Source organism: Dermacentor silvarum, chromosome 1 (genome assembly GCF_013339745.2).
Source record: "Dermacentor silvarum isolate Dsil-2018 chromosome 1, BIME_Dsil_1.4, whole genome shotgun sequence".
NCBI lineage: Eukaryota > Metazoa > Arthropoda > Arachnida > Ixodida > Ixodidae > Dermacentor > Dermacentor silvarum.
In genome coordinates, this window is record NC_051154.1 from 146758233 (window position 1) to 146830321 (window position 72089).

Genomic DNA, 72089 nt, shown 5'->3' on the forward strand with positions numbered 1-72089 from the left:
AACACCGTACTCGAAGCACATAGCGCTTCCACATTCTAGCTTGTTTCGGATCAAATCGATTCAACTCGTCGATCTTGCGACACTGACGCACTTTGTTCAGAGCAGTCACTGCACATAGTATAGTACGATGCCAAGGTGGTATGATATGTGCCGCTTGGGTGGTATCCAAGCGGCGCCTGACGCCCTTCCGTAAACATGCGAACGCGGCCTCGCAGTATACGAAGCGAAATGCGGCTCAAGAGCAACAGTCCGTTAAAATTACGCACGAATTTTGTATCTTATAAAATGTCATCAGCGTACTTTTATGTCCACTGCAGGGCGAAGGCCTCTCCCAGCGATGTCTAATTACCCCTGACCTGCAGCATGCGCTAGCTTATTTCAAGTTATGCCTGCAAATTTCCTGATTTTATTACCCCACCTAATTTTCTGCCGTCCTCGACTGCGCTTCCTTTCCCCTAACACCCACTATGTGCTCTAATAGACTACCGATTATCTGTCCTATAAATTAAGCGGCCTGCCCAGCTCCGATTTTTCCTCTTAATTTCAACTATATAACACTACCCCCGTTTGCTCTGATTCACAGCGCTCTCTTCCTCTCTCTTAGCATTATATAGGCATAACATTTTATTGCGATAGCAAATATATGGACACTTCAACCGTATTTCTGCCGTCGCCGTCGCCATGACGTTCCGTATAGATTCCAAGGGCGATAAAATCGTCGCCGCGCGCCGTATGCGCGAGCGAAGAGCGAAAGCGCGCGGGGGACGCGCGCTATCACGGAGAGCGAACGCACGGCGGAAAGCAAACGCGACCGTCGCGCGAAAGGACGTGGGGGTATGGGAGGGAGGGAAGCGGGGCGACACTGTGCTCCGGCACCAAAGGCGTATCTTGCAACCCCTAAAGTCCCTATATAATAAAAGTACCGCCATCTACTCTTTCCTCCACCGCCTCCTCTCCTAAAGCGCTTGCTTTTTTCTTTACTTTTTGCTTGCGAAAGCCAAGTCGACGGTGGCGCATCTAGAAAGTCCACGTTGAAGCTTTCAGGCCGGGCGCGCGCCGCCGCCGCCGCCGGCGACTGCGGCTGCGCAGAGGACTTTCAACATGGCTCTGAGGCGGAAAAAAAGAAAATATAAAGAAGTGAAAAGCGCGCGCTATCATCGTCCAATCGGAGATACAGGAGAGAGAGAAGCGGCGTTTATCAAAGGATGGCGATACTTTTCTTATATAGGGACTTTATTGCAACCGGGCGTAAGGGGAACTTGCCACTCAATCTCCCACGCGAAAGCAAGAAAGCGGAAAGGCAGCGCGGGAGGGAGAGGGGGGGGGGGGCGCAGGTTCTACTCAGCCAACAACTGCGTTCGTACTTTGCCCGGCTGTGGCCGTCGCCCGCACCGTTTCTTATCTCCACACGGCTCTGACCTTTGTATGCACTGTGCATCCGTCGCTCAGTTTCCTTTGAAACGATAGACCGCGCGAACCTTGCCCGCTGCAGCGGCTGGGCTTGCTGCCAGCGTTTTGACAGTCGTTGTCTGCGGTCATTCAGTGTGATCTATTCATGTTTGCTTGTGCGCGCTGACACCACGCTTGTTAATTCAGTTAGTAAGCGGATGTGTCCAAGTTTATGCAGCCGATAAAACTACTATCCCTACTCCGAATAGCTCTCTACTAATTTGCTATCGCAATTGATGCTTCGCCTTTCGGGAGAAACTGTGACTTTTTTTTTTTTTTTCGTTTCATCGCTTGTTTGAGCGGTCCTTAAATTATTCTCACACTTCATTGTTAACCTCAAAGTTGCTGCCCCATATGATAGTAGTGGGAGAATGGAATGATTGCACGCTTTTCTTTTCAACGACAGCGGTGAGCTCACAGTCACGATTTGGTAATGCTGGCCGTATGCACTCCGACCCATTTTCATTCTAATGTAAATTTCTGTCTCATGATCACGGTTCACTATGAGTAATTGACTAATATAACTCTCTACCCTTGCTGCTGATCATGGATTCTTGTTCGCTTGGCAGGCTATTCAACATTACTTTTGTTAACCTACTCTCACACTTTCTCGGTTAAGGTCCTCAATCAATTGTTGCAATGTGTCCCTAGCGTTACTGAACAGGACAATGTCATCGGCAAGCTGAAGGTTGTTGACATATTCGCCGTTGATCATCGCCCTCGATCCTCCCCAGTCTAATAGCTTGAATATTTCTTCTAAGCATTCAATTAATATAACTGGAGAGGTTGTGTCTCCTTGCCTGACCATTTTCTCGATAAGTATTTTCTCACTTTTCTTGCGGCTAATTAAAACACGTGAAGCCACAACTATCTCTTAGGCAGAGTTGAAGCCTGAGAAGTTGCGAATACGTGTGCTGTGTGAAGGCAAATATGTAAGTTACACATAAACGAAATAATTATTGAGTTGTCAGCCGTATGCCGCAGGCACCCCGGCCTTTATGTGAAGTTCGTTCAGTCCTTCAGTACAATCCCTACGATTTGAACTTACACCGCTAATTACATAGAAATGTCGTAGCTTTGTCCAAATGCACTGAATTAAGTGATCGAATTGTGCGCCGCCGGGTGAGCGCACAAGGCAACATAATTCGAGCGACGTCAATGCTGATCATAGGCGTATCTACCGGGGGGGCAGGGGGGGCACTTGCCCCCCCCATTGCCAAAAGTGGGGGGGGGGGGGGGGGCAAAGTATGCCATTTGCCCCCCCACTTTCGAAAGCGGGCACTTTCGGCTACACACTGGAAAGTCCAACAAAACTACAGCTGAAGCTAAATTTTCTTGCGTAATAGACTCACCACGTTAGTAATGCTTTTCTTTATTACGTATCCCCGGTTTGGGCAGCGAGTATTGTGCCTCCTCGTGACGCGCTGTAGCGGGCGACGCAGAAGTCCTGGTGCTGGACAGTTCCCGCAGTTACAAATTACCGCCTAACCATACGTGAAAAAAAAAAACAATCGGCTTGATATATTTAACCTTCGGGTGAGGGCAGAGGTCTGGATAAAGTATTTTAATCAGCCGCCTCCCAACGATGGGTGTGCCTTACTGCATGAAATGGTTGGTTTCTCAAATGCTGAAACTACTGAATCTCCGTCCAGAAATAGTCTACGTAGCGTTGCAGTATAAATATATATCTTATCACCATGAAAAATCTAATCAAACCACTTACAGGTCTAACTGCCGAATTTCTTTGTGTAATCACGACTTATTGCATATTTATTTATTTATTTATTTATTTATTTATTTATTTATTTATTTATTTATTTATTTATTTATTCATGATACCTCAAAGGTCATAGAACGGGACATTACACGAGGGGTGGGCACGTAGAAAAATAGCGGGACAGGTTTGGTGGCGTGACTTGAAAGATGGTCTTCAATAGCAGCTTTGAAACGGGAAATGTCGGGGATGATGGTGATGTCAGAGGGAAGGGTATTCCATTCTCGGGCTGTGTGCAGAAAAAAATAATGCTGATACGTGGTGGAATGGGCGCGTGGTAGATACACAGCATTGGGATGCGTATAACGGGAGAAACGGTGCGCTGGAAGGATGATTTGGTTACCTGCGGGCAGCGAATGAAAGAACCTAAAAAATAAGAAAGACGAGCACTTTTACGGCGGGAGGTGAGCGAGAGAAGACACAACCGGGATTTTAAAGCTGAGACACTTGTATTATAGGAGTAGTCAGAGAGAATGAACCTGGCAGCACGGTTCTGAACCGATTCAATGGAATTAATCCTATTAACGTGGTGGTTGTCATAGATATCACTGGCATATTCTAGTTAAGAACAGATTAGGGTTTTATATGCAAGTTCATTTATTCATGATACCTCAAAGGTCCCAGAACGGGACATTACATGAGGGTCTGCGAGATGATATGTTGCTGAAATTGACCTTGGTCGAACGTGCAGAGCCATTTCACTGCCAAAAGAACGCTTAACTGAATTTTTTCTAAAGGCCTGTGTCACTTCTGCTTTTATCGATTTCATTTTCAGGCCATTTCTGAATAAGGGCTACCCTACTACTCGTTTGCCGGGAGGAGCAAGAACAGCATATATTTTATATTTTGAAGAAATGAAGGCCACCTTATTGTGACGTGTTCCGAAAATTTGAACTGCGGTGGTTGCTTACGTGTATACTCGAAAAACCGATACTGAATACTCGCTCTCCCCCAGTTTTTATGCTTTATACACGGCATTTAGTTGTTGATTCCGGTATGCTCAGTAAACTAGGCGGGGCACGGTGTTAATATTTATTCGAAGTACGAAACAATATCCTGGGTGACGAGCGATAAATGTTTTTTTTTTTTCTGTGTAGGTTCATTGCAAGCCTTTGTAGAAAGTTACATATTGAAGTGTTTCAGGGTGCCATACCACCGCTTTCCCCGACTCCTCAAACAATTGCATGAGATATGGACTTGAAATTTCATGAAAATAGGGAGAATTTTAAGCGCAATGCGTTGCGAAAATCTCATTTTACTGCTTTAAATTCAAGTGTTGCAGATAATTACTAAACCCTTGTTTTCCCATTTGTTCCCGTGCACCATACGGGATGCGTATAGGTTGCTTCTCTGGTGTCCTCGGTGAGCTAAACAAGGCATCTTGTTTATATGTGGGGATAATTAAATTTTCTGACGAAGTAAGATGTGTATTCATGAATTTCTGCTTTTTAAAATTTCCAGCAAGAAGTGCTTCAAAGCATTACACGGCGACAAGGTTTAAAACGGAACACTAATATACGGGTAACTTTTCAAAGTATGCGATGTAATTACAGGAAACTGAAACATTTAGTGCAACTGTCTGAAAAAAAAAAAAAAAAAACAGCTTCACTAAAAAAGGGTGTAATTCCCCAAGTTCGCACACCTCTGCCGTCTTTTTCTTTTTAGTATTGATAGTAATTTATGTTGATCGTACTTCGTTCTGTATAACCTCGACAGTACTATTACCTTAACTAGCGATACATTTATGCTGTAGACTTAAACACCAAGTAAAATTCTTTGTTTAATTAGTAAAATTGACTGCAACAAATGTGCATTTTTTTGTGAGCTGCACTGCTGCTACTGGGTTGGATCAGGGACCTCTGGGCACTTAATGCCATTTGTACCTGTTTCACATATAGAGTTTATATCGACAAGAAATAAATGCAAATTCAAATAATTTGTCAGGCCTCGATGGTTCACCATTTGTTATTCGGAAATAGGTCTATTGTTACAAATTAAAATACCTGACAGATGCATTTCCACGCTTTGTGACTTATTATAATATATATATATATATATATATATATATATATATATATATAGAGAGAGAGAGAGAGAGAGAGAGAGAGAGAGAGAGTCAGATCTGCGGTTTGCCCCCCCCACTCGAGAAATAGTTGGTACGCCTCTGCTGATACGACGCATTTTAGTGACCACGCTTAGCGTCGGGCACGCTCCACATTGTTCATTTCACGATACCGGGCCAATGTGACCGGCTTTATCGCGCCGTCATGTTGACCTTACGACAGTCTTACGATGCTCGAGCACCGTAAGACTGTTGCCGGCTGGACGAAAATTCTTGCGCTGGGGAGTAAGTGAGAGGAGGAAACTATAGAAAGAACATCGCACGAAGCGACTGAAAGACGTGATTGACGTCATTTTGCCCAGGACTGATGCGCCATCCTCGGCTATCAGCTGTGGCCTCTGGCCAATCAGCCGCAACAGCGCTTTCCAACGCTTACATGCGTCAGCTCGAGCGGCGCAGATAGGCATAATGACGTTCGTAAGACTGCTACACCCCTGACATGATATGACAAGAACTTTATTTAAGTCCTGAGGAACTGACATCTAGGCGAGCCGAAGGCTCCCCCAGATTAAGTCGGTGGCTCCGCCCACGATGGGACCGGGAGATCAAGTCCCGTCGCGATGTCGTGGGCCCTCTGGACAGCCTGTAGTTGAATTTGAATATTGCTGCTCTTGAGGGATTCCTCCCATTGCTCTTTCGTGATGGGTGGAGAGGCGTTAAGGGCTGGGCACGACCAGAGCATGTGATCAAAAGAGCATGAGTCATGACCACATTTGGAGCACGACTGTGAATGCATGGTCAGGGTCTATCCTGTTAAGGGACCGGGGAGTGGGATACGAACGGGTTTGCAGAAGTCTGAGTGTGCTAGCCTGAGGTTTGTTCAGTTTGGGGTGGGGGGGGGGGGGGGGGGAATGTCCTCCTGCCGAGACGATAATGGGAAACAATTTCGTGGAAGGTACATAATGGATCTTTGTGGATGTTGACCTCGTTCCGAGCCTGGCTACCCCCGACAGCGCGGTACGTGAAATCGCGCGCTATCCGGTGGGCCTGCTCGTTAGGATTACATCCGAGCGGGTTAACTGAGGCATCTATATGGGCTGGGAACCACGAGATGTGGTATCCTCATTCGCTGCTCTCCCGAGTTCTTTGAAGTGCTTTGTTCACAATATTGCTCGCCTGTTCAGACACTAGTGCGGCCGAGAAGGATCTAATTGCTGTGCGTGAGTCCGAGAAGACGATAGGGGGAACTTTTGCGCTGTGAAAAGCCAGAGCGATCGCCGCTTCCTCCGCCACATGTGCAAACTTAGTATAGACAGAAGCTGCATTAAGCAGGTTGCCCTCCGCGTCTACAACCGAGACAGCGAACTTATCCCCACTGTCATATCTGGCAGCATAGACAAAGAGGGCCCCTAGTTTGTGCTGATTGATCTTTTTAAGGATCGACTTGGCTCTCGCGAATCTTCTACCCTCGTTATGCACTGGGTGGATGTTTCGCGGTACGGGGTCAACCATGATGCGAGTTCTGGCTTGCTGGGTCAGGCTAATTTTGGTCCCCGGTTCATGTCTGGCTTGGATACCCGCTTCTTCTAAAATTTTGATCCCTGGCTTAGAGGACGACAATCTCATTATTTGAGCCACTGTGTGAGCTTCTATTAACTCATCGATAGTGTTGTGGAGTCCTAGCTCCAGCAGCTTCTCGGTCCTCGTGGACTGCGGAAGGCCGAGCACGCGCTTGATACCGGTTCTGATTAGAGAGTCGAGTTTGGCCTTTTCCGCCTTACCCCAATTTAGGTACGGCACGATGTAGGTAACATGACTTAAGAAGAATGCCTGGTAAGCTCTGAGCAGATTGTCCTCTTTGAGACCGCCTCTCCGATTTGAGATGCGGGCTAAAAGTCTTAGGACATTACTAGCCTGTCGAGTGAGCCTGTTGAGGGCCGTCGAGTTACAGCCCTTAGCATCACCCCTATCGTAGCATCACCCCTATCGTGCTACACCCCTATCGTAGAAATTTCTTCTTAAGTCGTCATCTGCGACGGCTGTTTAGGTTTTGTGAATCGACTTACGCTTACTATTGGCGGAAGTACTGAAGTTCGCACCTGTGCTACCCTTACATAGATGCATTTATTCGACTACAGCGCTTGTCTTCGCAGCGGCGGGCATCGCAAGCTTGCTGTTCTTAACAGTTTTAACTTTGTGAATACACTTTTTTCGTAAGATTTTTCTTACGCCAAAATTTGTTCGTAAGTTCGCTTAGTGAATTCCGCCCCTGCTTTTTTGAAAGAAATCAAAGGTAGCATTTTTTTATTTGATTTTCGAAGTTTTACTTGTTTTGCCTGACAGCATGTATATGGATATGGGACTGTGTATAAGATAAACGCTATCTAGAAAAACGAATTCTGGGCCACAGTCAGAGGTAGGAGACATCTACTTTACAATGCATGCAAGTTTCGTTGTCGTGGCTTTAATAGCTCGTAAGAGAGGGGGATGCGAATTTACGCAAAATCAGCCAAATTTATGATTTCTTGGTCGGAAACTAAAACGCGGTACAAAGAAAATAATTGCTTCCGGACGTTTTGCGACAAACGTGTTATAAATTAAAATATGTTGAGCCCTCACATGGAACAACTTTTCAGCAATAATTGCCGAAATCGGCAAAGATATGTGTAGTAGAGGCAACTTAGGCAAGACTGCTTGGCAGCGGCGAACTTCAAAATGTTTTTCCCCCCCAGTTATTCTTTTTTTCGAAACATAAGCACTGATTCGCTGCTCCCGCAGGATAAAGGCCAACATATAATATTTCCATGCAAATTAAAAATGTCAACCGGACATACTTGGCTGATCTTACGAGAAATCACCCAATAGCTGCAGTAACATATATGTGTTGAGAACGCTGTATTTGGCAGTGTATAAATTCTCCTGCAGTTGCAACTAATGTTTTATTACCCAAATATACTCAAAAATCGCTCGTTTAATCTATAACAGTCAGTAAAAATTGACTATAAGAACGTTTATATTATGGACAGGTATTAGGAATTAGATGCAGCCGAAGTAAGAGGACAGAGTAGCGACTGACTCAACCAGATATCACGCATTAACTAGAAAGCAAATACAAGCTATAACAATTAACATTCAACAGCTGGAAGTGAAAAGAAAAATATATGCACAAATTGAACACGACAAATTCTATGACGCATATACGAGCCGCAAGTTCTTATTGGAAGCGACTTCATTCCCTAAAGCTAACATACAGCTCATTTTTCAAGCTAGTTTATTTCTTCTTTTACATTACATACATTATTTTTATAGGACTGTACATGTACAGGGTCGACCACATCTAAGGTGAACACCTCATTAGTATTCAAGCCGGTAAAACTACAGCGTTTATTCTACTTCACGAGTGAAATGTTCGTTACACGATGTGTAATCATGGTGTCGATAAACACATTAATGATTTTTCGAATCATGTACTGAATATCAGCTTCTATGATGTCTTGAATACTAATGAGGTGTTCACCTTAGATGTGGTCGACCCTGTACAAGATGATAAATGCTGCACTTCAATTGTTTGTTTATTATTAGATAAAATACGGTGTCGGGTATAATGCCACTGTGAGATGTTGCCCTTGCCCCAATACGCAACAGTTGAATGCTGTAGTGGCATTAGACAGTTTTAGCAGAGCGCGCTTACGCTCCGCTCCGCTCAGATTTGACGCTCTGAGATACTGCAGGGAACTGCGTAGATTTCGCATTTGATAAGCGCGTCTTGGCCGAGACGCGAGCGACGCGCTATCAACTCGGCTGCAAAACGACGAAGAGGCCAAGTAGACACGCTGTCACGCTCCGCTCAGTCGGCTTTGTAGCGGAGCGAGGGATGCGATTTTCGTTCCGCTGCCGATATGAGCATTGTGCGCAAGCGCAATAGCGTTCCCGCTAAGCGGTTGTGTCACATTTGCTAGCATATGCCGGTCTGCGCGGAGCGGACAGCAAGCGCTCAGCTAAAACACTCTATTCATATTCGGTTCAACGATTACAGCACAATGAAGACGGGAGCATGATGAAGCGGCGATGCCCACTAGCATTCCTCTGTCCCGTGTTTCACAGCGAAAGCTGTATATGGCTAGGCGAAACGAAAAACCGTTCGCCACATGTTTCGATAAAGTTCTTCATTGGCTGCGCCGTCTGTTACGTCGTTCTCGACGTCGCACCCAAGCGCGCGCGCACCATTGGCAGCGCCGTTAGTGACGTCGTTCTCTGCGTCGTACCCAAGCACGCACTCTGCCCGCAACGCCGCCTCCTCGGCTCGCCGTTGCCGCATGCGTTCGATATCTCGAGTTAGCTCGGCGTTGTGGTTAGCAGCATCCGCCCGCCATTGGCGCTTGCGTTCCATTTCGCGATTTCAACGTGGAAGTTTCGTCGCAGGCGAAGCCAAAGTGCCGCTCGAGAAACTCCCGCCAAAAGCGGGCGTTGGCCCCGGCGAACGCATTCCCGCCATTGCCACGATCCCGCAACGCCGTCTCCTCGGCTCGCCGTTGTTGCATGCGTTAAATATCTCGAGTTAGCTCGGCATCGTGGTTAGCAGCATCCGCCCGCCATTGGCGTTTGCGTTCCACTATAAACACAAACATGCAACGAATAATTGAGAAACGCTTCAATACAGCGTCGGGATTAACCCACTGCTAAACACTGGGGCCGCACGTTTCAGCTTCGCTGTTTAACCATCTGTACGGAGTTTTTGGGCGGTGATTTTTTATTTATTTACTTTAATCATTCTTTTTTTTTGCACTGTAGCCATAAATGCAGAACTACTTGCATAAATAAATATATTGCTACACTTTATATTGTGCACGTGCTTAGAACCTTTACTCATATGCGTAACACTTTAGTAAAGGACTGTAGAGCATATTATGTAAGACATCGTTCCTTTCGTTTACGTTGGCTTCAAGCAGATGTTACTTCAGCGCCCGCCTGCTTGCTCCATGGCCAAAAAGCCGTCTCGGAAGCCAAGAAACATACTGACGTGCACTGTTGGGCGACCGCTGTGACCGAATTCAAAGACCGCGCCTCAACTTTACGGACACGTGTAGAGCCATTATGTTGTAGTCAGTAGTTTTGTTCGCCAGAGCAGCAACATAGCTTTGTTGTTCCAGCCACTTAGCAGGCAGTGCAGCAGGCATGCCTAGAGAGTTTGCACTCTTGTGCACATTATTTGTTTTCGAAACACCCGCGTTCACGCCATTTATGTACGTCAGATCATGCGACTTTCGGTACAGTGCCTAGAAGTAGAGTGGAGTGTACTAGAATATGGTCGAGTGGGACGAGCGGCTGGGGCGGCGCATGCTTTGCAGTGAGGCGCCCGACGTGGAAAAAATACTGTGGCGGCGCTGCGATCGAAGTGGATTGGGCCGCATCAAGGTCGCGCCGTTGGAAACTGCTGGCGATACTGCTCGGCAGGGTCATTCGCACTACTTCGTGCGCTGGTATTTGCATTCAGACCTCTGAAATGGTGTTCATAATTGAATATGGCATGTATGTATGTCTTAAGAATAAATGCCTTTCTTTCTCTTCATTTTATTTTTTAATGCCTCTCGGTGATTGCGCGTGCATTCCGGCCGCAGTGTCGGCTTTCATTCTAATATGTTATTGTACGGTTCCCTTTGGAGAACAAATATTTTTCTCGTTCTTCAAGCAGCATGTATCTCTCGTGTGTATTGTTCCGCATACAGTTTTCCACCAGTAGGTCTTGCAAAACGCAAACGGAGAAACATATGTAACCTGTAACCCAGCGGGGAGCCTGCGTTGGACCTACTCTAGAGTGACCTAGAATCTAACCCACTCCACCAATCACATTTTGTTTATGACGTTTTTCCATGGAGGTTCCTTCCTCCATGCGTTTTTCTTGGTTCTGCCTTTTTTTTTCTTTCTCTCTCTCCACTGCATTTCTCGACCCAAGTGCGCGCCGATAAACCGATAAACTCCCCCCCCCCCCCCCCCCCCCTTTATCTGGAACGCGTTAGATATGTTCTTATTTAACGAAAAAAAAAAAGCGCTTTGGTGTCATAAAATATAGAGACAAACGCAGACAACAAATAGAAAGCTTCACTGATCAGTGTTAGGAATCGTTTATGGTCTACGCAAAAGCGAAACTGAAACTGCTCAACATAACCAGGTGGAATGGCTAACCTTGAACACTTGAATGCATGCTAAATGGCGTCGATGGCGTCCTCATACCGCGTTCTCTTCCGCCTGGTTAGGCGACCGTTTAACTACATATTCAAGCAAAATAGTTCGCCAACGTCGCAGATAAGTTCGTCGAGTTTTCCACAAGTAACGCAGAGTTTTTGCCAGAAGTTGCCAAGGTGACTGAATTGCTCGTTGGTTTAAACGATTGCGGGCGCACGGCAGCCGTCAGCGTAATCTTGGCCTTGAAAAATTTGTATTATCTAGGCTGCACAGCAAAGCTATTTTCCATGTTGCATGTGCTATAAAGTGTAAACAAGCTGCTGCTCGGTGTGTTCGCGAAAAGCCTCAAGCGAAGGGTGACAGGGGTCATTTCATGTAATCTATACTTTCCGTGCATTCCTTGCAAAAAAACAAACTTGGAACCCGCCATCACTGGGACCATCCAAAGTATCTTTTGGCACTATAGAGGTCTGCTTACTGCTTTAGTGTATTGTGTGAGAGCTGTTCAAGGCCGGAGTGTGAAGCAATGCCAAATCATGTATCTATTTTAGTTTACCACCGTGCGCATTTGACGGACAGGCGCTATGCTGCTGTCCGCACCGCTTTTTAACGAGTAGCAGTCAATGGCAGCGAACGCGCTGTACATTGGCATTCGACGCTTCTTGTGTAGTCATACAACTAAGACGAAGCCAGTGTGTGTTAACATGATTTGCATGCGTTGTGAACATTTTGTGACATAGTTGGGTAATGTTCAAACATTACTGCTGCGCTCTTCGCGGCTTCTCGTGCTTGCTTCTGTGCCAATTGATGCGTGCACTGCCTTATTTCACTTTGTGAGCACGTTTTTGTTTTCGTCACTGTTTGTGGCGTTCGAGAGCAATCAAATTAAAATTAAATTCAGTGGTTTTACGTGCCAAAACCACGATATGATTATACGAGGCACGCCGTAGTGGTGGGAGCAGCCAGGGATGGGATATACGTAAAGCACTCAATTCAGACAAATTCTAATTATGCTTAGAAGTACAAAGAAAAGATTGCCGACGTATTGAACATTAAAATCTGACAACCGTGCGTGTTCAGAATTGCGGAGAACAAGAATTTTTCAATATTGTCGTTTTCTTGGGAGGTTTTATAATGTTCAATTTGGCAGTCAAACAAAATTGTGCCCTTTCTGTTTAAACATTCACATGCTTCACACAGTACTTCAGCATTACACAGTATTGCACTGCCTCATTTACATGTGCAAGATGATTTTTACTGCCAAATGAATTTTATGTATGTTTAAATCCACTTATTGTGCAATGTTTGCATTCTACCTTGAAGGATCAGGTTTTCTATGCTGTGGTTATCAAAATAATGAGTACTGTGGTAAAGAAATATAGTAGTAAACTTAACATTTTTGTTAGTGTATGCAGAAAGCATTAAGAGAACATTCCACATTCTGCAATACGTGCAAAGGAGGAAAGTGATTAGTGAAAATTTTTCTGTTAAGCTCTTATTGCCTTGCTAAAGAAAAGCATTTGAATTGCACTTCAATGTACTTATATGTGAAGTTAATTAAAGGGACACTAAAGGGAAAAATTATTTCTTCTGTATCAGTAGATTACCCTTCCACACTACCGAAAACACCACTCTTACCACGAGAAGCCGCTTGGTAAGCCAGAAACAAAAAACACAAAGGCGAGTGTCGACGCCACCTTGAAGTTCCTGCACCAGCTCACCGTGACGTCATAGATTTTGACAGTCTTCTAGGTCTCAGTTAATTCTTTAGTGGTAAAGATTGACTACATTGTGTTCTAAAGGAGGCCAAGACTGAATATGGCAAGTGTCGCAAACTTTTACTGAGCCAACGTGGCCCAAATACGAAAAATTACTTTAGAAGTCGTGACGTCACACTGTAGTGCTGATGTTGGGGGGTTGCGCGCGAAATTAAACAAAACATTTGCGTTGAGATTCATTTTCTCTTCTAATAATTGTCCTATTGCAGTGCAATTAATGACAGCAGAGTTTTTGAAGAATACTTTATCAGTCTAAGTTGATTTGTTTTGCTTTAGTGTCCCTTTAAAACACCTAAAATTATTTTTACACGATCTGCTACCCCTTCATGGAATATGTGGTACAAAAAACTATGACAGGTATCTAGTGCAAAAGAATGCCTTTATTTACACACATTTTCGTGCTGGCCTTTGACATGGGTGGCAAACCATCTCACATCCTATGGCAACCTGTAAAAAAGTTGGTATTGCAAAGATGACTCCAATTGGTGCACATGAATGTATGGGGACACCACAGTTTCTTGGAGCATTCAGTCAGCCTTGCACTGTTTCCTGAGAAATGGTGACATGTCTACATGTTATTTTTGGGCGCACGCACGCGCACACACACACAAATATGTGTGTGTGCGTGTGTGTGTGGAACATAAAAAAAATAAGATATATATATGTGTGTGTGTGTGTGTGTACTGACATCTGGCATTTATGTCCATATATTCAGTGCAAACAACATGCTCCTCAGTTTTTGCTGTGAAATCGTCTTTATGTCTACATTTAGAAAATTTTAATTGTTAAAGTTCACCTCATTTCGCACCTGGAACCGCAAAGCATGCCTCACAGTGCAACCTGTCTGTGACGTAGTGGGGCAGCATAAAATGAATCACCATACTGCAAGTTCACTCGGGAACTGTGCAGTGTGAGAAGTGGGACGGTAGCTTCATTTTATGCCACCCTCTTGTGTTCAAATAACTGGCTGTCAGGTTATTACTGCTGTGACATTATTCCTTAATCACCTCTTGAGTGCCAAACTTCTACAAATGTTTATTGTGAGTTCAGCTGCTTCTTACATTTAAAGCTGAATGGCGCTACCACAAGCTATACATCAGTAGGACTGACTGTTGGGTAGTTCGTCTATCATGTTTGGAAAACTTAGCGCAAGAAATTTAGACACAGGGAACAGACGAAGATGAATACTGCGTCGGTATCCAAATTTATTGCACTACGTTTTCCAATCAACAAGCTATATAGTCTTCTGTTTGCTGTTGCTGTAAATGTGTGCCGCTACCATGTTTCACCGCAGGACATGCTTGTAGTATGAGATAGTGTACCAATGTCATTGCCTTTTCTCGTAAACCAGAAATGCTGCAGTAAGGACCGAATCAGCCAGAGTGCATGCATATATAGGGACAATATGTTAGCCAAATCATTCAGTTTGGCGACTGATAGTGGTGTTCTGCTTTTTATCTATGCATAAACGTTTTTGTTTTCTGGGCACAGCTTTACCCATAAAATATTGCTTTCAATGTATTTGACTACTTTCTCTGCCTCCCATCATGCCTGGTGTCACCACTGTGGGGAATTATATTGTGTGTTTAAAACTGGCATTGATGGAAACACATATAAATTTGTGCCGGGTGGCAAAGATTAGTGCGAACAACTAAATTTGCTTGAAGATATTTTGCAGTTTTTAAATATCTCTAGCTGTCGATGAATAACTATTCCCACAAACTATTCATTTCATATGTTACATTTGATGTCATGATAATGTGTGTTATTCTGAAGTCCAGAAAGCTCCACACACACACAAAAAAAAAAAAATGAAGCAAGCAGTCCATGAATAAGAAGCTGGTACAGATAATAATGTGCTGCCTTATGGACTGCATAAACTGTACCTTGTCTAGTATGGCTATGTGGCTAACATGTTGCTTCTGTTTCTTTTCTTCTCATGTAGCTGCAAGAGTGCCATGCTAGCAGGATTGCTGTCACTTCTTGGGCTGCAGGAGCGTGAACCAGAGGACCCACTCATTCACACAATCAAGCTTGGTATTCTGAACCTGCAGAGACAAGATTTTAACAAGGCTGAGTCAATGCTTCATATAGCTCTCAAGATGGCTCAAGAGCGGGAAGACAGCCAGGTAATTGAAACGAGAAAGGCAAATAGCAGTGACTGAAAACAGAGTGGAACTTCATTTGTGCATGGTGTTTTCATTGCGCTGCTTAACTGAGCACCTGCAGCCAATGTGATAACTTTTCTGCTCTGCAGTCTTGCACCATGGATTCACAAACATTTTTATGTGGTCTCCAGTCCAAGAAACCAGACATCTTAATTAATGTAATAAAATGCAGCAGAAAAATCAAGTGCACTGCTGTAAGCATAAACTAAGTATATAACGTCCTGTTCACTCTTATGTCTAGTAGGAAACAGCAGTTGGTCTTGATACTGTTCCCAAACCTGTCCCAATCTGTAACACAGGCCCTCTTAAAATGGTTTAATGGTATTGGGACACTGGCAGGATGCTATAAAGAGCCCCTCACCAGACCACATAGCAAATTTTGGGTTATATGCTGGAAGTTGTTACGTGCCCTCTAAAGAGTGTACTAACGCAATAATTTTTCAAATTAGTTCATTAATAGCGGAGATATAAATATTTGAAGTACCGCGAACCCATGATTTCAGGAGGCGAGTGTCAGCGCCAACATAGTGTTAGGATCGGCCTGGAATTCGACCTCTCAAGTGTGGGAAATGTTCCAGCTCACTTTTCTATGTCGAGGTAATTGCCCTCATCCCCGAAAAAGCGTCGCCTCTATGGCCCCTGCCATGTCCCGAGCTGACACGGGTAACCAGCAGGCCACGAAGGGGAGGAGGCCATCGCCTTCACAACTTGACAAGGGCACACGAGACTGCGCCGAACATGCAGGCACTGGCACCTGCGTGTTCAGCTCAGTTGTAAGCAGTCAGTTTACATTCCTTTGTTGCATTTTTTAAAGTTTAAAGTTTAAACCCAGTTTCCGAAGTGCTTTCCCAGAGATGTGATTATGTATGTCATGTATATCTTGACATACATGCCATGACACGCTTCTGATGTCATTGATGTCATGACATGGGTGCCTGCAGTCTTGTCATTCATGCCATGATGAACATGACACGTCATGCAATCTGTCATGCATGCATGTGTGGCGACACACTGCGCACAAACCGGCGCAGCCTCCGCTTCGCCACTTGCTAGCCCGGCGTGACACGGCTGCATGCTGCACCACGCCTCCGATAAGGGACAGCGCCACCGTAGTGTCACTGGAGGCTTACGTCACCGACGTTGGATATAAACCCAAGCTGCCAAGCTCGAAAAATGCTTCCTTTGCTACCCGTTCGAGCGCAGCGGTGGTATGCTCGCCCCGCCGCTGCTACTACGCTAATAAACAGTCGTTATGTTTCGTGTTGGGATGCGTCCTTCCATCGACACGGCATCCCACACATGTAATTCATATTCTGATATCGTCATCATCATCAGCCTATATTTATGTCCACTGTAGGACAAAAGAAGGCCTCTCCCTGCGATCTCCAATTACCTCTGTCTTGCGCTAGCTGATTCCAACTTGCGGATGCAAATTTCCTAACTTCATCACCCCACCTAGTTTCCTGCCGTCCTTGACTGCGCTTCCCTTCTCTTGGTATCCATTCTGTAACTTTAATGGTCCACCGGTTATCTGTCTTACGCATTACATGGCCTGCCCAGCTCACTTTTTTTCGCTTGATGTCAACTAGAATATCGGCTATCCCCGTTTGTTCTCTGATCCACACCGCTCTCATCGTGTCTCTTAACGTTAGGCCTAACATTTTTCGTTCCATCGCTCTTTGTGTGGTTTTTAATTTGTTCTCGAGCTACTTTGTTAACCTCCAATTTCTGCCCCATATGTTAGCACGGGTAGAATGCAATGATTGTACACTTTACTTTTCAACAACAGTGGTAAGCTCCCAGTCAGGATTTGGTAATGCCTGCCATATTGATATGACGTGTCTAGACAATAAATAACTACATGGTGACTGTAGAAAATGGAACGTTTATTACGCGCTCGGCAGTCGCTCTAGGTTGCCTGCCACCGACACATCATCATCTTCCCCCTACAGATTGAGACGGACAGGGGCTCTGCGTTGGCGAGTAGACCTTTGGAGTGAAGTCTCTGGGCCAGGGGCTTCATCTGCTGGCATACTTTGGTTTCTCGACTCTGAGGAGGCCTCATGTCTTTGCATATCAAGACCTGACGGTCCTGGCATCGTGTTGTAGTTTGTCTGTTGATCTTGTTCTATTGGTTGATCCTGCAGTGGTACTTCTCATCTTCGCACTTGATCGAGATCATTCTTGCTCCCTGTTGTTCCCACACTGTAGCCGGTATCCATTTGGATCTCGTCCAGCTTCAGGTCCAAACATGTTGACCCTGTTGCCAATTCTGTGTACTGTTCTCCTGGCGCTCTGCGTTTCTTGTTTGCTGGTTCGGCGTGATGCAGTCTATCTTCCTTCTTATTGGATATCCAAATAGTAACTCTGCCGGAGACTTGCCTTCTTTGAGAGGGGTTCGTTGGTATGTGTATAAGAATCTGGAGAGTCTTGTCTGTAATATGCCCTGTTTCGTTTTCTTTAGTCCTTCCTTGTCTGTGCGAACTGCCCTTTCTGCCAAACCGTTGGACTGTGGATGATATGGGGCCGTGGTGAGGTGCTGTATTTGATTCCTATCCATAAAGTCTCGGAAAAATGCACTGGTAAACTGCGTCCCATTGTCGGTTTCTATGGTTCTGGGCAGACCGAACCTCGCAAAGATGACTCCTAGGGCGTCCACAGTTGTTTCTGACGTGGCTGACTTCAGAGGCAGCGCTTCGATCCATTTAGTTGTTGCGTCTACTGCGACTGATATCATGTGCCCCTCCAATGGTCCTGCGAAATCTAGATGCAGGCGGCTCCATCTTTCGTTCAGGACTGGCCATGGTACTGGCGTATGTCGTGGAGGCATTGGTGCGACTTCTATACAGACGGCACAGGCTCGTGCTAGGCGTTCAATTTCTGCATCCACGTTTGGAAACCAGAACAAGGATCTTGCTATCTTTTTCATAGCTGCCATCCCCGAGTGATTCTCGTGTAACACATTTAAGACAGGTTTGATTTCAGCAGTAGGTATGACAATTCAATGTACCCAGAAGATAAAATCCTGCGTGATCGTCAGTTCTTGTCTCTTGCTGAATAGGGACGGTATCAGCTGTTGGTACTCCCCTAAAGAATTCGGCCAACCTTGAACAATCCACTGTTTGACTTGTTGCAAAGTAGGATCCAAGTCCGTCAGCTGTACTAGGTCCCGTGCTGCGATAGCTTTGCTTGTTAGGAAGTCTGTCTACAGCACATACTCCGGGTTTTCTTGCAGGCCCTTAGGTTCTTCACTGGTTGGAAGTGGCAACCGGCTCAGTGCACCAGCATTGACGTTGTCTGTACCCTTGCGGTACTCGAAGACAAACTGATAATTGTCCAGCAAGAGGGGGCCCATCTTTGTATCCTGGCTGCCTTCATGGGGGGAATGGCTTTGTTCGGATTGAAGAGACCCGTGAGCAGTTAGTCACCAAGACAAATTTGTTTCCGTACAAATTGTCTTTAAACCTGGTCACCCCAAAAACAAGTGCCAACGCTTCTTTTTCCAGTTGCGAATAGTTTCGTTCTGCTTGATTTAACATTCTGGAACGGAATCCTATGGGGTAGTCGATTCCATTTACCCGGTGAGAGAGAACAGCGCCAACTCCTACTGCCGATGCGTCACATTCCAACCTCAATGGTTTTTTTCGGGTCGAAGTGGGCTAGAAACTTCGAAGTCTGGATGGCTTCTTTCACGTGCTTGAAGGCTGTCTCTTGTTTGTTACGGCACTCCCATGCGGCGCCCTTCTTCAGCAGGTCGTACAGTGGAGCCAGGTGGGTGGCCAAATTAGTCAAAAACTTGGCATAGTAATTAATTAATCCTAGAAATGCCTTGAGTTCTGTCACCAAAGTCGGCGTCGGGGCCCTTATGACAGCTGCTATGTTGTCATCCTTGGGCTTGAGGCCAGAAGCATCCACACGGTGACCCAGAAAGGGGACTTCTTTTTGGCGAAATCTGCATTTGTTGCGGTTCAGTCTAAATCCATTCTCTCGTAACTGCTGGAGCACTTGTCTTAGTAGTGCGAGGTCATTTTTCTTCTCTGCTGTGATATCGTCGAGGTAAAATTGGACACCTGGCAGATCCCTGAAGAGCAAGTCCATTCGTCTTTGAAAGATGGCTGGCGCTGAACTTGCTCCAAAAGGAAGTCTGTTAAAGCAGAATAGGCCCTTGTGGGTGTCAATTCTTTAGCCTTGTCGTCCAAGGGTAGTTGATTATAAGCTTGTGTCAAGTCAAGAGTGGTGAATACTTCGCTGCTGCTTAGCCGTGCAAAATGTCTTCTACCCGTGGAAGGGGATATTGTTCAGTAACCGTAGCTGTGTTCAGCGTGAGGCGGAAATCTCCACAAACGTGGATGGATTCATCCGGTTTCACAACAGGCACGACAGGTGTGGCCCATTCCGCAGTTGTTAGTGGTGATAAGATGCCGTCTACCACCATTTGGTCCAACGCTTCCGAAACCTTGTCCACCAAGGCATTAGGTAGGGAGCGAGCCTTTGAGTTGGAATTTCATGGGTGGGCCGGTGAATTTTCCAAGTCCAGAGGCAAATACATCGCTGAATTCATCCAGTAAAGTATGTAGAGCTTTATCCGATTGTGCTTGAATCATTGATACCAGGTTGGGTTTCAGCATTGCTACCCCAGATTGGTTGAAGGCTTTTATAATCTCTCTTCCGCAAAGTGCCGGGCCAGGGGATGTCGATTACGACTAAAGATACGGCGACCATCTGTCCATCACATGACGCATTCATACGTACTTGACCTGCTACAGGAAGCTCTCCCAAAAAACAAGATAATCTGAACAGTCATGTTCGTTAATGGCGGCCAATGACGTCGATGCTGCCAAAACACCGATGCGGAGACGACGCTAACTGGCAATCCGGTATCCACGATCATGTGAAGTGGCACCCCATTCCAGACAATTTCCTTAAAAACAGGATTCACCTTGTCTCTGTTGCTGTCTTGATGTGCCACAAGAGTATAAAGTGCTTCGTGGTCGGTTGATCGGTCATCGGCATTCGCCAACATGGCGTAGGTACCGCGAGGCTTACCTCGCGTTCCAGAACGGCACACCCGGGCAATATGTCTGCGCCGACCACTCTTCTGACATATGGTTTGTTGATGAAAACACGCTTCTTCGGAATGTGTGTCACCTCCGCATCTCTGGCATTTTCGAAGACACTGCTGAAAACTTCCTTCTTGAGACGGCATTCTCGTATAATGGACCACACTCTGGTCCGAGGCGTGCATGTTTCTGGCGTTTTCGCTCGCGTTCTGTGCCAAAATGACAAAGTCTTCTGCCTCCGACAAAGTCAAATCACGTTTGGTGAGTAAATGCCGCCGGACATCTGCATCTGCAACTCCGCAAACGATTCGATCTCTGAGTATACGCTGTAGAGAGATTCCAAAATTGCACTGTTCGGCCAGACGCCGTATCTGCAATGAAGTCTTGTACTCTTTCACCGGGTTGCTGCGTCCGCATAAAAAATGCGTAACTTGCGGCTATCTCATTGACTTCCGGCGTGTAATAATCCTGCAAATATCCAATGGCTTCTTGATAGGTAAGGGTATTGACTTGCCTTGGGTGACATCGTCCTTTAATGACCCTTACCGCCGCGTCGGGCAACGAAGATATCAAGATGGCGCGTCGCTTCATCTCGTCGGTTATTTCTTGCACTTCCAGGTACGCCTCGAGTCGAATCTTGAAGGTCATCCATGTGTTCTCGATGCCATCGAACACGGGTGGTTTTCTGAGGCTCATCCTTCCTTGCATTGTTAACCCGTTACGTTCGGCTTCTTCCTCGTTGCCACTGATACGTCGCGTCTAGACAATAAATAACTACATGGTGACTAGAAAATGGAACATTTATTGCGTGCTCCGCAGTCGTATATACAGGGTGTCCCAGCTAAAAGTAGCCAATGTTTTAAGAACGACGTAGTGTGCTAGGAGGCTCAAACCAACTCAGTAGGGTTGAGAGAGAGAGATAAAACTTTATTGTGTCCATGATGGGGTCTGGGGGCGGCGAGGGTTGGGAGACTAACCCCCAGGCCTCCCCTTCCTCAGACGGCGGCCAGCCCTTGCTTCCTAGCGGCGTCTTCGGCCATCCAGACGGCCCAGAGCTGCTCTTCTGGGTCCAAGCTGAGCAGCAAAGTCTTCCACTGCTCGGCCATAGTTATGATGCGTGTAGTGTTAGTGCGGTGGGTGTTGGTGGGTGTAGCTTTCGGGCATGCCCAGATGATGTGATCGAGGTCAGCGCGGGCCTCGCAGGCTTTGCAGAGTGGGGAGTATGCATCGGGGTAAATTCGGTGGTATAGCATGAGGTTTGGGAAAGTTCGCGTCTGAAGTAGTCGCCAAGTGGTGGATTGTGATTTATTCAGTGTTTTGTGTGCTGGGGGGTAGCGTAATCGCTCTCTGCAGCAGTGGAAGATTTCTCTGAATGTGACCATGCGGCCGCGTGCGTGACCGCGGTGCAGAACTAAGAGCTCGTCAGGATCGGAAGACGCAGGAGACGGAATGATGCGCCTGGTGTGCGAAAGCTCAGGCGGCATCGTGAGCGGCTTCATTTCCAGCCAGACCCAAATGACCAGGGGCCCAGATGATCTGTACGTGGCGTTGCCTTAAGGCGGGAGTGCCGGAGAGTATTTTCTGTGCTTGGGGTGCTATGAGTCCTCTTGTGTAGTTGCGAATGGCCGTTTTTGAATCGCTTATGATGTAGTGCGCATTGGTAGAGGCATAGGCCAAGGCGATGGCCGTTTCCTCTCCTTCTTCGAGTTGAGTGGCGAGTATTGATGCGGCCGCGGCGAGGCGGTACTGCGAGCCCGCGACTACGGCGACCGCCATGGCGTTCCTGGCGGGGGTATTCTGCGGTGTCCACGTAGGCTACATCTGCGGCTTGGTCGTTGAGGATCGCATGTCCTAGTCTGTGGTATTTTTTTTTCGTTTTGCAAAATCAATTAATTAGCATAAACTAATTGCCTAACTTTTTAAATATTGGCTTCTCCAAGAAAGTGCCAATACGAAAGTTGTAGATCACATTTAAAAATGGCTGACTGATGTGTTTGCAATTAAGTACCATTGATGGAGTGTCTTGTAATTGCCTTTAAAGAAAGCCCACGAAATACAAAAACAACAGCGCCACTATTTCAGTGCACCAAACGACCGATCAAGAAACGAAATCCGTGTATCTGTACAGCGGTTCCGAGACGGGCTTGGCATTTCCGGTGGCCGCAAAGTACGCGCCAGCAACTGTTGCTAGTAAGATATGATAGCAAATAGAAGAACATGACAACAGCATTTTCCTTCCCGCCGCGGTCAACAGTTACTCAAGCCCGAGCTTCTTTTTTTTTTTCTTCTTGCCTTGTGTGTTCGGGCGTCAGTCTACAAGTGGAGCGAATGATATGTTTATGCCACGTCACGTCGAAGCGCGATACACCATCATCGCCGCCGCTCGTTCTGTGCACCCGATCGCGGCAGGGCACACGAGTGAGTCTCGAAAAATGGCATGCAAACAATGTCCTTTACTTATCGCTCGTTTGGGGGCACTGAAATAGTGGCGCTATCACGCAGTTGTTTTTGTATTTCACGGGCTTTCTTTAAAGGCAATTAACAAGACGCTCCATCAATGGTACTTAATTGCAAACACTAGTCAGCAATTTTTAAATGTGATCTACTACTTTTGTATTGGCACTTTCTTGCTGAAGCCAATATTTTAAAAGTTAGGCAATTAGTTTATGCTAATTAATTGACTTTGCAAAACGAAAAAAATACCGCAGACTAGGACAAGCGATCCTCAACCTCACTGAGTTGGTTTGAGCCTCCTAGCACACTTCGTTGTTTTTAAAACATTGGCTACTTTTAGCTGGGACACCCTGTATAGGGGTTGATGACGTACACGTCACGTGCTCTAGGTTGCCAGCTGCCGACACATCACATATGCACCCCAACCCAATTTTATTCTTCTGTAAATTTCTTTCTCATGATCAGGGTCCCCTGTGAGTAACGGACCTAGATAAACATACTTCATTACAGACTCTAGAGGCTGACTGGCGATCCTGAATTCTTGTTCCCTTGCCAGGCTATTGAACATTATCTTTGTCTTCTGCATATTAATCTTCAACCCCACTTTTACACTTTCTCGCTTAAGGTCCTCAACCATTTGCCTTAATACATCATGGATAACAGGAGTTGTTATTATGGCAGTAGCTGGACTCCCTTCATGTTTCTGCTGATGTTCAGAAAATCGCTTCCTAGTCTCCACTCTACTGTGTTTAGTTTTCTTTATTTCCTCAACACATTATTCTTGGCTTTGACCATCAAAACTTCTTTGGTACAGTCAAACCTTGGTATAACGAACATGGATATAACAAGTTTGTGAATTGCATTCGAATTAGGCGTTTGTCTTGCCATGGCTGCTGCTGCAAGTGATTTTATTCTTTTTCTAAGCAACCGCACTGTACCATTTAACTCCTCGTTCTGCTTTACCTGCCATCATGCCCACGAATGCTGAGTTAGCAAAGCACATTGTGCAGCTCGAAGACTGGTCTGAAAGTAGACTAGAAGAAGTAGCTACGAAACTTATTGACAAGTGCAAACTCAAATTACAAGCATCTGAACCTGATGTACTAAAACTTAAGGCGGAAGTTGAAAGCCTTGTGTCAGGCATCAATGGACTCAATGCACTCCTTGAAGAACTGCAAACAGAGAACGCTGCTCTTGTTGCCGCCAGCAAGGCACTGAAAAAAACAAAGTGAATCACTGACTGTCTGTGTGTTTGAACTAGACCAATACTCGAAACTCAACAATTTCGAACTAAAAGGAATTCCATGCTCTCATGGGGAAGACAGTGCTGCCATGGTGAAGGCTGTAGCTACTAAAATCAACTGTACCATCGACGACTCAGACATTGACCTCATTCACACTAAGACAGACTCAAATAAAAACATTATTGCACACTTCTGTTCTCAGGATAAAAAACAAGAATCTCTAAGCAAGGCTTGTAAGTCTAAGCTTCACACGATTGACCTCGGTTTTCCTGGCCCTCGCCACAACTCAGTGTTTGTAAATGATCACCTGACCCCTGACAACAAAAGGCTGTTCGCCAAGGCTCTTCACTGAAAAGGGAAAAGGAATGGTTATATCTTTGTACAGGCAATTGTCAGATTAAAGCAAGGCAATGAAATGATAGCAGAGTTTGTCACATTCGCACTGAGGCTGACCTTTCAGTCTTTCGGTAGATTTGAGCACCTTCTCTAGCTTTCCTATCAACTTAACCCCGCCACATCTTGTCGTATTTTTACATTGATAAACTGAAATGCTTTTAAAATAATTCCTGTGTATCAGCAATACATTTTAACTCTCGAAGCCTTAAAAAAATTATGATGACATTAACGCCTTCCTGCTCTCCTTTTCTTTGGTCTACATGTCAGAAACATGGCTTTTGCCAGACGATAAAAACTTGTTCGGCCTTCCATGATACGCGTCAGAATACTATTATCGTTCATCAAGCAGTCACGGTGGCACAGCCATCTTCATTTCACCCACCATATCTTACAAACGCTGATCTGACCTTAATATTGCTGTGGATAACTGCGAATCTGTCTGGATAGAACTAGAAGAGCCATCATTGCCTCCTAAAGCTTACAAATTTTTTATTCTTGGTTGTGTCTACCGTTCGTGTTCATTGTCAATTTCTGAGTATTGTTCGAGTTTCAACGCACTTTTCGAAAATTTATCATTAGTGCACAAGAATGTAGTTATCATGGGTGAACTGAATGTTAATATGCTTGATGATACCAGTTCTAATTGCACTGAGTATGTTAATTGTTCTTTAGGTTTTGGTTATGAATCTAATCACACTTCCTACTAGATGTATTCCTGGACACAGTAGCACACCCATTGATCATGTCCCTTTGAATTTTCTGTCACCTGACCACTGTGGTGTACTTGAAGTAAATATCACTGATCATTATCCCATTTTCTTATGGACATTTTATGCATAATTGTGCTGTCAAGTTAACAAAATCCATTCTAAACAAAGATGAGTTTATCAAACGTATAGCCGACATTGACTGGTCTTATGTTGAAACATATGCCAACGTTAAAATAGCATTTCATTAATTTTCTTTACTCATTAGAAAAGGCCTTTTCGAGTCTTCTAAATTTGTGAAATGTCAGAAAAACCATCCAGTTTCCCACAACCCTTGGTTAACAAACAGCCTATTGTAGTACATGTGCAAGAAAGAAAACATTTATAACAAAGTCAAGCACCGTCCTTATACTAACATTAGATTGAAATCCCATAACATTCTTTATTCTAACACATTTAATAGACTATTGAAAGCAGCTAAAAAGAATTATTATGAAGCAAAGATAACACATGCTGGTAATAACTCCAAAGAACAATGAAAAATAACTCCTTTTTAAACAATAATACGTCTGAAGTGACTGTCGCTGAACTTCAGTCTTCAGGCCGGGTTTTCGATCAGCCTTTTGACATTGCAAACGAGTTCAGTTCATCCTTTCGCAGTCAAGCCCCTAGTGCTCCTGTGACTGTCGAGTAATCTTTCACGCATTCTTCATAGTCGTTCTACCACCTCTTTCACACAAGCCCTAATGAAATAATGTACATTATAAATAAACTAAAAGTCACTGATGCTGGGCCTGATGAAATTTAACCATGTAACTTTAAATTAATTGCTCACCACATTTCTGTTCCCCTTTCGCGCATTATCAGTTTAATTATTAAGTCTGGACCATTTCCATTGCAACTAAAAACAGGCTAAAGTTATCCCAGTGTTAAAAAAAGGCAACAGAACATGCATCTCAAATTATTGTCCTATTGCTATTTTCTCATTTTGAGTAAAATACTAGTTGAGAAGTGTATCGAGCGACGCCTAACTAAATACTTATCTAAATTCGCCATTTTAGCTCCCCATCAGTTCGGCTTCTTATCAGCTTTTTCTACTGATCTTGCTTTGCTCACTTTTACTGATCACATTAAAAAAGCTATTGATGCTGGTAAATTTGCAGGAGCTTTATTCATTGATCTACCAAAAGCTTTTGATTCTCCCGCAAGGGCACCTTGAGTATCAAGGTGATGGTGCTTGGCGCCACCACGGACCCTTAGCCCCCATACCGAAGCTGTCATCCGCACCGTGGCGAAAGGTTTTGAGGTGAAGGGTAGAAACCATGAACGGTGGCGGTCGGGGCCATGGTCAAGCTCCGGCCGATGGGCTCTTCGTCTGTGTACCAGGCGACGAGCCCCGGGACCTTCCTGTGAATAAGACGGTGAAACACAGGTGACATTCTAGGAACCGTCGGCATATCCATATCGCATGAGTACTTTTTCTTCCAAAAAACCCGATCGGTCCCTGAAAAGGGGCCGCACCGAAGACATGTTAGACAAAACTCGAACTCAATGTGATCACTTCACACGCTTCCTGATTATACACTCTCTTGTAGACAATGACTCTGTTGCTGCAATGTCCGTTTTTGTTATCGCTAGGACCCTTGAGAAGCTGATAGGCAAAAACTATGAAGCAAAGAAACTGTCATCCGGTGATCTTCTTGTTGAAGTGTCAAAGAAAGATCATTCCGACATCCTCCTCAAGCAAAAGCAGTTCGCCCACTTACAGGTGTCCGTTACCCCCCATCGCAGTCTAAACACAGTTCAAGGCGTCATATCAGAACGTGATCTGATCCGCGAAACAGAATCTGACCTCCTCGATGGCTTCAGAGATCAAGGTGTCATCGCCCTACGCCGCATCACCATAAGGCGAAACGGTGAAGATGTAGTGACACCCCATATCGTCTTGACGTTTAATCGTTCCCGTCTACCAGACGCTGTGAAAGCAGAGTTTATTCACTGCAAAGTCCGCCCCTATGTCCCAAACCCGAGAAGATGCTTCAAGTGCCAGAAGTACGGACACGGATCCAACACATGTCGCGGAAAACTCACCTGTGCAAAGTGTGGTGCTCACGAGCATCCAACCGAAAGTTGCAGTGCCACTCAAACAGAATGTCCCAACTGTCATGGGCCGCACGCTGCGTACTCGCGAACCTGTGAAATGTTCCAAAATGAGAAAAAAATAATTCAAATCAAGGTAACCGAAAACATAACATTCCCTGAAGCCCGGAAGAAGCTCTCGCTTCTCTCCGCAAGATCCTACGTTGACGCAGCGCGCCGGGGGGCCGGGCGGCGTCTAGTTACGGTGGGCACGCAGTACAGCTTTGCTGATGCGCGCCTTTCTCGGCCCCCCAGCAAGCAGCCATCGGCTGCACCAACCTTCCAAGTTCCAGAGGTCAACTTCTCACACTCCTCTGGAACAACACAGACAACTGAGAGGGAGTCTACCCTTCTTGACAAACCCTCATCCGCTTCCGAGTCTCCGCCGGAAGCAATGGAAGTGACCCCGGGATCCTCGGTGTCTCCGACGCTGAGAGAGTCCCCCAAAGAGAGGCGGAGTTTTCTAGACCGCCTCAAACAGAAAAAACATCCGCCAGTCAAGCCGCCTAACAAAGGCGGTGACACTTGAATAACTCGTCCCCTTATCACTCGCAAAATGGCTGCTGAGAGCATTATACACTGGAACTGCCGAGGGCTACTCAGGAATCTGGATGACATATATGAAATACTTGCACAATACCAACCAAACATACTTTGCCTCCAGGAAACACACTTAAACCCAACACGCACAAACTTTCTCAAAGAATATGCAGTATACCGGAAAGACAGGCAAGGCACTGCCCACTCATCGGGTGGCGTCGCTATTGTTGTGCAGAACACAATTCCCTGTCAGAGTATCACACTAGTTACTGATTTAGAGGCAGTGGCAATACGGGCTCTAACTTTTGGTAGAATAATAACTGTATGCTCCCTATATATTCCTCCGGACCATCACCTATCCGTCCAAGAATTTGAAAAACTTATTGACCAGCTCCCGGATCCATTCATGTTGGTTGGAGATTTCAATGCACACCACCCACTATGGGGATGTTCAAGAGTTGATTCCCGAGGTGCACTAATCGAAAAATTTCTATTGTCCTCCGGTTCCTGTATATTTAATAAAAAAGACCCAACATATTTTAATTTAGCACACAACTCATACACAGCAATAGACCTTGCTATTGGCTCTCCGGTGCTCTTGGCAACCACTGAGTGGGCTGTTATCGATAATCTGTACGGAAGCGACCATTTTCCTGTTTGCTTAAAACACACAGGAAACATAAATATGGTTGTAAATAATCATAGGAAATTTAAAGAACAGGCTGCTGATTGGAAGAAGTTCCGAGAACTCTCAAAACTGCCCAGTTCTCCAATCGTAGACCTAGGGATAGACGAATTACAATCCATGATCACTCTGCATATTATAGAAGCCGCACAGAAGTCAATCCCACAGACATCAAATAAGACACAAAACAAACGTAGGCCATGGTGGAATGCGGAGTGCAAGAATGCCCGTGAGAACCAAAACAAAGCATGGTCGAAATTCCGCAGGTATCCTACAGTTAACAATTTAACAGACTTCAAGCGTGCTAAAGCAAATGGCAGGCGTATCCGACGTGCATCCAAACGGGAAAGCTGGCAGTCATTCCTCTCATCTGTAAACTCCTACACAGATACACATAAAGTGTACAACAGACTTAGAGCACTTCAAGGGCGCAGTGCTCACCCAGTGCCTCTGGTCAGCACTGCTGGTGATACACCGGAACACCAAGCAGATGCAATAGGTCAACATTTTGAATATATTTTCAGCTCAGCACATTATACAGACTCCTTCATGCGACACAAGCTAGCGGAGGAGCGGAAACCTATCCGTGATAAAAGGCCATCCACAGGAGGGTACAATAGCCCTTTCACTATGGAGGAATTGAAGGCGGCTCTGGGAACATGTGGCAACTCAGCAGCAGGCCCAGACAGGATTACTTATGGCATGCTCAAGCACATACATGAACACACCCTTATAAGCATCCTCTTTCTGTTTAATAAGATATGGTCCTTTGGGCGCCTACCCAAAGCCTGGAAAGAGGCTGTTATCATACCAATCCTCAAACAAGGAAAGGAAGCCACGCTTGCAGCAAGTTACAGGCCCATTGCCTTGACTAGTTGCTTGTGCAAGGTGTTTGAAAAAATGATAAACCGCCGCCTCGTTTATTTCCTTGAATATAACGGCCTTCTTGACCAACGTCAAGCTGGATTCAGGCCTGGTCGGTCGACAACTGACCAGCTTGTAGCATTTGAATCTTATGTCAGGGATGCCTTTATCCACAAACAACATTGTCTTTCTGTATTCTTTGACCTGGAAAAAGCTTATGACACGACCTGGCGTTATGGCATTCTCCGTGATCTGCATTCTCTTGGAGTCTCGGGAAACATGCTCAATACTATAGAAAGCTACCTCTCCGAACGCACCTTCGTGGTTCGTCTTGGAAATGCTCTATCGAAGCGGTTCATACAGGAGAATGGCGTTCCCCAAGGTGGCGTTCTCAGCTGCACGCTTTTCATAGTTAAAATGAACTCTCTAAGAAGTGTGTTGCCCAAAACTATCTCTTACTCTGTTTACGTTGACGATGTCCAGATCAGTTTCAAATCCTGCAACTTGGCCATCTGTGAACGGCAAATTCAGTTGGGGGTAAATAAACTCTCAAGCTGGGCAGACGAAAATGGGTTTAAATTCAACTGTGGCAAAACCGTCTGTTTACCTTTTTCTCAGCAGCGTGGCATTAGGCCAGACCCCAACATCACACTGAACGGGCAGACCATAGCCGTTAAACAAGATCACAAATTCCTAGGCGTTGTGGTAGATAAAAAGCTCACCTTTGTTCCACATATCAAGCAGTTGCGATTGAAATGCTTGAAAGCATTGAACTTACTAAAGATCCTTTCCCATCAGTCATGGGGTACAGACCGTGACTGTCTGCTGAACCTTCTGAATAGCGTTGTCCTATCACGTATTGACTATGGCTCGGTAGTGTACGAATCAGCATCAAAGTCTGCGCTAAAGATGCTTGACCCCGTGTACCACCTTGGGCTCCGTCTGGCCACTGGTGCTTTCAGAACTAGCCCAATAGCCAGCCTGTATGTTGAGGCGAACAGATGGTCACTAGAACGACGAAGGCAGTACACAAGCATAGTGTATGCCACTAAGGTGCTCTCTCATGCAGAGCATCCATCTGGTGAACTCTTGCAGGACACAAGCAACACCCAGTTGTTCTTGAGACGACCATCAGCAACGCCACCATATCCCGTTAGAGTCGCGTCACACATTGAAAGCCTGCAGATACCGGCCTCCAACCTCCAGGTGGTGTCCCACAAAGACGCCATTGCGCCCTGGGAAATACACGCTGTTCACTGTGATATGTCATTTCTTGAGGTGGGCAAACATGGGAATCCGCTCGCAATAAATCAGCACTTTATGTACTTGCAGGCAAAATACAGGTGTGCAGAGTATTACACTGACGCCTCTAAGTCTTCAGCTGTCGCATGTGCCGCACATGGCCCACAATTCTCCGAATCGAAAACAATGAACGAACATACAAGCATATTTACTGCAGAATGCTGTGGCATCCTCCTAGCCGTAAAGCACATCCTACAGAATAAACAACCAGCCTCCATCATATATACAGACTCCCTCAGTGCAGTGACTGCGTTGTCATCCGGTAAAAAGCATAAAAATCCAATAACTAATTTCCTTCTAAAATGTCTCATGTCGGCTCACAAATCTAAACTTAAAATCACACTGTGCTGGGTACCGGGGCACTGCAACATAGCTGGAAATGAGGTAGCTGACAGACTTGCGCAGTCAGCTGCTCTCCGTAATTCTATTGACATAGATAATATACCCTACGAGGACCTCAGGCCACAGATTAGAAACAGAATCCGTAGGCAATGGCAAGAAGAATGGGATGGAGCAACTGAAAACAAACTGCACACAATAAAGCCATTAATAGGAAGATATGCTACCGAGAAACGCGACAGACATAAAGAGGTTGCACTATGCAGGCTTAGAATAGGACACACACATGCAACACATTCACATCTGCTAAACAGTTCTCCAGCACCGCACTGTCCAAAATGTGGTGATCGACTGTCCGTCATCCATGTTCTAATCATGTGCAAGAGGCTAGAACCAGATAGGAGACGTCACTTCCCAGAACTGTACAGAAACCAAATACCTCCGCACCCGTCCTTCTTTCTCGGCGACTACCAAATGTTTTCATTAAAAAGAGTTTTTAAGTTTTTAGCGAGTGTAGGCTTCCTACGTGCGATTTCATATTTCCATTGAACTCAGCCTTGTCTCATTCCTGAGGAAATGGCTGAGATTTTTTATCTCACATGTCAGGCGCTCCGCACTCCTTGCCCTGACAAGGACTGTTGCTGAGGCTGCCTGACCTTGTAAATGTCATGCGCTTTGCCCATAATCATCAAATGTAATCATTACTCAATTATTTTAGGCCCTATACACCACTGTTTTTTATCCTTATCTTTTACTGCTTACTAACCTGAGTCGACCATCAACCTTGTGTTTGGCGCTCTTTGGCCTCAGTTGCCCTTGCGCCATAAAAATCTACCACTAACTAACTAACTTTTGATTCTATTAAGCACAACATTTTGGGAGCTAAACTTCAAGCTATTGGAATTGTTGGACCTGCTTTAACACTAATTAATAGCTACCTATCTAATCGACAACAGGCTGTGTACATTCGTCCTATACTATGAAATTTTATGGCTTCTGATAAAGGCATTTCTCAAGGATCAATACTCTGCGCACTTTTGTTTTTGATTTATATAAATGGCCTCCCTCAGATTGTTAATAACTGTGAACCTTTTCTTTATGCAGATTATATGTCTATAATGAATCCATCCACCCTTTGACTCTTTAACTAAACACAGACCTAAATAATATTTTAACCTGGTGCCGATGTAACTCTCTCAGTATTAATCCTTCATAGACCAAGTTCATGATTTTCCATTCAAATTACAAGGTTCCTTCAATTACCCTACGATCAAACTTAATGACATGCTCATTGCTCCTCTTAATAAATGCTCCTTTATTGGTTCTTACTCTTGATGTCAGTTTCAAATACGCTAACCATGTTGCACACTTACAAAGAAAACTAGCTCATGGCCTTAGAATTTTAATCAGAGCACTTTCGCTATTTTAACACTCCGACCTTAATTACACTATACTACGCCTTTATTCACCGTCACATCAAATATTGTATCACGAAATGGGGCATTACTTACCTAGCCCATTTATCCCCTATACAGCACATACAAAACCGAGCCATTCGAATACTAACGTTCTGTTCATATCTCAGCAGTGCCTCTTCGTTGCTTCATAGTTTTGATGCACTCCCAATTTCTAGTTTAATTAAATATCCTCACGCCATTATCCCGTTCATGTCATTGAATCATCTTATACCATCAAGTGTATCTTGTACTGTTGATCTTTTTAACCCTAACCCTACTAGATTTGCGTCAGATGGAAATATTTTTCTACCTGTAATACGGACTAATTACGGTTGACATATTGCATATTTTTCTTCTCTATCTATTAGGAACTCTTTACCAACCTATCTCAAACACTGTTCATCACTTGGTACTTTTAAAAAAGAATTGTTTTCTTACTTACTGATTTAGTTTAGCTACTACACTTGTTTGTAACCTTGGACAGGAGGTCCCTCCACAGCCTAGTGCTCTGGGACCTCCTTCTGTATATTTATCTGTACATTGTTTGTTGCTGTGAACTTTATAAACTTGATTCTGATTCTGATCGTATATAACTAAGGACTGGACATAACTAGAATTTACGAAAAAAATGCTGTAAAGGACCTGTTGATTCCAATTTAAGAATTAGGTTTATGCTGAGAGTGCCGAATCTGCGAATTCATCATGGCTGGTCAAACTAGATTTGCATCACGCGACCGGACCCTCCCAAGTGTTGAGGGCGGGGGGTTCTTTGGCCGACAAGGTTTTCCTTTTTCAGGTCTGCCAACGACCCGCCGTTGTTGCTCAGTGGCTATGGTGTTGGGCTGCTAAGCACGAGGTTGTGGGATCAAATCTCGGCCACGGCGGTCATATTTTGATGGGGGCGAAATGCAAAAACACCCGTGTACTTAGATTTAGGTGCACATTAAAGAACCCCAGGTGGTCCAAGTTTTCCGGAGTCCCCCACTACGGCGTGCCTCATAATCAAATCGTGGTTCTGGCACGTAAAATCCCATTATTTAAAAAAAAAAGAAGATCCTTGAATAGAATTGTTTGTTTATGTAATAGTGGGAACTTCAAAGAATACTTTCAGGCTATGCCGGTTCAAGGGTGAAAAATCGACAACAGGCCTCAAGTTTAAAAGATGCCTTTATATCTTCACCTTATCTTATTGTATGCAATCTTGCTTGCAAAGCGCTACACCTCTAATCCTAAAACAGTTTGTACTGCAGAGGGGAACCTCCAACTTTGTGTGCACAAATAGATGCAGCATGAGCAGTAGTCATCCTCATTACAGATTTCATGTGTAGAGCAGCAACAGGAAGGAATGCACGTGGGAGCCTGCCTCCTTAAACACAGAAATTAAACCTTTTTTTTTTCTTTTTTGTGTGAGAGAGAGGGTACAGAACTGGCACTTTTCATGGCAGCAAGAAACAACATTACGTCCTCAATGCTGGCCTCCTGTGTGCACCCGGAAGAGTCTTCATTAGAGAAAATATACATTCACTTGTGCACGTATGTCTTGCATGCAGTATGATCCAAACAAGAAATGCAAGCCATTCTTTGGTTTTATTCATTTATTTATTTATATAGTGCGTACTGCATACTTAAGGACCAACTAAAAAAAGGCATAGAAAACACATTAACAAACGGTAATTAGTAAAATGTTGGATGCTCAGTGCCATGCTATAATGCATTGTTTTATAAATTCTAATCATTAATGGTGCATGGAAGTAGAGCATTTATACTTGGTGACAGCCTAAAAGTTCAGTACAAACTTTGCCAACAGAATCACAGAGCACTTTCCCTCTGTGCCTCTGCGCTCCAACACATAGCTCCCGAGAGACTCCAGTATTGCTGGTGGGTTGTGATGTCATGGAAATAAGCTAACAAAATTGGCTGGCACACGTAAACTAATTCTAAGAGTTAGACGGTGGTGCACTTGCCGCTGCATTGTTAGGTTGTCACTTAATTATAAGTGTCTCACTTTTGGCAAAATAGTCTAGTTACAAGGGGCACTATGTGCAGTGAAATGACGAGTGCTATCTTTTTGCTAATTAATTGGCAGGGGGAATTCAAGGTGTAATTTGTTTGTCCGCACTTTGTGTAAAGGAATGTTATCAGAGTTTATTGGTTCAGAGACTCAAATGAAAAGCAGTCATTTGACACAAACCCTTTTCTTAAAACTTGTTTCAAGACTGTATTGATATTTCATGAGTATAGGGGTCCAAGACAGCGCAGGCATATTCAGTATATAGACTAGCAGTTTCACGTTACATAGAGCTTTTGTAAGTTTATATTAAAAAAATAAATAAACTTCTAAAATGTGGAACCACATAGTATGTTGCTAATATGCAGGTTCCAGCATATGTTGTTAGTAAGGTTAGTAAGTAATTTAGGCTAGAGTATTTGTAGTTGATTTTTCTAGTGGTTTGTCTGTGTAGTTGGCAAGTATATAAAAGAAGCACCTTTTTATGAGATATTTCCACATTAAGGAAGTACTGACACAAAATATTTCTCACTTTTTTTATTAGATGGCTGCCAAATCCATATTTATGATATGCGGCCTCAGTTTCTTAAATGCAGATCAAATTGTGAATTATACCATCCTTTATTGCGACAAATTCAAAATGTGTCAAATGGAGTGTGGCTGCAGGCTTGTTGAACAGGGCTCCTCTACACGTCGCGGAAATTGGGCAGGGTAGTCACGTGATATCATTGACGTGCAGGTCAGTGCAGTGGTGAAAGTTATACTGTGAAATCTTGCTGAAAGCTTTTTACAGATGGATAATAGGGGAGTGAAGGTGCAAAGGGTACTATGCGTGTTGAAAGAAGCAACAGCAGAGGTCCAAGCTTACCCCTGTCAAATGTGGAGAAGTGCAGAGTGAAAAAGAGAAGAATGGCTGATGGGGTGGCTTCAGCCACTGCACTAGGCTGACATATGTGTGCATCAATGGTTTCTGATAGCACATGACCACTAACTTCGATTTTCGTAACGTACAGAGGAGTGCTGCTCAACACCCTTCACCACGAAGCTGCACTGAATTTGGTGTGCACTTTGAATTAGTTGCAATAAAAGAAATACGTAATTGAGTTGATGTACATTTGAGAAATTGAGGCACCATGCTGTCATTACAGGCTCAGCAGCTACGTGGAGTAAAAATAGTCTTAGGTGTCCCCTTAATGATGACTGTAGGTACCATGCAAAAATATATGTGCCGGACATGCTGACTGAATTGGTGCCTCTGCATGGCAATAATGTCTTCATTTAGAAAATTATTTGAAATAGAAGGTGTGGGATGGTTCAATATTTTCAGTCCAATTGGCCCAACAGCTGACATTCAAAGTGGCCAGCAGAGTAACTAGAGTTATGCTATGCATTTAGTCTTTGTGAATGATTGAAAATTTTGAGTATTGTATTCTTGAAAAGAATTCAAATGGGTGCAGGATTGTTAAAGGAGAAACGATGCAAAATTTTGTCCTATATTGTTTGCTTTGTTAGCTAGCTGCGGACTCTGTAGTTACGGTATGAGGCCTCAATTACACGAACATACAACAAAATGTGAATATCATCTTTTAATCCAACTAATTCAAAATGCACGCCACATGGACCACAACTACTTGGCATCGTTTTTTTTTTTTTACTAAAACTCCTCTACAAATCACAAAAATAGGGGGTGGGGGGTCATGTTCTATCACTGATGTGCGAATTGGTGCATTTTTTGAAGCCACATTGCTATCATCTTGCCTAAAGCTTTAGATCACTTTTTTGATTGGAGAGAGAAGCTTAGCATGGTGAAGGGTGCTGTACATTGTGAGGGAAGTGACAGCAGAGGACCAACCTTATTATCTCACATCGAATGCAGAAAAGCACAGAGTTAAAAAAGAAAGAATGGCCGATGTGGTGTACGTCCACTTTCAGCTGCATGGTCATTGTGACTTGCAATCACTGCACCAGGCTGACTGACACATTCGTCAGTGGTCTGTGATACCATGTGATCCCCCCTGGCCCCGCTACCTCACTTTTATGATGCTAGAGAAACCCTTGTAAACCCACCCTATGCCAAGAAGCCACAATGCATTTGGCGTGCATTTTGAACTGGCCGAATTAGGAGAAGATATACTTAATGATTCCTGCCGTGCTTGAGGAATTCTGGCACTATACTGCCGTTACGGGGTCATCAGCTATTTAATAAAGAACGAGATCGGGATACAAAATTTTTGTGTCAGTACTTTTTAAAAATTGGGATGGGAAGGGGGGCACATCCCTGTTAGTGAGGAGTAACTCTTGCTTGTTGTTAGCAGCAAAAACCATAAAGAGTAGGTGTGCTCTGTTGCATTACTGCTTCAGTGATGCATTGTAGAAAAGCCTATTTTCTGCCATGAGTTGCACAGCCTCAGCACTCTGTATATGTGAAAACATTAATAGATATTTAGCTTTGCTTTGCGATTCTTATGTCAACTTTTCTTTTCTTTTACAGGCTGAGACCTACATTTTTGACGTCCTGGCCAATGTGGCTTTTGAGAAAGGGGACTATGACAAGGCTGAGAAGCTCTTTGTGGATGTCATGAAACGTTCTATTGCTGCCGGGATGCCACGTGATGACAATGCCATTGTCGAGATGTCACTCAAGCTCGCTGAGATTTATGATCACCGCAAAGACACAAAGAAGGCTGAGCAGGGCTACCGCTTTTGCATTGATGCGCAGGAGAAAAAGTTGGAAAAAAAGGATTACTTAGATCGGCTTTCTGAGCTAAGTGATGTTGAAAAGGATACGTTGGTGCTTTGGGCACGTAGCACAGAGGCATTTGGACGGCATCAGCTGGAGCAGGGGAAAATTTTAGAAGCACAGAAGTGCTTTGAGGATGCACTTACTGTCTCTAAAACAGTTAATGGCATGGGTCACGAAGTTACTCTTTCATTGTTGAATGATGTTGGCACTGTGGCTTCAATGCTGCATGACTATGAGAGAGCTCTGAAATTGCTCAAAGAAGCAATTGCACTGGGTCGGGACATTAAGTCAAGCAATCTGGCTGTGTTCTATTGCAACCTGGGCGGTGTGCTAATGGAGGAGGGCCGGAGCTATGCAGAAGCAGAAGATGCATGCCGAGAAGCTCTGAAGCTGGCCAACAAAACAAACAACAGTGAAGCTGCAGCCAGGTCTCGTGACTGCCTGGAGGAGTTGAAGAAACGTGCACCTAGAGCAGTGTTTGTGAGGTGATCAACGACTTCTTGTGGCATTTCACTGCTGCAAAGTGTTCTGGTTCTGTTCTACTGTTTGCTTATGTCTCACGTTGCTGCAGGCTGGCATCAGTTGCACTGTCATGCAGTTGTATTTGCACTTTTGAGTTGCCACTTTGTTGATAGCAAAAGTCATCATGTGTTATCTAGTCACAAACATGTATCTATGGGGCAAGATAAATGGCTCCAAGAATAGCATTTATCCCAACTGTGGTACAGCTCTGTCTGGGTAAGCATATTTGCTTCTGGCAAAGACGTCTTCTATTTTCTTAGCCTGCACTGCCTTTCCTGGCCTTTAGAGTCTATGTGTTATAGGCACTGTGTGAAACAGGTGAAGTTATTGTGCGTAGATATATTTCCTTACTGAAAGCTCCTATCCGATGAAAGAATCCACCAAGACTAAAATTTAATGCTTGGTGCACGTGAATGTTCTTTCACTATTTTTCTGAGTGATATTTTTTTCATCAAGTACTAGCTGCATGTTGTAAACGTATGTACTTAAAATAACTGCACCGTATATTTTCACATTGCACTGTTGTAGTCGTTGAAGATGTGTGTATCTGTATGATGCTTTGTGTGACAAGTGTGGAAGCATGAGCATTGTTAAGCAATAAAGTTAGAAGCTTAGCCCTAGTGCTATCTTAGTCAGCAGTGACTTGCTTGCAAGCCAAGCGACAGTTTAAACAAAGAAAAAGAAAAATGATGTTCCAAGCTGTGTTATGATTAGAATGCCACTAATACATAGCTTAAAATTCAAAATGTGCAAATGCTGTGCTATATCTTTTCCTTTTGACTCTATAGGCTATTTTATGCAGACCTTGTGCTTACGGGTGACTCTAGCGTAATGCCATTATGGAATGAAAGTTAATTTGTATGCATGAAAGTGGTTGTAAAAAGACACGATCAGCATTTTATTTCATGAGCACATTGACTCTATGTCGAAGTGCTCATGTTGCAACCCAAGTTGTTTGTGGCACCCATGAACCAGAAATAATGACTTGCTGCTTAAGGACAGCCAATTTTATTTCCATATGTTATGTGCAAAATTCGACAATTGCTAAATGCTGGTTCAGCTTGAAGTGTGAACCCTGTGCCTGACTTTCTGGAGCAAATGTAGAAGCTTGTGCAGGCTGGCAAGTCACAGCACAGGCAGGCTTGATAGGTTGAGACAAATACAGTATCATATGCATGTTTCCTGTTCCCACCCTCATTTTATATGTGCTTACTGTTTGTGTTTTCATCACGGATTTAACTAAATGACATTCAAACCCAAAATAATTTTGTCTGTTTTTTGCAGTATAACATCATTTTGGTAGTGGTGGACCATCTGAATTAGTGCTTGTTTTTTGCAGAAAATTGAGGCGCTACTTTCTTTATGGTAACAGGCAGCGTGAATTGTGGCGCTACTTTCTTGGCCTGTTAGGTTCAGGATTGTGTGATAAATCACTATTTTGAGGGATATTCTGTTACATATATTTGAAAATGCCTCTGCTTCACATTCATGTGGATACTGCCATAAAAAGTTTCATTAGTGTAACTTTATGTACGCAGCAGGTGTCAAGGTTCTACTGTTTATGGGTACTGAAAAATGGAAAATAAATGTTGATCACTATTCTTCTTACTGGCAATTGGGGATCCAAAGAATGCATCACTGTTTATTTCGGTATGCCACTTCACTCTTGAGTGTTTGTGTAACACTGTGCTGATTTGCTAATAGGCTTGGTCAAAGTAAACATGAACAAAAGCTAATGCTGGCTGACATATTTGATGGCATGCACACTTCATATTTGTTTTCTAAGTAGTCTGAAAGCAATAGCATACCTTCCAAGTTTAACGATTTTACTGTACAATGCCCAATTTTTAGAGCTTGTTTACTCATACTGACAAGAATTTTACTATGTTTACTTCATGTTGATTTAAGGGCAAGACTGATTGTAGAAGAATACCATTGCCGGCTGATTTTTTAGAGCCTGATTTTTCGGACCCCCTTGATTCCTACCCGCCGTGGCATCACCCTCTCATAGAACCTATCTATAACAGCAACCAAAAGTTCAGCCACCATTAGGTGAATATTTTATGAGTTAAAACTTCATGAAACATTTCCAAGAGTGCCTGTTCCTGCATTCCTGCAGAACAAGTCTGCAATTTTTAAAATAAACAGTCAACATCCTGAGTGATAAAACAGGTTTTAGTACTTTTCACCAAATTTTAGTATTTCTAGGTTCTGACAGCAGTATTTTTCATATGTTAAGGTTGGCAGGTGTGCAGTAGTACAAGTGTCGGTGCCATATATAAATTGACCAGTCATATTATAAATATTTTTATGCACTTTGAAGTGTAACTGTTCCGAATGATAAAAAAGAAAAAAAAAATCAGAGGACACCTAAGCACTTCTTCCAATGCGAAAGCATTAATGTCCCATTGAACGCAATTGAGCGGTCCTTCGAGTTATCCTCGCGGGCAAGCGAGCGCATTGCGATGCTTGGCCAACGTCTCCTGGATAGCAGAAAGCCGGTGCATGATGTCATGCTACCTTGCCCGACTGCCATAGAATCTAATGGGGACGCTCCCGAGTAAGCTGCAGTGATTTTGACGTCACCGCTTTCGTCATGCCGGGCTTGGCAATGGCAATTTCAGTCAAAGTAGCATGACATCATAAAGCAGAGTGTACAGGCCTGCAATGATTTGATTTGGCCTTACCGAGGCACAGTCAGAACGCAGGCGAGAGCGTGCGCGGACGAGGAACGCGCAGATAACACAGGCTTCAGAGAGCGAGGGTGATGTGGCATTGCGGCGATGCCCTTTGCCCTCATGCAACAGCTGGCGCGCTATCGCCGCAGTAGGTCTACCCCGTCGCCCACTCTGCTCCGGCGAGGCTTGCTCGTGACGTGGCATCGCAGCCAATGGGAATTTAGGTGCCATTTTTCGCTTGTCCAGACGACAAGGCTTTTTTGCTCAATGTGCCATTTGACGCTTTCGCATCAAAATTGCTTGACCAGGATCTGTCATACAGGATATATTTGTACTGTAGTTATTTAGTGAGCTGAAAATGTTTGTGGTACCTTGGTATTGTGGCACTCAGTTTCTGCTGCTTGCATGGCGTGCTCATTAAAGTTGCACACCTACTTTGCATCCTCTCTATGCTGACTTTACCTATAATGCAAAGTAACAAGGAGTAACAATGAAGAGAAATGCATTGCACTTAGTTTTTATGCATGGTTGCATTTAAGGGACACTTAAGAGAAAAATTATTTCTTCTATATCAGGTAAATTACCCTTCCACAATGCCAAAAACACCACTTTTACCGTGAGAAGATGCTTGGTAAGCCAGAAAAATCGAAAAACACAAAGGGCGGGTCGCGACGCTGTCTTGAAGTTCCCCCCCAGCTTGCCATGATGCCATAGGTTTTGACAGCATCTGCTAGGGCCCAGTTAATTTTTTTTGCAGTAAAGATAGACTAGATTGTGTTCTGAATATGGCAATTTTCGTGAACTTTTACTAAGCTAACGCGACCCAAATACGAAAAAGTACTTTGAAATTTGTGACGTCACACTGACGTACTGGCATCGGGGTTTTAAGCATGAAATTCAAAAATGAAACTTGAGCTTCATGTTCTCATGTAATAGTAAACCTGTTATCGCAAAATTAACAACACAGGTTTCAAAGAATGGTTTATCAGTCTGAATTGATACATTTTTTTCGCTTTAGTGTTCCTTTAAGGATGTGGTGGTGGCCTTTGTAGGGGAAAGGATAGGGAAAGAAAGAATAAAACTTAATAAATGCAGCAACTAAAGATGCTGTGTTTAATTTCAGGAAACAATCTTTTGCTGATTGCCATCCTTTACAATCCACTCATTTATCTTTCATTAGGGTGATGGCCTACACTGTGGACGTGTGTGCATTTTTGACCATGGACACACATAAATTATGTGGGAGCTGCAGTCGAGCACTGACTGAAAGCTTGTATATTGGACTAAGCCAATTAGTTTTGCTCTAAAAAATGGTTATCTGCTTCAAAAATGGCCAACAGAATTTCACCATCTGCATTACGCATTAGCATTACACTCTTTGAAGTGCTAGGAAATATGTCTGTAAAAAGGGCATTATGATGCATGACCAAACATGCAGAGGAGCACTGCTGTGGAGGACAGCACTTGTAGTCTCAACGTAAATATAATCCCAGCTGAGGTACAATCTCAGTGTTGAATCAAGACCAAAATTATATGCACTTGTCCTGTCAATGTTTCCTTGTCTGGTGGTGTGTTTTTTTTTTCCCACAGGCAATTATGCTAACATTAAACATTTACAGAACACAGTGCCTCTTTATTCTTTATTTTTGCTTCAGTGGAAGCTACCACGTAAAAATGCAAACACTGCGTTTGTGAAATGGGACATGCCAGATCTGTGATCGCAACGGTTACAACCATGATCAGGTGTCGTGCGGCAAGGAATGATGTGGTTAGTCATGTGGGGCTGCACCCACAGTAAGAATATTAGAATTTTTTTGTCATGATTGTGCCCATAGTGACAGGAAAAAAAAAAGAAATGTTGCTCATATGGTATGTATTTTGCATAGAGCAGTCTTTATGAATTTCTTCGGGACACCACTGTGCAATGAAAAGCCGCCAGAGCTAATGCAGTAATTTGGTTCTGATCTTCCATATGTCACCACTTCCCGTTTATGCAGCTGTGAACACAAACGTAATCCAGTGCATTTGCTCTTCATTTAAAAAATAATGGTCAGTAAAGTACTCTGCATGACTCATGTTGTAGTAATGTTGAGTAGGTATGCTGAAAACTATTGTGCTGTTTGAAAGTAGTATGTATTCTGGCAAGTGTATGGAAATAAATAATGATAGTTTATTTGTGTTTGTCATTGTACCTCAAACTGAAGAAGAAAATCCAGCATTTCCAACTGAGCTAAATAGACGATGGTGGAACTAACCACAGCGGTGCCGTTGTAACACTGCAGGACTATCGTTCGGGTTAGGTGGAAAAGCATCCGTGGGGTGTGGTGTCGGTACAAGTGCACCTAGGTTGCCCTGTAACTTTCAAATACAGCAACCCTCAAAGTCCATAAGTGCGACTTCCTTGGGAACAATTAGCTGCCCTTTGAGAATGAAGAGCAGAGTTGCCGTTAAACAAAATCCAGCAGTTATATTTTTGTGTGTTTGCACCTCATTTGTCCATGACAGTACACAACATTTGCATTGGCGATTTTGTGATGGCAGTAATATGGTGGTGAAATGTTTTAGACAGCCCATTGCTTTCCACTGCATAGGTGAAGCTATGTGGAAGAGCTGCTAAATGGTGTCCTTTTTAAGCAGCCGCCTATACTGCAAAATACAGGGATAAGATCATAAAGATTTTTGTGGGACATGAAGTGCCCTGTTTGTAGGCTGATTTACTAAAATCCTGAACATAGGCTACTGGTTAATGCTATGTAAAGTTTTATAACCCTTAAGTTCCTAGGCTCAAATTATACTTTTGCTGCCCCCACCATGGTGGCATAGTGGCTTTGGAATTGCGCTGCTAAGCCCAAGGGTGTGAGCGAATCCCGGCCACGATGGCTGCATTTTGATGAGGGCAAAATGCAAAATTGCCCATGTACTGTGCATCGGGTGCACATTAAAGAACCCCCTGGTGGTCAAAATTAGTCCGTAGATTCCCACTATGGCGTGCCTCATAATCATATCATGGTTTTGGCACGTAAAACCCCTAACTTTTTAATTTACTTTTGCTGCAAGTTCGTACGAATATTGCCAGAGGCGATTCCTGTTCATCTATGTCACAGCTGGTATTGCTGTGCATGCAGGAAAGGAACCATGCTCATCAACTCATTTTATGTGCAATTCAGTTGGCACCTCATTCATGTTGTTTGGAAGTTTACATTTATTATGATGTGTTCAGACAATAATAGTACAAAATTTGCATGTGGATAGAGGAAAAGCCTCTCCTTTTTGGGAGTAGTAGTGGTTTTTAATATTTCTGGTAAGCAAAAACCCAGAACAATGTACTTTCTAAAAAGATGTACAAGTAATTTCCACGTCGGTGTGTAAACACAAGAATTATGTGTATTATGAGGACTTGTTCACTTTTCTGCCAGAAAACTTGGATAGGATGCACTCTTTAAAGGGGCCCTGAAACACTTTGTACATAGTAAGTAAAAAATTAAATTATGGGGTTTTACGTGCCAAAACCACGATCTGATTATGATGCACGCCGTAGTGGGGGACTCCAAAAATTCTGACCACCTCGGGTTCTTCAACATGCACCTAAATCTAAGTACACGGGTGTTTTTGCATTTCGCACCCATCGAAATGTGGCCGCCGTGGCCTGGATTCGATCCCGTGACCTCGTGCTCAGCAGCCCAACACTACTAGCCACTGAGCAACCACGGCGGGTTACATAGTAAATAAACATTGCCGATCTGTACAAGAGGCTCCCATGAACATGTGAGCCAATTATTATTGCACCGCATGCTGCAGGGAATTAACAATCTCATGTCAAACATAGTGAAAAATCGCTTGCTCCAACCTTCACAGTGTCGTCATAAGCAGCGAACCCCACCAACAGCAATTCGCTGATTTCGTGATTGCAAGAACATGCTTAGTAATACTGTTATTGCTAATTTTGTGGTAAATAAATATATATATGTGTCTGCAATCTCAAAAAGACAGAAAAAGCGTTTCATCTTTGCACTGCCGATCTACACACAACAGTTGCACATAGCTGCATGGTATTCAAGAAAGCAACTTTTGGGCAGAGCCTTGCCCCATTGTCACCTCCACTGTGTAGCTTCCGGCGTACTAATGGAGACGAAAGGATAGAAAAAACTGCTCATCGATGCAATAACTATGTCTAACTCGGCTTATACTGAAGGATTTGAAAACTTCTTGTGGCAAAAGGTTTATAAGGCAATGTCCTTTAATACTGAGGTCATTCTATTATTTGGAAAAGTGTTTCAGGGTCCCTTTAAGTACATGTTTTGTGCGTTTATGTGTACCAATGTGGCACCACAAGCATTTTCGCATTCAACAGCCATCAAAATGTGGCCATTCTGGCCAGGTATTCTGCTTGGCAGCAGAATGCTATAGCCATTAAACTACGGGCACGATGGCCTATTCATATAGGGATACGTCGGCATGAGATGCTAATGCAGGGCCAGACCGATTATTGCCAATAGGAAACTTATAGCAAAAAAGAGCGCATATGAGACTGCGATGGAAAGAAAGGACACATTTACCTGCCCCCATTCCATTTGGACTCTTGCTACACCTCAACAACGTTTCGAGATGACCATCCTACTGGAGGAAACTTGTGCATTTGCACTAAGTAAGGCTTGGTTCCTATTCAGCATTTTACCTTTTTCTTCATCCATTTCTAGTGTTGTTTCAGCTTAATGAAACTAGCTCTGCTGCACACTCCCTCGTAATTATGAGCAGCTTCATACAGAAAGCAGAAACTAATCTTGCACCAATAAAAGTTTTTGAGAGTTAATGGCTTCCACAGGTTGGTTTGCTTGTGACGTTTGATACTCCATAGCCTCGTGCATTCTTGAAGGGTCATGCATGAACACTTTGATTCTACGTAACCTTCACTGTTTATGCATCACACGTATACATCTCCTGTTAGCCCTGTCTAGAGCGCAGGAAAGATGCACATTTGTGTGTTTGTGCTTTCTATGAGGTGTGCTGCTATTTCAACACAGCTTTGCTTCTACACATGTGCCACCAGGGCAAGCTTCGTGAGCTGGCAGTCGAAGGGTATGCACGGTCACAGGAGGGCACTTTCATTACGCTACCTAACAAGTGCTATGGCTACCTCGTATTAAGGTTGGTTTGTCAAAGAAACACAAGACAATTAGTATTAGTAGCCTACTCACCTGGCAGTGCATACTAATAAAAGCATAGTATTGAAGCTGTGGCACCTGTAATAGATAGCGTTGATATCTATGTAATACACTCTGTTATCTTCTAGACAGGAGTGATGGATGCTGCACATTATTCCTTTCACAGGCCCACGTCTGGAGCACTTTAAATTCGAAATATAGTGCCAAGACTAATGGCACATACTGGACCTGACACTGCAAGAAGCAAAATGTCTTTTTGGTAGTGCGAGCTCAGAACTATCTTGAGCAGCAATAGAGAGTTCTAGATTAGGGGGGCCCCCTACGCTTGCATCCCCCTAATCTAAAACTCTCTATTGTATGCAGAACTTTAGACAAGTGCGACTGAGGCAGCGAACTGTCATGTGCAGTTTAGCTACTCGCTGCCCTTCACGTTGCACACATGGAAACAGAACTGGAAGAGATTAATTAAGAACAATGGGCTAAAAATATATTTCAGAGACATAGTACATTTCTCAATCTATTTTCAGTGTATGCCAGCATACGCAGAAAACCAGCACAAAGGAAACTAGTATCTGTGGATTTTAAACGTGCAGGTCAACACAATGTGATACCTAGATCACGCACACACATTACAAAACCAGATCTCTGTTCGCAAAGCGTTGTACACTGTCTCGCACTGATAGGTGTCTCTAGCCGTCCACGTCAGACTACAGGGTAGCATGTATTGTGCTGTGCACGAATGTTTCCGAGTCGAAAAAAAGTGGCTTACGGGGCACAGCGCGACTCCTGTGAATCGACCACTTTGAAGATATCTGCCAGCTGTTGGATAACGTCACCAGGATCTACACGGCCCTTTGACAGTGCTCGGTGTCTATGCCATTCATCGTTGGCAAGCAATAGGGCATTCCACCCAGCACTTTTTGCAGCCAGGTAGTCAAGCTCGACATTATCACCTACGTGCAGCGCGTCAACAGGTTTTAAGCGCTCATCGCTGCTTGCACAAATTAGAGCCAGTGAGAAAATGTCCTTAGAGGGCTTTTGGACTTTAACCACAGCCGATGCAATAACAAAATCAAAGTATTGCCGCAATCGAAGACCGGTCAGAATGCTGTCCAGTCGCTCGTCAGTGTTCGAGATGACGCCAAGTTTGCGACCCGACTGTCTGAGCCGCTGAAGAGTTTCAACCGTGCCTACGTTCGGTGCCCAGCATTCAGGCGTCCTGTACGATTCGTAAAGGTGCGTTGCGATGGATGTCATGACAGACTCGCTGATGGTGCCTGAACCGGAGAGCGTTCGGTTAACGAGCTCAGCCCACCATTGCTCTGATGTCATGCCGCTGTCACAACCAAAATTTGGATGCTGAGCCACCATCCGCTTAAACTCAGTCTTGAACTTGTGATTTACGTGATGCGGATCCGCTGGTACTCCGTAGAGTTGAGCAACCCCAGAATAAGTTTGTCCGACTGACTCTTTGTAGCGCAACAGCGTGTTCGTTGCATCGAAGGTGATGAGGCGCAGACGCGACACCATGTCGTCTGACACATCTGACAGTCTTGCACGCTGTTTCACGTCGTAAAATGAAAGTGACAGTAGCAAACAAGAAATCAGAAATACGTCAGCAACACCGAATAGCCACAATGAATGCAGCAACGCAGCTGTCGCCACGACGAGCTCGTGCACAAGCTCAAAAGTAGTGTTCGCGTTGGATTGGATTCGGTTGCGGGAGTCACAGAACAATCAGCTGCGTGTCGGCTGCGCATGTCCAACTCAGCTTCCGGTGCCAATTGTCTCGTATCGATGTGCGATAATAGGGCTATGACATTTTACCTACACTTAATGCAGGATCGTGTAGACGAGTGTAGTGCAGGCCAGAGGGCCTTTTGTAGTACTTTATGGTGTACTTGGCCAAGGCGCTGACTTGGCTGACTGGATTCTAGCCAGTCAGAGTAGATTGCGCGTCGTCTTCTGCATTAGCAGACGAAAAGCGCCTGACTACGCACTCTTGGCACTTCGCCTGACTTCGCATCCACTATAGCTGCGTATATGCCCGTGCCTGAAGAATAAAAGCCGATGTACTAGTTTTCTTTCAGCAACAAATTTACACAAACTGCAGTAAATACATCGCGAATTCGCAGCGGATGAAGATAACTTCGATATATGCATATAACACAGCGCGGAGTCTGAAACAGTCTGTCCGTGAGTAATATAATTTTATCTTCTTGGAAGATAAGCTCATCTTCCTTTGTGACACACGGCCGCGCCAGCACTTTGCTTCCCGTCGCCACAGCGTAGCATGGGTCGTGAATATTTCACTGCGCCTGCTCGAAAAAAGGTTTTGCACTCAGCCGCTGCACTGTTCTAGCTCAAATTTTGCAGAAAGATCGCATTTTGGGGTCGAATTCGTTTAGTATAACACTTACTATAGTCAAATGCCTGGTTTTTAAGAAAAAAAATGGATGAATGGATGGATGGATGAGGCTGAACCCTTTACACCGGGCGGTGGCATACGCCACCTAGCCATGACTATTAACATATTTTGTACTTTGTGGTGGGTGAAATTTCACCCCTGCCTTGATTTTATCCACCAATCAGAAACCTCTGTTTGGTTATTTCTACCCGCTTAATATCTATTTTGCCTTCACTGTCCCTAAACCCCAATGCTTTGAAAAAATCAGCCCCATTGCCTTGCACTGTAGGGTTAAGCCCTTTACAGAAAAGTATGAGGTGTTCAGCCGTTTCCTCTTCTTCTCCACACGCACAGCACAACGTGTCTATACCTTGGTACTTGACTCGGTACATCTTAGTCCGCAATACTCCTGTCCTGGCTTCAAACAACAAAGAGCTTCCCCTAGAATTATCGTAGATATTTTCTTTGGAAATTTCTTGCTTGAAAGTTCGGTATGTTCCCAGTGCTGATTTCGTCTGCATCCCTGTTTTCCACAGACCCCTCTCTGTTTCCTTAACCTTTTTCTTAACCGCTGTTTCCTGGTATGCACCCCTCCTGCAGTCCAAATATTTGATTGACAGTTTTCTGGTCAGCTTCCTCCATTTTGTATCAACATTCCTCATGTACAAATAACTGAAAACTCTCCTTGCCCACCGCTTTTCTGCCATTTCTCTCAATCGCTCCTCAAATTCTATCTTGCTGCTGGCTTCCCTGCCCTCGAATGACGTCCATCCCATGTCACCCTGTACCCCCTGATTTGGTGTATTTCCGTGTGCTCCCAGAGCCAGTCTACCTACCCCTCGCTGCTTAACTTCCAACCTTGCTCGAACCTCTGATCTCATGCACAGGACCGCATTGCCGAAAGTCAGCGGGCATTGAGTCGGATATCTCGGAGCACAGACGTGCTAGAAGAATTCTTCCAAGTGAAACTGTGTAGGAACACGACTGTCTCTAACTTTTGAATACAAACTTACTGCAGGGAATAAAAAGTTAATTATTAAATTTTAGGTAGCTCGGCTGCTGATAGCGATAATTATCATCTACTTTGTGTCCCCCTGGCCACGTAACTTATTTGCACAGGTGGTCTTCGCGTGCCTCCCTTTGCCTGATATTAAGAAACCATAAAGCTTATATTTTGAACACCCGGTGTATAGTAACTCGGCATGACTATAGATGTCTTAAACGGTCGCTTTAACTATCCTTCGACCGGTGTCCTTCGTCGAGCTGTAGATTTCGATGACAACCTAATTAAAAATGACGACCCTGTCGGCCTGGTACTACTGCCAAGCTCAGTGGAGCTGAACCGAACCTGCAGCGAGTGACGTGAACTTAGGTTCACACGTCTACTCTGCTGGGACATAAAAACACCCACTCCCGACCAGAGCGACTTCATTAGCAAGCTATTAGAGAAACAGCATGAATTTTTTTTAAAGCGAATCTGTACATGGCTAGGATTCCATGTTTTTTTCGTGTCCGTGCGTCAAAAAAAAAAAAAAAAAAAAAAGCGCGCGGCGATTCCGGAGACAGTGCAATACCGGGCCGACCCGCGGTGGAGATGAAGCAGGTTTCAAGCACTCTGCCCCTAAAAAAATAATAAATAATAATAAACGCAACAAATAAATCAAGATGCATTGTTTCAAGTCGATGGGTATACTGGAATCGTTTGTGAAGAGCACATGGACTCACGAGCAGGAGGCGTACGCAAGGACAAAATGTATGTACAACCATACACCCTTGACTCGCAAGCGGACAATGCCACCTACTGTGGGGATGTCTGTGCCGTGCAAACGAAAGATGGAATTGTGATATCCACTGTGTATGCATCTCCTGGCACACACAAGTGTGATATCGATAAGTTCATGACCACTCACTTTGCATGGGTTAGCCGTGATGACACTACCCCTGTGATCATCGGTGGAGAGACTTCAATGTGGACATTTCAAAACCAGACAAGAAATGGTTCACTGTGTTTGTGCTAGAAGAGTTTGGTTTGAAGTGCCACACCAATCCAAGTCACTCAACCTCTCAACAATCTGTCTGAGGTTGTAACCGAACCAATCAGTGTATATCACAGTAATCACAAAGCTATCGTCACTACCATTACCAAATGATGAAAATAAATACATGTACCCCTGCCTAACACTGTGTGATGTGCTACAGCTTCGCTGGTCATCCAGCTTCACAGAGTGGTATGGCTCCTCAATTTTTTTTCCCTCCTTCGTGGGAGACAGTTTCCGGAGCCTGAGGTCGTCGACATGCGCATCACTCTATAGCACCTGAAACAAGCTTTTTCTCCTATTTCATTTAAGCCATTGTGTAATCATTACACAATGGCTAGCCACCCAGCCACAATCACGGCAATGAACCGGAAGGTTCATTGCCGTGATTGCCGTTCATTGCCGGCGGCGTTGCCTTCCAGTCGATGCTTAAGTAAAGGCTGCACTGCTTCTTGTGAGCCTTGAATGTCCTAAGTGTCAGGAGCAACGAGGGAATCCAGGAAGCACCCTCCACGAACCGCTTTCCGTGACTATGCCTCTAATGTGAGCATTCAGGCTTGTGCGTTTTTGCCGCGAAGAAGACCGTTGGCACTCTCTTCTCGCGTTTCCTTACCTCCTTTCCCTGTCTTTCAAGGTTAAGATGATTCAGTAAGTTTTGGACTACGCCTTACACTGCCGGTTGAACGTTAAGGCTCAACTTCTGCCAGGGGCGTATCCACGAAACGTTTTCGGGAAGGGGGGAAGGGTGCACGCACCTGGTTTTGCCCCCGCCTGGCCACGCCCCTGAATTTTGCGTATAGACAGTAGTTAGCAGAACAACCGCCTTATTTATCCAGCTGGAAGTAGTTTGAGCTCGTTCTTCTCGAAGTGTTTCTTGTGTGTGCCAGTCATATGAAGCCAGCAGACAATGAAACCAAGCAAAGCACAAGGTAACTTATTTGTTTTTAATTGAAATGTAGAAATCAGTAAGTAACGGGAAATGAAAGTGGACGAAACAACCTGCCACAGGTGGGATTCTAACCCCCATCCCCGCACCATGCATCGCACGAGTGGAGCTGCCTGTTGAAGATGAAGAAAGGAGACATTAACACTTGTGCAATGTGATGGAACAATACGTCCACAAGTAATGACGACAGCCGGATAGCGAAGGATCTGCATGAAGTTGACTTCAAGGAGAACGAGTTGGGACTACTGCAGTCGCATGAAGGAAACTGACTTGTGGATCGGTCAGCTGCGCTTTACCGGAAGAAAACCATAATAATATACGAATTGAATAGACACTTGGCGCTAAGAGATTCGACAGAGGCACTAAATCAGCGTAAAAAAACCCACAGAAGGGTTCATGAATATACAGCTATGAAGCCTGGATTTCGCCGTAGTGAAGGGGCGCTCTTTCGATTTGCCTTTGTTGACACAGGACACATGGGCGTAGACCGGGGTTATTTCTAACTATTAAAATGGTATACGCTACCATGTTACACTAGCACAAGCGAGGTGCATGTGATATTTTGAAGAAAGCGAAGCATGACGAATGACGAAGGAGCACCACGGAAGCGCTCGCACACAAGCACGTATACATGCTATATAGTAGGCCTGTAGATACATCGGACGGGACAAGCAAACGAAGGTCCATCGTTTGTTTTTCGTTGCTACGCGTCAGTTAGTACGCGGCCAACTTGTCGCGAAAGTTTGATGGATGAGGCACGCAAGCGGCGCAGCCTTGTCGGTAATTTCCGCATTAACAACTCGGCGTTGTAGTGGCAGGGGGCCCCGCTCGGAGGTTCTGCTGCTTTTCTCTTCTTTCTGATGCAGCCGCTCGTTCGACTGCACACCCTGTCGAAGACATAAAACTGACCATAGTCTGCAGGGATGGAAACGAACTGTCACTCTGCTAAATACACCCGTAAAAACTTAACATTGTCTGCTATTCAAGCTGATGTACTATTAGACCTGCAAAACGGACATTTAGACGAATACAGGCGTGTTTTTCTGGCAGCACAAGACAGCGTGTTGCGGTAGACAACTGCGCCTGCGAGGCCTCGTCGAAGCTCGAGCGGGTGCCACCGCATGGTTCTTCTAAAGATCATCGTGTTCCCTCCCTGAGGCGTCCCCGAGGCGCATAACGAGCTTGTGTGGCGAGCCGCATATGTAGGCGACGACCTCGTTATCAGGCCGCAGACCGTTTTGACGCTGGCGAACCCGTTCGGGGCGGCGTACCTTCCGCCGCGCGGTTCCCGGAACTCGGCGGGTCTTCCGCGGGCTCGTCCCCGCTGCACGAGCCGAGTTGCTCTCATGCGGCCTCACATGAGCGAGTCGATGCAGTCTTCCGACGACGGTGCTATGAATGCTTCGAATGCCTCAAGGGCGGTAAATGCAAGACCAACCCCACTCACATCAATCGGTTCTCTTCGAGACGTGCGTTATAACTATAGCGTGTGCACGCGAATAGTATATAACTACGCACGCACGCACGCACTGATCAGAGCAGAGCAGGGGTGTACCTCATGGGCCTCTCCATATAGCTCAGGGTTAGCATGCGCAAAGTGATATATCCAGCGTTGCTCCAACCTATGTCTCGTCTGTTGTACGTGCCATTAATTATGAAGGTGGCTTTGAGGAAATGCAAAAGTAGACCTTTGAGGAAATGCAAAAAAGTAGACACGAAGCCCCCCCGTCTCATAGTTTTACAGTCACAGTCCTAGCACACGAACGTTGCGAGGATGGACGTCCTTCGTAGGCAGGTAAGCCACCAACAAGTAACAACGAGCACCAGTGAGTGTACCGACAAAGCACGATTGGAACAGGTGCGATGAAAATCACCCTCCTCGTGAATCCAAGTCTGCGCGAGAGTAATAGCATAGTTCCCGTTAACTGTAGGTCCCTCGTGTGAAATGGAGCGTGGAGGGCTGAAGTGACGTGGCATCTTCTCCTTCGTTGTCTGCAAGCCGCACCATGTTTTAACCGCCTCGGATTTTATTTATTTATTTATTTGAAAGTCGGCCCCCTGCGGGGCCAATATAGTAGCGGGCTGCATTATTTGCATTAGAATATTCTATACCCCAATACCACAACATACAATAAACCCATCCAATAAAAGAAAGGCAGTTTCACCCATATGCGAAGCAGTGACGTGATAGCTAGCGCAATAGTGTATGCAGAAAGTCTTGCATTGTTTTGTCTGGTATCAGTTGGATAAAACGTTCGCAGCTGTGCGGGCGAGCTATCTCTTTTCGAGAAGTAGCAGAAACAGAAGAAGAAGTACAACAAGAATGAAAAGGAGAAGAAATATTTTAGTCAATGTCGACTGTAATCCTTGACGTCTTCGTTTGTGGACGTGGCGCTCTCCGGTGGTGGTGAAGTGGAGGGAAGACGCGGCATTTAAATTCCCCCTCTTCCCTGTACTGCATTTCTTTCTTCTTTTTTTTATCACATGATTTGCCACACGGCATATTATTGAAATAAATGCGTGCAATCCTTCTTAGTGAAGAAGCTGCAAAAGTACCTTGTGCTACTATTGTCCATAATTAACCGTTCGTGATCTGTGGGCTGGTCTGTCCGTATCCCTGCCCCTCTAAGAACTTTTTCTCCTGTGGCCTTCGTCCCTGGACACAGCCTTTCACTTCTTACCGCTGAATTTCTAAAAATTATTTCACCTCGGTGGTGTTTTAAAGATTAGCTGCAGAGCGAGGCGTCAGCCAATCAGCGCATCAGTAAGCTTTCTATAGGCGTATTATTTTCTGTGTCCTCAGAAGAGGAGCAAAATTATGCGCAGTAAGCTTTTCAAGAGCTGTTTCGAGTGGTATCGGTTGGAGTAAACATTCGCAGGATGCGAATGAGAAGAAAACTTTATTTGTGGAGATGGTGCTTTCCATTGGTGAAGCGTAGTTACTGTAAGGCTCCCTTTAAGAGCTTATACAGTAACTCTAGTGAAGTGGAGAGACATGATTACAAATACAAAATGCAACAGCTGCACTTTGCCCCCGCTATGACGTCAATCACGACTATATGTAAAAACGGTTACAGAGCCTCCCTTGCAGTTAGGACATGTCACAGGAGGTCCTTATCAGCTACCGATCTAGAAGTATTTGCGATTGGTAACGAACCCGAAGCAATGAAAATCTCAGAATAACTACTACAGATTGCAAATAAAGGTATCTTCAGCAATACGGCTTGTCGCTACATTGCTTGAATGCTAACCACATAAAGCTCGACAGTCATCGTGAGATGGGTTCTGCCTAATTTTTTCCTGACTGTCATTTTGTGGGACCGTAGCTCGAATCAATGCGGGACACTGCGTATGTTTCCTTTATAAACATCTCGCAAAGCAATTTGGGATTCCTGCGACGGACACCAGTGGACACCGGCGGACATTAAGGCATCAAGGGGAGTGAGCGCACCACATCTTTCGCGGTGAAACACTGCGATACAATGCGATACCTCAAAGGGAGTCACATATGGTGCTTGTCTGTCGCACCAACACAATAAGCTGAGAGAAACACATGTTGAGAGAACTTGGTGCGTCAACGGTCAAATGAGACATGTCTCCAACAGCGCAGAAGCTTACGTCCGAAATTTCCCATGGCGCACAACGTAATCCGCGTACACTGTTTTCAACGTCTGCCGCAGCCAAGAAAGAAAAGGAAAAACAATACCGTGTCCTCGCGGTGTTATACCCCCTGTCTACACGGTGTCCGTTCATTGTGCCAAGCGTCTTTGCGCGTCTTAATTGCCAACCGGCAGCAGCGGCCCATGTGCGACTTGTCCGCCTGCCGCCGCCCCCGTCGAGTGTTGTTGATCCCCGGCGCGGGTGCCGCTCCGAATCGCGGAGGCGGCCCATTGTCCGCCACGTTCGAAATCACAGCTAGGCGCAGTGTGGAAGGCGCGTTCCGCCGGCGCATGTCACCTGCTGCGATCGCTAGGGCGAACAATGGCTCCGTTTTCTCCTCGCCGCGCCCCCTTTGTTGTTGCCAACCTCGGTTCTCGCTCATCGACGCAGGCACCGGTTCGACACGGTCCTCCGAGACGACCATCGAGATCGCAACGGCGACGTCCAGATGCTTGTCTGCGTTCGTGTCGGCGCGACAAGAACGCAGACGGCCTTCCCGCGCGTGGTGCTCGTTTTCAGCGTGGCAGCGACGTGGTAACCTCGCGACTCCGTCATCGTATGCGCCTTTGCGATCGCGGGCCGTTCTTGGCAGTTCTAAATAAAGTTTACTATTACCACTATATACTACTTGGCAGTGAAATGAGCTTTCCGTTTCTGCTACACTGACTGGGCAATGGCACGAAATGATTTTGTCAGTCAGGGTACACGCACGCACGCCTGCATTTCGAGAAGGTAAGCGCTACGCCTGCAGGGCTATAGACGCGATGAAAACGCGAAAAGAAAGTTCGCAAAATGCTGATTCTGATAGCAGAATCAGGTATAAGCAGTGATAGATATCTCCAGATATATAATAACTATCTAAGTGAAGATGATTATCACAACTTCGCGGTAATCTTTGCTTTATTGCCCAACAGTTTTGGTCCACTGACCGAAACTGTTGGGAAATATATATATATATATATATATATATATATATATATATATATATATATATATATATATATAGGATGAGAAACGGTGGGCATGAAAAGAGGAAATGGTGGAATGCCTCTGCTCTATTGCAAAAGTGGCATAGGTTAGATACTGAGTAAGCGGATCGCTGAAGGTCGAAATTTCGTGACGACAGTCTACAGCGGAAGCTGGCCAATGATAGCTCAAACTGGCGTGGAATGTATTGCACTGTTACGTGCCTGAGGCTCTCACAGATGTCTCGTTAGTTTCCACTTTCATCTCTGCGTTGCTGCCTCCTCTAAGGTATGTTGTCGCTTTTGATAATCTTTCCACGAATACCTATTTTTGCCAATGCAACATGCGGTTTTTTACCGTAAAAAATACTTTGTGATCGAATCAGCAGCTTCATTAGCATACATTGATTAAAAGGCGTAAGGAGCTGCTGCCAATTTTCAATAGCAGAAATGAGAAAGTTGCATCATTGCGCGCGCGAGGGAGCGGCCGCCTGCAGGCTTGGTGTTCTTGACAGGTGCAGGCGTACGCAGTTGTCTGCGTATGAGTATAAGCCAGTATAATACTTTGTTTTCAGTATGTTCCGTTGTTTTTCGCCTTGTTGCTTCCCACGTATTAGACAACTAAGCGAGCCCACGAGCATGTGACGTGGCAGTCTCATGCAGTGATTTCTGGATCAAGAGAATGCGCTGACGTAAGTTCGCTATGTAGGAGTATGTGCTGCAAGAAGCCTCGACAGCTACATATATGGCGAGATGATAGCTGCTACCGGCGTCCAAAGAAACAGATAGAACGACGCGCATCACGGAGTTCTTCAAACAACTGAACGGCGAAACCCACGGAAAGCGGCGATTTCAAGACCCCGAACCGGAAGAGCTTTTCGTTGCTTTGCGCCTGAGAACGTGGTGCAAAATTGAATATTTCGCTGTGGGAGTCGAGGCGTCCAAAAGACATGCCATCTCGCGCGGAATCAGCAAAAACGCGAGCATCGCTCCCACCTGAAAAGCGACGAAAGGCTCGGGTCTCCGAATCGACCGCAAGGATTCAGCGAAGTATGAAGTCACGGAGTTCAATTCCTATCTTGTATAAAGAGCGTACTATTTGCAGTTGCCGCGCGCCGGTGCTCCAGACGCGCCGTGGAGCTACACCTAATTATTTCACCTCCCCATGTGTATACATATGAGAAGCGAGTGGGAATGACTGCTCAAGGATTCCGCAGGCACAGTCGGCGCTGAGTTTCCGAACGAGCAAAATTTCTCCCAGCTCCCACTGCCGGCCGGCTGGCGTAACCGGAAGCTCGACGAGCGTGTCTTTCTGTCTGGATAACTCGTATTGTCGACCGACGCAAAGGCTGCTAGGCGCGCCCGTGGTACCTGTAATTCGGCAGCGCGCTGGCAAGAGCGTTCCCGAACAGCGAAAAAAAAAAAAAAAAAAAATCTTTCCGCGCCGTTGTTGCGGTCCGCTGGTACAAAGTGTCTCTCGGTGACCCACTCCGAAAAGTGTGGACCGACGCTGCTGGAGCTTGGCTACCGCGCAGGATGCTTTGTAACTAGAGAGTGCAGCGCCCCCCGGTTATTTCAACGAGCGAAGCCAGAAAAATGAGTCCTCGCAAAGCGTAGAACGTTAACAGCTGCCTCGGGCTCACTTTTCTCTCTATCTGGCTGCGGAAAGGTGAGCTTGCCGAAGGAAACGAAAGCAGTAAAAACGAAGAAAGCGTATATGTAGCAGAAATTCGTCGTATATATAGTGGTATGAGCTGAGCAAGTTACTTGAAAGAGCACGCATAGAGTACAGTTCAAGGCAAAAAGCGTTATGTCTGGAGAGTGTAAAATCTCAACATAAAGCGAACAGTGAGGCATAATAGCGTGAAAACTTCCTCGTTATGTGCTAGATCGAGTCACTCTATATATGTATACAGTCTAACGCCTCTACAACTAAATGAGCTTTATAACGAAGGATTGGTTATGCCCCGACCGAATTCCGATCTTTCATATGTATTGTGGACGCCCCTACAACGACGGGCACCACTATAAATTCGCCCACACAACGAAGGAATTTAGGCGTCATCGACAGCCGATTTGTTGCTTTATTACAACGAAAGCCACATACCGGTGCCAAGAATGCATTCTGCAAACGCCACTGCGTTCTGCACTACTGCTAACGGCTGCGCTAGCGACACACTTGATGAGCGTGCCTACGTCCACGAGTGTCGACTCGTACGCTTATTGTTGTAACACAGCAGAGAGTGCGACGGCTGACGAATGCATTGCACTTGATGACCACGTGATGATATAGCCGGAACTGACGACCGAGAACCTCTTAAAGCCATCTCGGGCGGGAAGGACGCGAATGTCAACGAAGGACAGCCTCGAACCAAGAATGTTCACGGCAAGGGAAGCGGCATTCGACGATCTGCAGCTTTACCTTGCGTCGCTTCCGTGCTTCTCCGCGGGGCATGCCGGGTACCTCGGTGCAAAATGTTCCACTGTAGTCGCACATTCCGTCAGATGAAGTGTGCACAAAACAATTAGCAACTTATTTCACTAAGTCTCTCTTGAATTAACGTCAAATAAATGTTTTCTCCGTTTGAACGTGCTTAGCCTGCTATATTCTGAGCGGTACGGTGCACAACGAAGTGGCCTGTATAATGAAGAATTTTGGAGGTCTCAAGCAGGCCCGTAGCCAGGCATGTACACGTGTTATATTTGTGCTTTTGTGACTGTTACGTAAGGACAATGTATTATTATTTGCGAAATTTCGTTTGGCTTGTGCGGCTATAGTACATATTAGTTTTTAGAATCAAGCCTTTACGCGGCTTTTACGGGCCTGATTCCCAGTCGTACGTATAGTAGTCATCCATGTACACTAAAGGTATAGCGAAGTTAAAATACACTAAGTTATGGCAACAATAAAATTTTTAAAATAAAAAAAAGGACAGAAGAAAGAAAGAAAAAAATATCTGTGACGTTCATGTGACATTGCTTTGGCTTTTTTTATTGGTATCTCCCGTAGGAGCTTTATGGATTTTTTTATTACTGAACTCTATTGACCTTAATTCTTGCAGTAATGTGTATATGTTCAATGCAATTTTCATAAGGGAGAGGGCGTCATAAGATACGGCAATAATTTTTATCGTTAGCCTGATGCCTTGTAGTGACGGCAAAATCATTATTACAGGACATTGCCGCAGGAAGAAGAGGTCAGGCTTACAAGAAAAATTGCTGTTGCTGGACCCCCCGCCAGGGTGGCTTAGCGGCTAAGGCGTTGCGCTGCTAAGCATGAGTTCGCGGGATCAAATCCCGGCCACAGTGACCGCATTTCGACGGGGGTGAAATGCAACATCGCCCGTTTACCGTGCGTTGGGTGCATGTTCAAGAACCCCAGGTGGTCAAAACTATTCCGGAGACCCCCACTACAGCGTGCCTCATAATCAGATCATGGTTTTCGCACGTAAAACCCCATAATTTGTTTTGTTTTATTAAAGCGAAAGCCTTAAGTGGCTCATGGGTCGAAAAATACGTTGTCCGGCGTTATCGAAAAATTGACCAAAATTCAATGACACCAAAACTGATGGTGCCACCCATGACCATTGGTGGGAGTCAAACCCACGACCTTTGGTGTTAATTAAGGCGAAGTAAAATAAGGCACGTATATTTAAGATAGAGTTAATTAAGGCACTCGAACCAAAGACCTTTGGTGGGAGTCGAAACCACGACATTTGGTGTAAATTAAGGCACAGTTAATTAAGATAGGGTTAATTAAATCACTAGAACCCACGACCTTTTGTGGGAGAAAACAATAGGAAGTAACAACGCATTCGAATGAGAATGTCAAAGTAATTTATTGAATGTCTCGTGAGCGCGCAGGCTTTCGCCTTCATCCTCTTTAGCGTATGCCAAAGTGACTGTAAACTTTTTCTTGCTGGGCCAAAATCGACTTTGTTGTGACAGGACGTCAGATCGCACAAGAGAAGCGTATGTCGCCGCGGTATAAATGTCCGACATGTAACGATGGCTAGGAGTCGTAAAATATGCGTCAAAAGTTTCTGCCGTTATCGCAGCAAAATGTCGGGCCGTGTTTTTCGACTAGGATATCATCATCATCTGATATTGTGAATAGTGCAGGAAGTATGGGAGGCAGGAAGGTTGTCCCCCTCCTCTGCGAACTGTATCGCAGGCAGTTCGATAAAGCCGTCATGCATGACATCCATAGCCTGTGTCACTGACTGCCCCCCTCTCCCCGACACCGAGACATGCCGGCAATATATACTACTGCGCTGAGAAAAATAATCGTGCAGTGAGCCTCCCCTAACCCCCCACCCCTTATCTTCATTTCTTGATGCTAGTCTGGCAACATGGGAACCGGCCATCGTATATCTCTAGGTGTTCTCGGAAAACTGAAATCACAAGTGGAGCATCGTGCCAGCTGTAGCAGTGTTGCCGACCGACTTTTCGAAAAGATCTTACGTGGCTGCTGAAAAAAGCCGACGTTACCCTACGAGGCCTTCGCCTTTGGCCCTACTGTTGTTTCTAAGCACTAATGTTTTCATGAAATACATAAGTGAGTAATTTTAGACCAGAAAAACGTCAATAATATGCGTTGTCTTAATGATCGGCCAAGCTTAACAACTTAGATCTACAGGAAATCTATAGACCGCAAGTAGACCTGAAGCAATAGGCCCACTACAGTGCCGGCTATCAATTAACTCATTCACGCTTCACAACCGGCATTAGTGGGGCTCGATCACAAGTGAGAATAACCTTCGGCGACATCCCGCTCTAGAGTTATAAGGTTATGCTGAAAACTAACCGGTATATCCCGCGAATAAACTCTGCGAGCAGAGCCTTAAACTTTTAATTGTTTTGTAGGATCGTAATTAAGGGCCGTGTATTGACAGAGATGGAATGGTCGCCTTAACAACTTTTGTCAAGAGACACTTTATAGACAGGGAATCGAATAAAATAAATAGTAAACTTTACGATTGTTGTCTAAGGCAGTCTATAGACTGAAAATATACAAAAAGCAATAAACACCTCATTGCATTTTGTCTATAGACAATCTATAGATTTTGTATAGCCAAAAGAACAAATCTGTGTAGAAAGGTGAATCAGTCTACAAGGAGTTTATCGACATTATATAGACTGTATAAATGCATTTTGTAAGCGTTTTATTTGTCAGGCTGTCCAAATAAACGACTACAACATAAAATAATTGAATAACGCGACGTCTTTTTAATTAACGAGGATTCTTGCAAGTTTCACCAAGCAGTCTTGCATGCCTAAAATTTGCACAAATCACGAAATGGTTGAAGTTTCTCTAGTACCAGCGAGAAAACTTTAAATTTTCAAAGCTAAGTGGCGTCTTGGGTAATGTTTTGAGTATTTTAATGGCCAAATACGCACGATTGCAAAGCGCAGGGCCTAGTAAGTGATTACCGCAGTTGTTAAATTTACTTAAAAAAGCGTTACGTAGCAGCCGTAACAAGCAAGCCATGAAAGCAGAAATACGATTTACGCTTTGAATACTTTACTTTCAGTACATTGTTTCTCAATGAAGTTTAATATTCTTTCTACGTTAATATTCGCACACCAAGCCAATAACAGCGAAAGCTGATTGTATTACGAAGTGTTTATCAATGAAGTTTAATATTCTTTCTACGTTAATATTCGCACACCAAGCCAATAACAGCGAATGCTGATTTTATTACGAAGTGTTTATCAATGAAGTTTAATATTCTTTCTACGTTAATATTCGCACACCAGGCCAATAACAGCGAAAGCTGATTTTATTACGAAGTGTTTATCAATGAAGTTTAATATCCTTTTTACGTTAATATTCGCACACCAAGCCAATAACAGCGAAAGCTGATTTTATTACGAAGTGTTTATCAATGAAGTTTAACATTCTTTCTACGTTAATATTCGCACACCAAGCCAATAACAGCGAAAGCTGATTTTATTGCGATAGCAATTATATGGACACTCAAAAGCAGATTTCTGCCGTCGGCGTCGCCGTCGCCGTCGCCGTGAGGTTCCGTACGACGTCAATGGAGATGAAATCGTCGCCGCGCGCCGAACGCTGTATGTGCGAGTGAAAGGGCGCGAGGGGCGCGTGCTTTCACGGGGAGTGAACGCACGGCGGAGAACAAACGCGCGTTCTGCGCCGTGCTCCCTTAAGGGCTGCAGAAGTAGGCGTCTCTTTCCTCCTTTACAATCACCATACATGTAGAGCAAACGCCCTTTCTTCCGACGCGCGAGAGGCCGTGGGGGAGGGGGGGGAGGGGGAGGGAAGGGAGGCGACGTTTAGCTGCGGCACCAAGTGCCTATTTATATCAGAGGCTCCGGCAACAGTCCCCAACGCCACACGCATTTTTAGCGAACGCGGGCAAAACGCCGACGGCGTCTACAACAGTTCTGCGTGTTGCCGGTGCTGCTGCATGTCCAAGTTTATACAGCTGATAAAGCTAATATCATTACTACGTATAGCTCTCTACAAATTTGCTATCGCAATTGATGCTTCGCCTTTCAGGTGAAACTGCGACAACTTTTTATTACGATGTGTTTATCAATGAAGTTTAATATTCTTTCGGCGTTAATAGACCTTTTCATCGGGCGAGGAGGAAAGGGCGCGCAACTAGCCTTTCCTCCTCTCTGGCTTGTGCGAGCCGGCGCGGCGCGGCTTGAATGTGTTGCCAGTCGCGCGCTGCGGAACGATTTGGAGATGTTTTAGCTAATTCTGAGTGCAATTTACGGGATGTCAGTTCTTACGAGGTCGTCGGACAACCACTGCGTAGCCTTTAGGCGCAGAAGTAGCTACGTATCTGGAAATTTCTCTTGGATGTGCAAAAATACGACGCGCATCATGAGCCGCGGTGTGTGTATGTGTTGTGAACTATGTGGGATGTATCGGTTTTCACTCGACGAAGAGTTGTGAAACATTTCCATCAGCCACTGGCATCATTCTCGCGCATTTTAAGTCTAGTAGACTTCAAATCACTATGTCTACGTTAGCCTCCAGCAAGAGGCCGAAGGCTTTGCTCAACACAGCGAACACTGCGGTTGGCAAACCGACATGATACACACAATTGCTTCGTGCTTAGATCGGCATTGCCTTTTTTGCCCTTTAAGGCACAATATACAAAGGGGATCGCATAAAGAGAATCCAACAGCTATTTGTAAGTACACAATTTCCGTAAGATGGGTGAATGCGTCGTAAATGACTGAACCTAGGAGACTGAAAAAAAAAAGTTCATATGTCCTCATTTTGCGGCAAAATAAAACAGAACACGGGATAACGACGCAATAAGACTCCGCATGGTCGTGCCGCATGCTTGGACCACTTTGACAATACCCTATATGGAACAAACAGATCTATAACACAGCATTTAGTACTACCTCGGGCGCTCGCACAGTCTGCAGCTGGTCGTTCGACCACTTGAAAAGTGTGATTCACACTGCACGGTATGCGATTATTATTAACCAAACTATTTTATTTGTAGGAGGAAACCTTGCCCAGCAAACAAAGCAGTCGCCCAGTGTATCTACACATAACATCTTGAACGCTTGTCAAAGTAAGCAGCACGACTTATTCTCCAGCAGAACGGTACCCACGCTGTTAGGATCGTCAAATGTTTCGTAACTACTCGTTGCAGCTAAACCAGAGCTTAGAATTACAGTGCTGAACAGTGCTGAGAATGCTGAAGTAAGGTAACATTCGTGAAACGAATTTTCAGAAATACCTAACTGATATCCGAGGCTGATTGTAAGCTCAAACAAACGCGCGCACCTCACACTGCATGGGTGCTTCGTCCGCCCTATACACCAGCATAACTCCAGCCGCTTGATTACTTTATTACGAAGTGTTTATCAATGAAGTTTAATATTCTTTCTACGTTAATATTCGCACACCAAGCCAATAACAGCGAAAGCTGATTTTATTACGAAGACGGCGTGAAGGTTTCTGCCTCCAAGTTTATCAGCTGATCGAATTAAAAAAAATGGTTTCCTTCATGCTGGGGAAGCAAAAAACCAACAAACTTGGGGGACACTTAAGCTTCGCCTTTAGGAGTGGAACGCGATAGCGGCAGTGCAGGGCTGAGCAATGGCTCATACCCTAGTAAGGCAGAGGCTACAAGCAGTTACTCATCAATGGTTCCTACCCCCGTAAGCAAGGAAAAAGGGGTTTGTGTTTCAGTTTCCGCGTAACACAAGTATGTTTTCTCATATGTTCAAATTGTTTTCTCGTGTATTCAAATTACAATCCGACGCTATAATGTCTGTAGGTTGTGTGTAAGTCGGACTTTACAAATTTTCTTACTCATTTTACTTTGAAAAATTCAATTAGTTCAGTAACGCCTATATGCGCCACGCGGAGGGCCTACGTGGTTGTGGCTCGGGATGCTTTTTTTCTGACGGACAACGCCGCCGGTGGCGGACGCCGACACAGGACTTTCTGCGACACGGCGCTCTTAACGCTGACGCGTTAATATTTCACTCACACTGATATAGTGCAATAAAGATTATATGAGCTGGGCCAAATTGTGGATATTTCTCTAACCTTACTTGTGGCCAGCCTCCTTACTGAAGTTCTCATTGGCTGGGCTGGTGCACGGGCGTCAGCAGATAGATGCCCCCAGCCAATCAGAACTTCAGCAGCAGACGAAATGGACATATCCACTAGGTTCACACTTACTATAACCCCCCCCCCCCCCCCCTCTCGAAACGATATGGTTGAATTTCGCCCCAGAGTGGCTTTTCCGTCATTACTAAAGTAGAAAGGCAGCACTCTGCACTCTTCAACCCCTTCCCCACTGGATTAGGCAGTAAATTGAGCATGCTTCAAAAGCATGGGTGGCGTGGTATCTCCATTGTGTCCCCGAAACTCATAGTTTGTGGGACTATGAGCATTACGAAGAGAGAGAGAAAACTGGCTGCCTTTTTTTTTTTTACCTTGACGGAAGGTGTCAGATAAAGGATCCAACAGGAAACTCGGGAATCTTTCACTTCAGCTGGCCAGTTTCTGCGAATGTGCCGTGTGCAGTCTTCGCATGGTAAGCGCATTCTAAAAGCAAGAGAACTTGCGTCTCCGCAAGGCCATTGTCACAGATTTGCTACTGTGGCACATACTCGTAGAATTGGCCAACAATGGGCGTACATGTATACCCAGTGGCAGGTACCTAATGGGCCAAGAATGGATAGCCCAAATGTGAGAAATCAAAGAAAATTAAAGCAGCCGTTGAGCATCATGCGCTCTTCCATTAAGGAGTGTGCACGTAGGCACGGCCTCAATTTCTACGCTTCTGCCCTTTGCAGGTGTGTGGGACATACCCTTTGTACGCTAAGAAAAATGATAACCGTTTGGCTCTGCTTCCGTGCCCGAAAGTGCGTGCTAATATTGCCTGTGATTGCTTTTCGATGGTTTTTATGTCACTTTGTTTTGGTGATGTGGAAACTAATTCGGGCCCTGACAGGTGAACTAAGGCCTTGCTCGATATGGATTCATTGCCTGATGATCCCTCCGAAGAGATGACAGTTATATTTACTCTCATTAAAGACCTTCATACGCACTCGACTCATTCCGCTAAGGTCCAGAACGAGTTGGCAAGTTACATCAATCCAGAAGAGGCTTGATGAGCTTGAAGCAAAAACTAAATCAATTGAGCTCCTAGAGCATGCTGTTGATAACGCAGAGGACTCAGTGAAGTAGGTTGACACCCATCTTGGCCACTTAGAATCCCGCCTTAACGAGCAAGAGGACCGTTCGCGGCGCAATAACATAATTATTCGAGGCATTCGAGATTCTCAAGAATCGTGGGAACAATCCGATTCCAAGATGAGGTTCATCTTAACAGGTGCGATTGACGCCCTGTCAGACAAAGCGATCTTGCGCGCTCGATCGCTTAGGATCGTATTCGCAAAATAAATGCCTCCCTATGATGATAAAATTTTCATACTTTAAATCAAAAGAAACAGTGCTTTCTGCAAGAGAAATACTTAAAGAGAAAAATATAAGCGTTATCGAAGACGAACTTAGGCGAAAACTATTCCAGTTTGCTAAGGATCAATCTGGCACACACGCCTATACCGAGTGCGTTACAAAAAGTTAATCATAAATAAGAAACAATGTGCCTATGACCCGATAAGCCAATGTGTCAAATGAAACGAGTCGTCACGAACACGCAGAGCTGCAGACGTCATAACAAGGCTGACCTTCTTTCAATTAACAGTGAACTCGCACTATTTCTCGATGAATACTTACATGAATTTGACTGTCGTAATGTTCAGTCAAACTGGAGTATCTTTGTTAATAAAGTTACTGAATTAACAGATAAGCACACCCCTGTTTACACGATCACCTCTAACCTAAAACAAACTGGATATCTACCTTCCGGTTAACCTCCCTGTCTTTCGCATCTCATTTATATATATATTTATATATACCTAAAAAATAAAAGAAAATATGGTATATATTCGTTAGCTAAAACGCTTGTCTAATAATAATAATAATAATAATAATAATAATAATAATAATAATAATAATAATAATAATAATAATAATAATAATAATAATAATAATAATAATAATAATAATAATAATAATAATAATAATACAGCGCCTGTTTAAATCAGGTAGACTAAGCCATAGCAGTGCTCGTTGGTCAACCTACAAACAGAGCGCCGATGAATACGTGCAGGTGAAATTTAGAGACTGCGTTTCCTCCTCGGACGGGAAGAGATCAGTATAGGAGGACGAACGGCAGCGTTTAGTCCCCATGCGTGCTCTGCCGTGGAGTGAGATATTCGAGTCTTCTGGAAATTGAATTGGGAAAACGAGCATAACGTGAGAACGCTTACACTGTAAGAGAAAATTGCGTCCTTTGGGGCTTATATTGTCCCCAAACAATAACCGTCGTCTATCTTGCGTGCACTTCTTTTGTTTAACGAGGCGTTCTCGGTACTTTCAGGTCACGAACGGCATGCGCGCATCAGCGGGATGCATAGCATTCCTGACAGGAAAGTATCGGACGTGCAGAGCTGAATAAAGGAAGTGCGCGAAAATAGATGACAATTATTGTTCGGGGACGACATAAGCCCCAAAAGTGTGTACATTGTTTTATAGAGTGTTTGCGTTACTTTCCGGACCTCAAGCGAGCGCTGCTGCTTTCAACGCTGAATTCCACCGGTTATCACGAAAAAGTGCAGCATTTCTTACTCATAGGAGTATATTCGCGAAACGATATGTGCAAGGGGACCAACAGTTCATACCCTCCTGCTGAGCTCGAGGTCGCAGCTCGCCGTGGCGGGGGTCTGAGAAAATTCCGATGGGGGCGGAATGCAAAAACGCTCGTGTACCGTGCATAGGGTGCACGTTAAGGAACCCCAGGTGGCCTAATCACGAGCCCTCCACTACGGCGTGCCTCATAATAAGATCGTGGTTTTGGCGCGTAAAACACCAGAATTTACCTTCAATATTAAGTTTATCTCCCAGCATGTACGTAGTCCCCCAAAACAGTGGCGTAGCCAGGAGCTTTGTTCGGACGAGGGGGTTGTCGCACGTCGTTATAGGCCAGGTGTCCTGGTACACAAAAGTTTTTTTTTTTTTTTTTTTTTGGGGGGGGGGGGGGCACTTGCCGATTGCGCCCACACCCTACCGCCTGGCTGCGCCCATGCCCAAAAAGATGAATGGCTGTGATTTTAGTACCCAAAAGGCATAATCTTTCAATATGGAGATAAATGGTTGCGGTTTTAGTATCCAAAAAGTTTAATCTCTCGCGCCCGTCTGATCCCCTTCTTCCTTAGAATTTCTCTCGAGGCGCTGTTACCACAAAGGAAGCTGTGAGCACACGAAAACTTGTATCATCCCTGTTCAAAAAGGGCTGCGCGCCAGCATAATTGACGTGTTTTGCTTCACTCTCTATGTGACCTGGTGGAGCGCTGCGTAATTCTCGAGGGTTCACTGGACCTTGTTGTCACACTGCGCAACGTCCCATGTCCACTCACCCGTGAAAAAAAGCGCCGATTTGTCCGGACTCTCTCTTTGTTCGACGTGCAGCCCGACATTTTTGTGTGAACGCCCTTTTCAATTGTACCTTCATGATCCGCACGTCTTCGTGACTCGAGGCACGCAACGTTGCGCTCAGTCGGGGCTCACGATGCAACACGAAGCCCTGCAGCGCGGACAGAATTGAGCTAGAGGTGACATCACATCTTCGCGACGCGTGTAAGGCGGCTTGCAGCAGGTCAAGAGGCGGCGGCTTTCAAGCTCCAGATGAATTCTTTGGCGGCTGTGCTCACCCATGTAGTAGTACTCGCCTATCGAAAAACGTTGTCCGAGTGTCCGAGGTCAGCGCCCATGTCAACGGTGGACATGATTATGCGGCCTGTTCAAAGCCGCGGTTGTTGCAAGTCTGTTTCGCTGCTTTGTCACTGTCGAGACTAACGAGTGGTGACGTCTCCCACCTTTTTTCTGCGCTGTTGTGAAAGCTCTTTGGACACTTGATTATTATTATTTTATTTTATTTTTAAACATTTGTTTCGCTCTGCACACCATGCATATATTTTTTCCCCCTCGTCCTAAACCGCTGGTCCAGGAAACAACGGCAACATCTGCACCGTGATACTTGCCACAGACGGTGCAGTTGCACTTTAAACTCATAATATACTGCGCACTTTTCCAGCACTTTCTCTCCCTCTCTCAAAGCGCGTAAGGATACTCTTGACAATCCATCGCTCTCCTTCCTTCCTTTGACTTCCGGACTTTACTACAGTCCTGCTCGACGTTCTTGTCGCGGGCCGATTGCGCGCCATATATTTCTCCCGCGCCTAATGGAGCCGGAATTGAGAGCTTTCGTCTCGGCTCCGTCTCAGCGGCGGACGGAGCTGTGCGCAGCGTGTCACCGCGGTGCGGACACATGGCGTCCGCGCTGCTCGCGGTGCGCGGCCGTTTGTTTCCTCCACGCCAGCAACAAGTTGTCGTTTCGGGGGTTCGCGCGTGTAGTTGGCTTCTAATGCTCCAGTCGATCGACGTCGAGCACAATGATCGTGGGGGCGCGGGTATCTCTCTCGAATAAGCTCCCGGAAGCGCGAGCGTTCGCACACGCGTGACGCCCAGACCGATGTTCCGAAAAACTCGCCAGCGCTCTCGTTCAGAAGTTGGTGGAGGCGAGTCCATTTTCCTCGCCGTTTAGGGTCAACTTTCGTTGTTCCTGCGGTGTTATGCTTGACCGAGACGGGAATCCCAACTCCGTGCAGGAAGCTTTTCAAGACGGAAGCAAACTTCGGCGTCGCCCGACGCAGCGGCAGCTGCGGCACACCCTGGCACGCTGAGCCATCGATTTGCGAGATAGTTTCACAGCCGCGACCTACAAGCGTTGCGCCGTCGCGGCTAGCCCCTGTAGCGCAGTTCCTGACGAACGCGTCTCCCGAGAGCTCGCGTGAACGCGTCGAGTGCACGCGAATCCCACGAGTAAAATAATACGCTGAATACGATGGCAACCGGAAAAGACACTCAAGCAGCTAAATAATAATAAACGGCCCCCTTAACGACAGGAGGCGACACGGGCCCATATTATTGACGGATCTCTTTCAGTGCGCACCGATTGGCCGAACCAGCGGAAGTGGGGAGAGGAGGCTGCGGACGTGTGCGTATGCTTCTCGTGAGCATCGTTTTCACGCCGCGTAGCTGTCGAGCACATCTGACTAAATGCGGTGGGACGTCTGCGTATGCTCCCGTCCGCGCAGCTATGCAATATATTGAAGGATGTTGCTGTTGGCGAGAGAGAGAGAGAAAAAGAGAAGAGGGAATGCATGTGTAGTTGATGAGAGTAGCATCCCCTTTGCTACTCTCGGGAGGCAAACAGCGACAAGAAGATGAAAAAAAGAAAAAGAAGAAACACAGAGGATCCAGTAAACATGAACGAGCAGAATAAAACACATTGCCTCATTGAGACAGGATGGGGACACTGGGATAAATTGGGGGCACTGGGATTTAAAAAATGAAAAGACAAAAAAAAAAAAAAAATCAAACGTCTTTTTACAACTGCTTACGTCGCAAGTGACGCTATTAAGCAATCGATGAGAGTGGAATATGTTTTCACAGAGGCCGTGACCATGGTCACAATATGCATAGGGGAGTTGCCTGGAGGACGCATGGATCGCAAATACGCGTCCCCATATGAGAATACTCGCATGAATGCGGCGGTATCGGCCTAGTTTTGCTTACTGTTCCGCCCCTTTCGTGGTTACCGCGAAAGGTATACGCGAATATCTTAGGCAAGTCAAACAAGGCTATAAACCTTCCCGCCGACATCCTCTTCCTGGAAAGACATTGCTGGAGGCGACAACAAGTGGGCCCTTGTTTTAACTTGGATTTCGACCAAGACTCATTTAATTAAAAGAAAACATTGCGAGCATAATAATTATCCGCAATCTGCATCACCAGTTTAAAAAAATTCTGGGGCGTTACGTGTCAAAACCAAGATATGATTATGAAATACGCCGTAATGGGGGACTCCGAAATAAATTTGACCACCTGGGGTTCTTTAACGCGCACCCAAATGCACGATGGACGTTCTTGAATTTCACCTCCATGTTGAATTTCGCCCCGCCGCGGCCGGGAATCGTTCACCAGTTGCACACACAGTTCCTGTCGTCACAGACGAAATAAGGTTGTATTGTAGGGTTTCATTAGATGGCATTACAGTTTTTTACAATTATATTCTTCTATTACACTAGCCAAAAGAATAGGTCAGACGCCAAGAACAAACGTAACCGAATATCCTTCATTAGCGGGGGCCATCGAACGAGCATCTTACGAGAGAGCTACTTTGCCCTCCACCTCGGTTCTATAACGCTAGCTGTCCCGGAGCACGGGGCAGAGGTCTGACGGGCCTTCCTGAACTTAGGGCTGAAAAGAGCAGCCATTCGCATTGTTTTTCGGGCAACTTAATATTTGCGGTGTCCGCACAGAAGAGGCGAGGGGTCACCCCGGCGGGTCGCGTGCCATCTTTTGTGGGCCTCCGGTTCGCGGAGAGAGGGAGCTCCTCGATGATGGCTGCCCAGCATCCGCGCTGCGCTTTTGCCAACAAGCACGCGAAGAGGGAGAGGCGAGCAGAGCAAGCCGATGACGGAGCCTCCTTTGAATAAAGGCGAAAGTTCAAAGACCGCTTGACGAGCTCTCGATTTTGGGTCGCTGTTCGGCCCTTCTTTTCAGCTCGTCTTCTGCTGAGCTCTCTTGAGGGAAAAAAAGAAAAAAAAAAAGAAAAGAAAAAGAAAAAAAGTCGGCCAAGTGTTTGCGTGCGCATTGAATGACGTCGTCGCTCTCGAAGGGGACGACGCCACGCGGGGGTGCTCGTCGTGTCCACGCGCTTCTTCTCTACAGAGAGAGGAAAACGGTCCATTGATACTTGACAACATTGGACTAGTCGGTTTGTGTTCTGAATAAAGCAGCCTATAACGCGAAAAAGACGTTCGGAAAACTGAATCAGCGCTGCTGCTGCTAAAGCGTCGCTCCCACAGAGCCTGTTCGGTCGGCCTATAGCTTCTCGTGAGCGGTAACTCTGTTTATGATAGGCGCCGCGCTTGTTACCGTGTATTGCATCCTTGCCGTGAATCAGCCAAAAGCCGTGCGCATGAAGAAAAAACGATGTCCAAGATTTCTCCCTAACGGCTGTGAAATAACGAACATCCTTTGTTTTTACTTTTTATTGGGGAGGGGGGCGTTGGAAACAGCGGACGCACGCACACACACGCGCATGAGAGAGAGAGAGAGAGAGAGAGAGAGAGAGAGAGAGAGAGTCTTGGGATTATTTGGCCTTGCAAGTCAACATTGCAGTGACGGACGAGTGGTCGCTTCTCCTCTTCCGAAACGTCTTTTTGCGTGCTGCGCTTAGCATTTGTAAAGTGGAGCACGATGATCCAGCACGAATAACGCCTTCACATCCGCGCATGGAACCGTCTACCACAGCTTAGGAAATAGCGAGTGCTTGTCGTACTGCAGGTTGCAACTGCACGGCTGAAATTGTGACACTCGCTTCAAATTTTGCTTTTCAGTGCGGTCAACATGTCGGGACTCACTCTGTTCGTCCTTCCTCCTCAGTTCGGGTCTCGGTGTGCGTATACGAGCGATTTTCAAAGAATCCGCGCGGACAGTAAAATATATACAAGTCCCGTAAAAAATGTCAAGCTTTCAAGGAACATTGGAAGTGTAGGAGTTCGACGACCTCGTACTCCTAACGTCTTTGGATGTTAGGTTGGTGAACATACTTATACGAAGAATCCCTCACAGGCATGAGAGTGGAGGTGACAGCCTGCAAATAGTGAGTATAGGCTTTAGTGGAGGTGCTAGTAAGTCCCTTAATGAGTGT

General features: G+C 45.1%; 2 protein-coding genes across 2 annotated transcripts; one reads left to right on the top strand and one right to left on the bottom strand.

The window, feature by feature from the left end:
- Positions 1-11455: 11455 nt before the first annotated feature.
- On the top strand, positions 11456-42725 carry LOC119436215 (tetratricopeptide repeat protein 19 homolog, mitochondrial). Its single transcript, XM_037702999.2, has 3 exons — positions 11456-11644; positions 15192-15375; positions 37101-42725. The coding sequence occupies exons 1-3, from the start codon at positions 11493-11495 to the stop codon at positions 37839-37841; spliced, it is 1077 nt and encodes a 358-aa protein (XP_037558927.1). The 5' UTR covers positions 11456-11492; the 3' UTR covers positions 37842-42725.
- A 3470-nt stretch (positions 42726-46195) lies between these two features.
- On the bottom strand, positions 46196-47492 carry LOC119436220 (rhythmically expressed gene 2 protein). Its single transcript, XM_037703011.2, has one exon. It carries the CDS (start codon positions 47242-47244, stop codon positions 46480-46482), a length of 765 nt encoding a protein of 254 aa, XP_037558939.1. The 5' UTR covers positions 47245-47492; the 3' UTR covers positions 46196-46479.
- Positions 47493-72089: the final 24597 nt, after the last annotated feature.

Bases quoted from the DNA above. Each gene is read 5' to 3' on its own strand.
- LOC119436215 (XM_037702999.2), top strand. From the start codon at position 11,493: ATGGCGTCGATGGCGTCCTCATACCGCGTTCTCTTCCGCCTGGTTAGG. The intron at 11,645-15,191 runs GTGACTGAATTG...CTTCTCATGTAG, and splicing joins TTTTGCCAGAAGTTGCCAAG to CTGCAAGAGTGCCATGCTAG. The intron at 15,376-37,100 runs GTAATTGAAACG...TTTCTTTTACAG, and splicing joins AAGAGCGGGAAGACAGCCAG to GCTGAGACCTACATTTTTGA.
- LOC119436220 (XM_037703011.2), bottom strand. From the start codon at position 47,244: ATGGTGTCGCGTCTGCGCCTCATCACCTTCGATGCAACGAACACGCTG.